A 58,467-nucleotide genomic window follows, 5' to 3' on the forward strand; every position below is an offset into this window, starting at 1 on the left:
GCTCCATACTACAGCTAGGCAAAATTTTTCGACCAACACTTTTTTCATCTAAAAACACAGGCTTAGCCTCACAAACATTTTGCAAATTTGTGTCGATTTTGCCCGGTTGTTTCAGTTTAAAGAAGAAGAAGAATCGCAATGACACAGTTTGAATTTTTTGCTTCCAAAGGACGTTGGATAGAAATCTCCTTTAACTTTATTTTTAGAAGTAAAAATAATTTTTAAAAAGCTCAAAATCAAAACGAAGCGTTTCATTTCGGGCAGGTCAAAATATTTAGCTCAAACCCAAATTATTTTTTGTTTAGATTCGCCAAGAATTTTTTTTAAAATTGTTTTTGATTCGACCCCAAACCCTGCCCCTCTCCCCCCAATTTTCCAGAATTGCCAGAGAACTGAAAAATCCATTATTCACCCAGTTCTCCCCCCCCATGCCCCTGGCCTGAGCTGCCATTGCCTCTCATCCCTCCCACCATGTCCCTGGCTGCTCCTTGGCCCTGTGACCACAATACTCCCAGTCATAACAATGAGGTTAGCCCTGTGACATGGATCCTGGACACTACCTCCCAGCCCTGCTGCTTTTGATTGCACACACCCCCTTGTCACACAGCCCTCGCCAGCCCGGTACCAAAACCAGCCCTACAGCGGTGGGAGTCTGTAGTAAGAATCAACAACGCTGGGAAATAGAGGCAGTAATAAATGTAGCCTGTGGGTCCAGTAGACTCTGCACAGCTGGGGGTCATGCTGCATGGTGGTGGCAGCTTTTCGCATTATTGGCTAGTGGCTGAGGCGCAGCCTCAGGAGGCCTGGGGTCTAGTTCCAGCTCTGCTGCTGGACTTACTGGCCGTCCTCTGCAGCATCACTTTTCCAGTCGGTGCCTGTTTCCCCATCCGTAAAATGGGGCTAGTGATATTGACCTTTGAGCCCCTCAGATGGAAAAGTGCCCTGTTATTATTTAACAAGTCAATACCTTGGCCGTAAATAGGTTACAGAGATTCCGGCAGGTCCACACTTCCGCCAGCATAGCTACGTTGCTCAAGGGTGTTAAGAGGTGTGATCCCTGACTGATCTGACTGTGGGGCAAAAAGCCCCCGGCATAGACACAGCTAGACTAGCAAGAGTGGGCTTTCACCAGCATAGATTGTTTTAATTGGGTGGGGGGGGGGGAGGAGGAGGAAGAGGGGCAGGAATTAGCTATACCATTTTGCCAATATAAATTGCATCCACACTGGGACCACTTTGCCAGTATGGTTTATTGGCAAAGCTCTGCTGGCCACACCATCCTTTGGAAGGCCACACCAACCAAGTGTGAAAATACCAACCATGTACTAAACTCAGCTGGGGATACTCCAGACACGGACAGTTCTTGGCTGACAGGATACCACGGACGATGGCTGCCTAGCAGAACCCTTGGCTTTCTTGTTCAGTTCTGGTTCCATCTTGACTATTGAGACCAGGTTCAGTTCTTCTGCCACAGGCCATCTGCTGCTTGCTACGAACAGGTCATCATGGCAGATATGGTCAAGTGCTCATCTTCTCAGACCCCTGCACCACGGACATCTGGTCTCTGGCTTTTGTGAAACACTCAGCAGGACCCATCTGTCTGGGACGTTTTTATAAATCCTCTTTGGCTCAAGTCAGTTTCCCCTCAAACAAGTGTAAGCAGGGGGTGAATGGACTCTCCCCTGCCCATCTGGTACTTGCATGAGCACACCCACCCTGCTTAGCTGCTCAGCATGATGGGATTGCTTTGCTCAAACGATCCCTTTGGCTGGTGTTGGGTTACAAATCACGTTAGTGTTAAATGCAGGGGGAATGAAATGTTGTTCCCCTTATTTTATGAGCAAAGGGCAGCAGAAGTGAGCTTAGCCTGTTCCGATTGAAGGGTCTCTATCATTTGAACTGAACTTGCTAAGCAAGGGGGGTGGGGGAGGTCAGATGCCAGAGGCCAAGAAGGTTGATAGGGGATGGAGACAGGAATTCTTGTGTGGAGGTTGGGGCGCTGCGTAATAGCCCCAGGGATAGTTTTATCTCCCGCTCCCACTGTTCAAAGACAGAGCTAGTTAAGATTCCATTAGGTGTCTTCTGTTTTGTGAGGTGCTCACTAGAGCTGAACTCATCTACTGTGGGATAGCGCTCCTGCCCAGCTTCTTTGGTGGTTCAGTGGTAGAGTTCTCGCCTGCCACGCGGGAGGCCTGGGTTCCACGTTGGCTGGGTTCTGTGCACCCTGTTCTTTGTACTACTGGCCCACGGTATTGTGTGAGCATGGAGGTGAGCAGCCCGGCATGGCTACAGGGGCACATTATGCCTACTCAACACAAGGCTGTGATGGAGGCACTGCAGAGCCACGCTGCCACAAGGGAGGAGTACAATGCTTCCTATACCTCCTGGGGAGGAGAGCCATCATTGCCCACCCCTTGGGAAGGTGCACTGTATGCTCCGGCCTATGGCTGAGTGGGCCATGGCCCTGCCCCTTCGGAATGGACTTGTGCCCATGACAACATGAGCAAGGAGCAATCCCTCTGTCACTGAGTGTGTCTCTGGATCAGTAAAGTTACTCTTCCATTGCACATCAGGCAGTGGGGGAGGGGTCACTTGGGAGCACCTCAACGCATTCTGCCTATCATTTATTTAGCACATTTGGTTTCCATGGGCAACTTCAGTATCTGCGAACACAGCTCAGACACACAGCTCCACGTGGACATCATTGTACAATCTGTCTTGAGGGCAGGATAGCCATGTCGTGTAGGCTGGGTCTGGCCTCCAGTCCCAGCATTTGCTACCACCGAGCTAGGGCTAAGATTAACACGCCCACCATCTGAGTGAAGTAAGAGCAGCACCGATGGTACCAGCACCAGAAATCAAGGCAGACAGGCCGGGATGCTATGGTACAAGCACACACCACAAGGGCCAGGCCTCCTTCACTGTGCAGAGAGGCACCCTGCTTAACTGCCAGTCTGACTTGCGGGTGAGCGGCGCTCCTGGGCCTATGGGCCTGTTCTCAAGATGGCAGCCATTTAAATCTGATTGGAACCGGAGAGTGGGCGAAAGGCAAGAAGGGAATCTGGATGCTGAGGTTCAGTAGTATGTTACTCAGCAAGGCTTTCTGAAACTGGAACACCAGCTTTCCAATACATTCCTTACTTTGTATGCATGAGGTTCATCGTTCATGAGGGATCATAACTTCAAATGGCCCCTGGCTCCCAGGAGCAGACAAAACTATAGGCCATTTGACAGACAGACCAGGATGCGTTCAGCACCCAGACAACAGGAGCCAATCCACTTCTGACTGGAAGTCATCATCCAAGCCTCTGATGGCTGCAAGATCTACACACACGTGCATTAGCACCAGGAATAATTCTCCCTGTTTCTCAGTGCTATAGGATCCACTTATTAGAGGCCTAATTCTGGGCTTCAAATTCCCAGTCTCTGAGTGCTAGAGGTGTCAATACCAGTAGACTAACCAGAGTTCACACTGCTGCCGTAGGATCCAGTGCCAAGGAGTAAGGAATGAATTCTGCAGTGTGATGGACATTGTCCAAATCTCTCACCCTCTCAGAGATGGCTCCTCAGACTCTTTCTCACATGGAGGCCTGGAGGAGCCATATATAGTAATTCTTTCTCTCTATATATACACATAATTTGTCCGAATACCTTGTCGGTTGATATGAAATACCTATGGCGCACACAACATGCATGGCTATGATTTCACATCACACACAAGATGCACACTGAGACCTTTCCAAACACGTCTTTTAATACAGATTTCGAGTACTATAGACTACATCACAGTCCTGCAATAGTCTAGCCAAAGCCTACAGCATCTAGGTTCATGCCATGCAGCTTTTGTACCTTGTAAATGTTACATACATTTTATACAATCAGTGCCATATGTTGGGATGAAAAGATGAGAACATACTTGTGGGACAGCTTTCCACTCCTTGGGGGAGGGGGGGTTGTGCCCCCTTTCTTGGAGAAAGCTGTACTTGTGCAGCTTTCTGCCCATCCCCAACTCTGCACGCTGCTGCTGAGACCCAGGCAGCAATGGACTTTGCTTTAATTTTTTGCAATCCTCAGGAGAATGAGGATTTCAGAGAGGATTTGCTCACAGATCTCTCAATAGCGTCTTAGAATTTCAATTAGGTGACGGGGGGAGCTGGCAGGTGCTGGGGAGCACTGAGGTCAGAGAAAACGCATTAGCTTGTAGGTAAGGCAAGCAAGCGGGAAGGAGGTGCTGCCTGCTTGTTTGTTACGTGCTCTAAGGAATAAGGGAGGAGTTCCCACAACCCGTCCCATAGAAGTGTCCTCTCCTGTGGCCCAAAGGTTAGGAGGGACTAGTTTCAATCAAAAGCAGATCCCAACTGCAACTAAACTCCACAGAAACCTATTACACTGGCACCAGAAACTGGAAAGTAAAAGTGGATGAGCAAAAAGTGGATGAGCAAAAAGGGCCTAAGACCAGGACAAGAGTGGTGCATGAGTTGTATTTCCAAGACATATCGGGCTGAGATCAATCCTTGGGGTGTCATCACTCCTGGCTCTAAACTAGACAGGCAACCTGTGTTAGGTGGAGGTGGGGAGTAGTACTACATACAGTATAAAAGACAATAACAATGATCGAAAAAGAAACTCTGGCTAAGGAGGTCAGTCTATAAACCCGAACGTGTACGAGGAACAAATTCCAGATGGTAAGACTACAAACGCAACCGTGATTGTTGGTAAATGCTGAAAGGTGCAAGATCAGGAAGGGCAACCAAAGCACATCCAGAATAGTGATAGCAAGTGACTCCAACAACCATAAGAGAAACCGGGGCAACATGGTTTGGAGAAACAATTTTTTGGTAGCATCAGAAATGTGTTGCTTGGAATAACTCATTCTGGAGCATGCCAGGGGAAAAGCTATTTTTAATTACTTCTAAGTTAGACACTGGAGTTGGTTTTGACACGTAAGGCCAGATGCTGCAAAATGCTGAGCACTTCCAAGGGGTGCTGAGCACAGGCAACTTCCACTGGGAGATGAGGGGCTCTCTGCAACTCTCAGGAGTGCCCCGCAGTGCCTTTGCAGAACTGGACCCTTGGCTTGATTGAGCCACTGATTAGCAGTGTGTGTGTGTGGAAAGAAAGGAGACAAGGCAGGAGGGGTGGGCGGAGGGGAAGTGGAATGATCACAACTGCAGCTAAACTCCACAGCTGCCTATTACACTGGCACCAGAAGATTAAAAGCAAAAATGGATGAGCAGAAAGTGCCAATCTTAGGACAAAAGCTGCACATAAGTGGTATTTCTGGGACATGGCGGGAAGTGGAAGTAAGAGAATAGGAGGAAAGGAGAGTGAGAGAGAGAAATCAAGAGGAGAGAAAGAGAGGGTCAGAGTTCAGGTTTTGCAGTGATGAGGCCACAAAAGGGGGAGGAAAGAAAAGAGAGGAGAGAGAGAAAAGCTTATGAGCAAAAGGAAGAGGCAGATAAGGCAAGAGGAACAGAGAAGAGAAGGAACAGGGAGAAAAGAAGGAAAGTGAACAAGTGATTAAATCTCATTGAATATATTTTATGAATTGCCTATATGCAGAAACTCACCGGCTGGTCCAGTGCTGGTGCATTTGAAATGATGTTATGGACATTCCACATGCAATACTGCAAATCAGAGAAGTGTTACATGTTTGTGTTACCAGAACCAGACAATAGAAGTGGCAATTTTCACATTTCTTCAGCTATCAGGGGTTTTTGTCCTTGGGATCCCTCCCCTGACCTCGGCTCCAGAAGAACATATGTAATTACAACCTTTCAAAAGCCACTCTTGTGATAACTGCTGAAATTCACTCCAGTTGAAGAGGGCCAACAAGCAAGCACAAGTAAGCATTTTCAGAAATAGTTCATGCTGTTGGATGCCTCCATTTGTGACTTGAAGCATCCTAAAATAGCCAGATTTCCAGAGAGTGAGTGCTCAGCACTTCCTCAAAAATCAGGCCCCTTTGAAGTCTTAAGTTGGCCACCCAAGAATTGAGGTACCCAAAATCACTAGTTACCCTTGAAAATCATGGCCTATATTTTGAGGGCTTAAGTGGGTCTTAAGTGACGCACAGATCCAAGTGCTGGCCCTCTGTGCAGATGTCAGTTTCACACAAGCAAAAGCAAGTTTTAGATTCATTGGACTTAAAACAAAAAAAACCCAACCAACCTTGCAAATTGTGTCATAAGAGCAGGACAAGGTGGAAACACTGGAGGAAGTGGGTGTGGGGTGATCCCTGACCCAAGTGTTGGGATTACTGCCTAACAATATTGCAGGACATAGGAGCTACTCTTCCATCAGACCTTGGCATGAAAGACAGAGGGCGATTCCACTAGTAGAATGTAAATTGTATGGGCTAATCCATGGAGAAAGTGCTGGGTGCAGGAGGGAGCAGATCCACTGGGAGGGCAGAAGGCAGGGGCTGCTCTGTGGGCTTTGGGTCTGCAGATTGCACTATAGGGAGAGCGCAGGGAAGAGGATCTGCTCCATAAACAAAGTGTAACATGGGGGCTGCTCCAACGGCAGAATACAGAGCACAGGTGTGTGTGTGTGTGTGAGGAGGGGCAGGGAGTTTTGACCCCATTCCCTTCCCTCAAACACCATCTAAGGGAACCATCTAATGCCATGCCGGGATGTAGTGGGATGGAGTAAATCCAAGCCCAAAACCTCTAGCTAGATCAGGACATTCTGACCCCATTCCCTTCCCTGCCCACTTCAGGATCTTGCCTGAGCCCTTCCCACAAGATACCTGTTCCCTTTTCAGACTCTGTGAACTGATTTACTCTCCACTGAAAGTGGGTTTGAAAGTCAGCAGAGCTGCCATCCCTGGTGAAACTCGTTACATGGTCACTGGTGCATAGCTAAGAAAGAGACAACTCCAATTCGTACGGTTATAGACGTCACTCTTCAGACACACCGGAAGGTGTCCCCACAGGAGGGTCATTTTGGGGCTGTCACTGGTGGAGCAGTGCTCTTACACCTGACTGGGCTCCTATCTGCTGGTCATATAATGTTGGGGTCTTAGGTGCATTAGAGCACTAGGGCAAGTGAAAATAACAGCTTCCAGGCCGTATCTGGCTGAAGTCACAAACCACCTGCTCTGAAATGACTTTGTAACCTAGAAATATGGCTTCAGTGCCAGTTCTTACTTTCCTCTGGAGCTCTCACCTCTCCTCCAACATCATCTACAACACCACAGTGCCCTCCGTGCCGTGCTGGGGGACTACAGGATAAGATATGTCTGGGTCAGTGCCTAGGAGAGGATGAAGGGTGGTACCTCCAGCAACATACACCCCGTTGGTACCATGATGACGTTTTAGAGAATAGATAGTAGATATGGCACATACAGCACCGTCGGACACCACAAAACACCATGCCAGGGTATGTAGGGATGGAGCATGTCCACATTATCAGGAGGTCTCCTCCACTAGTACAAGAGAACCTTATATCTAAGGCTCTGTATAAGTGACTTCTAATAACAATAATAATAATGCCATGTTAGTGGCTGAAGAACAGCAGCATAGCACCCCTAATGCCTTTCTTGACAACTGGGGGGTATCCAGTAGCCACCAATAATCTCTATTCCTGTTTGGTGCATCCATTATATAGCACCATAGGACTATTTTATTCATGAAAGTTGTTTTATGCTAAATCAATTGATAATCATCTGAAATTTGAATCCATAGCCAAAATGCAGCTGGTTTTATGCTATGACAGCCTTGCTGTTCATTAGAGGGTGCTTGGTAGACTTCTGTATAGAAGAGGGGCTGAAAAATGCATCGAACAAGAGTCACTGAGAAGTTATTGTTGTTCAGAAAATACTATCTCTGGTCAGCAGAAGACTAGGGCCTGGAACATTCTTTTCGGCCACTGTGGATTGGGATCATGAATTACGAAGACAGTCACTGCACATTGTCCTTATGGAGGTTAAAACAGAGTCTCGATCAACTGGGGTGGGAGGAAGTGCCATGAAAGGGCTCCTCTGTTAGGACCTTCCCATGAAACCAACGGTGGAGTTGGGGACACACAAGCAGTGCCAGAGGAGGTCAAAGGGCAATGGCATGAGCAGCTACAGAGCAGGATGAAGAGGTTCTGCCCTCTGCCTAGACAGCAGCATCAGAGACTCTCCCATTCAGTGAGGTCTTCGGTTTTAGTCCATTGTTCTGAACATTCGCCTCTTGCGTGGGCTGAGTCATCTGCTGAAAACGCTGTCCAGGAACAAACAAAGATTACAGGAAGGACACAAGTACACAGGGAAAAACTAGGAGACACTTCCACCACCACCACCACCATCACCTCCCCACTTGGTGTGTGGCTGATGCTCAAGATCACCACCCCCCTTTGCAATTTGAAGAGATGTCCCTAGTTACAGCCAAAGGGCTACCATGGGGATAGTGAACACTGAAGGTGGCTAGGACAATTGCTCCAGATTGGCAATTGCCTCCATTTGGCAGTGGAATTGATTCCCCTTCGCTCTTCTCTTATACACAGTGCTTTGTTCTGAATTACAGAGATGACCGTTGAAAAGTAAGATAATAGTTACCACACAGTAGCACCAGAGGGGTAGCCGTGTTAGTCTGGACACAGCAAAAACAACGAGAGTCCTGTAGCACCTTAAAGACTAACAAATTTCTGCGGGCATAAGCTTTCGTGGGCTACAACCCACTTCATCAGATGCATGAAGTGGAAACCACAGATAGGAGGTGTATATATGTTTAGAGAGGCTCTCCTGCCATTCATGTGCTTCTTTCTTACATTCATGCTCAGTAGGATCAAAATGGCTTATAATCTTTCCTGTCTCTCCAAAGCACTTTATTCTGCATTGACATCTAATTTCCCTCCAGCGTCAGCTCGGCTCTGTTACAAACTAATCCTCTCTCTCTCTTTCACACACACTCTCCCCATCTCCCTACTGCCACCTGCTGTTCCCTGCGAGACAAGTGTGATGGCTCAGAGAGGCCGGGGGCCTGGGTGTGCGTGTTGGCTGCCTCTGATAAAAATGACATTCCACTGAGCGGGCAGAACGGTCAATGCACGCGAGGAAGCAGAGTCAGAGAGAGCGAGTGAAGGGAGGGAATGGCAGATAGAGGCCCATGGCACGGTTGTTTTTTTTTTCTAATTCCCATTGTCTGACATTGCCAGTATGCACCGGATGCTGAGAGAGCGCGCTTTGAGCAACAGAATAGAACAGCATTCCATGGGCCTGCAAGAAAGGGATTCAAAGGAAATGTGGACAGTTGCTTGGACACCAGGTGGGATCTCATGTTACAAAGGGAATCAGAGGCTCAACTACAGGGATGTGATATCCTTCATCGCTTGGAATAGTACATGTGACCCTGTTGGAGTCAGCGGAACTCCCTGGGCAGCTGGATGCTACTCGGAGTGAGTCAGGGCACCACAGCATGATCCGGCTCCCAGTGAAGTCAAGAGAATGCTGTCAGCAGCGTCCATGGGAATAAGATCGGAACCAGACACAAGGAGGAACTGATGCCCAGGTTCGGAGGCAAGAAGGCATTTCCTCCCATAGCACATACATTACCAGGGAAGGGTGTGGGGGAAGGGAGCACTGTGGAGCACTGAGCAAGGATCATCAGTTAGGATTAGAGATGCGTCGGAGCTGCAATATTTGGATCCAGATCTGGATTTCAAACCTCGGATCCTCGGTTTTAATTCAGGTGGTTTTCTTTAGTCAGGATCAAGTGGATACATCCCATTCTCCATGCAATCAGTTGCAAAGGAGAGGGGCCATTTGTTTAACTTACTCATTACCTCCCCTATTTATCTTCTGGGTTTCCTTATTTATTGGCCATACATAAACTCCCATTTAAGTCTCTTAGCACTGCTGGCTTGACCCCACAAACTGACTCCTAGCTCAGCTGCAGGAACCCTCACACACTGATCTAGACCCAGTGAAAGGAACCCCAAACTGACCTAAAATGAATAACAAGAACCTCCAACCAGACGTGAGATTCAAAACTGACACAACGTCAGCAGCAGAGACCTCCCAAGTTAATATATGTCTAAATGCAGGAAACTGCAATGAAGTCAGATCGCATGGCAGGCACTCCAGATATGAGCTGGGCTCAGAGAGAGGAAACCTAAAATTGATCGTGGGCAACAACTGGAGTCAAGATAGGTCAGTCTATGTATTATCCAAAATGTGGGCTTCCTATGTTCTCAACATACTGCATGGAGTGCAGAGTTTGGCTGTGCCCTCAGACACACACAGCGGTGGGGAGGTGAAGTCATAGGTAAGCAGCACCACATTGATTTGTTCTGCCTGTGCAATGCAGGAGATGGTGTCAACATGGAGATTTGGGGCACAACTTTCTGAAGACCGAACGTAAACATTGCAAATGAGATCGTAACAGTAATTACTAGATAGCTCTGCATGATACGCAGAGAACCACAGTTCACTGCTCCCTAAGGGCCTGATCCAGTGCCCTACCTGTCTAACACAATGGAGACACCTGAGTGAGTACAGAATGTGGTGCCAATAGGAGGAACAAAAGGCTGGGTTTATGCATGAGCCCCCACAATCCTTAAGGTCACCAGAACTCCAGAGAGCTCTAAAATTGGGCTGCAGTGGGGATTGCTCGCTTTAATTCTCAACATGATGTGCAGCCTATTGAGATCAATAGAGAGAAGGGTAACACTGTGGAACTGCCTTTGACTGAATTTCTGCTTCTGACCCAAAGGAAAATAATATTATGGTGAGATCAATATTGGTGCAGCGTTGGGACCGCTCTCTCTCTCTCACTTTCTCTCATTTTTAAAGTGAATTGAATGCTGGTGAAAGCTATGAGACTGACAGCCCTTTTTATCCATGAGACAGCCAGCTCCAGTGCAAAACTCCCTGACCAATAGGCCTTGGCTCTGAGCTAGTTCAGACGTCATGCTTATTCAGTGCCTGGCCTCTCTGCTGAGATTGCCAGTTAGTGACATTCACAATTAGAGCTCTGCGGGAACCGGAATTTCCACAATTTCAAAAATACGCTTTCGTTCCAAACTGGAACAAAACAGAATTTAGAAATTTCCCATGAAACAAGATGGATGAAAAGTTTTTGTTCTAGGACAGTCAAAAACATTTCCTTTCAGTTTTGACTTTTTTTACAAATATATTTTTTATAATATAAAATAAAAATGCAAAGTTGTTTTGAAATGAGAAAGTATAATGTTCCGTTCTGAAATTGTCAAACCAGAATGTTCTGACCTTATCAAACCGCATTATTTCAATTCCTTTTTTTCAAAACAAAATTTTGTCAGAACCAGCATGTTCCCTTGGAAAGTTTTATTTCTGACAGAACAGCCTTTTCCAATGGAGAAACATTCTGTTGGAAGATTTTCAGCCATCTCCCCATGTAACAGGGACGTGATGACGTGGACAGCAGTCTGCTAGGAATGGGAATAAGATTCCACCGACTTGTTTCACATACGACACCAAACAGGAAGGAGACGGTAACAATTTTTGGAGACTGCTGACCTGTGAGGGATTGTAGCCAATGTCCGAGAGGGAGGTGGCACTTATTTCTTTACTCCAATCCCCTATCCATTTGCCCCCTGTAAAGAAGGTCTTTCCATTGGTTTATATGGAATGTGCTGTGCTGGAGGTAGCAGAAAGCTTAAGGAGCAGAATTGAAGAGTGCAGAAGGTGTTGGGGGATGAGGAGGGAGTATCTGGAAAGCCTTGATTTACAAAGGCCACAGGAGTCACTGTCATGACACAGGGACTGTGTGAAGTGGGCTGCCGGTGGGAAATGCCCCCTGGACAGATAATTGAGCAGAGACAGAAGTTGCTGAGTTGCTCTTACCTGCCTGATGGTCCCCTCTGAGATGAAGAAGTAGTACAGCATATATCCTGGAATCAGCACCATGGAAGATAGAGCCATAAGCCAGCCAATACCCTGCCCCCATGGGGGATAGACATATTTGCCCAAACTCAGAGGGGTCATTTCAACAACACTGAAGATGAAAACACCCTGCGGAAACAGAACCAGTGGTCACAGCATAGCATGGCAGAAGTGGGAACATTCATTAACTTTGTCCTTCATTCGAGAGTACCCTAAATTCTTGCTGTGAGTTATAGTCAATAATCTGCATCAGTCCCAACAGCTCCTCCTCCAAAAGCCAGGGCTCCCGCACCGGTCCCAACAGCGCCTCCTCCAAAAGCCAGGGCTCCCGCACCAGTCCCAACAGCCAAAACTGCCACACCATTCCCAACAGCTCCCACCTTCCCTCAGCCAGGGCTCCTGCACCACTTCCAGCTGCTCCCTAGATGAGTCTCTAATCTATTCATTCCACCAGACATTGTTTCTACCCCATTCCTACAGCAATTCTGGTCGAGAGGGGCTGAGAATGCAATAGTAATGATTTCCTCATGGTCAGTGCCCCTCAACTCCCCTGCCCTGATCACTGCACTTAACCTCTCCCTTCTGCTGCACCCTGCACTCCTGTACCATTTCCTAAACAGTTTCCTCTGAGCTGATTCTCAGGAGCTAGGAACTTCCCTCACTAGCATTCCTGCGGCAATCCCAAGAGCGCCTCCTGCGGGGAGAGGAAGGACTGGAGAAGGGGAGCACAGCTGAGAGCTCATTGGTGCCAATTCTATTGTATCCAACAACTCCTCCTGCTGGGGGAGGCTGGAGCTAGAGTGGCCGAGAGCTTTCTCCACAGCCAGCAATGATTTGTAAAGTAATAAATCAGCAGTTTAGCTTCTGGCATATCAAACACAGGAGTAAAATATTACTAATGGCATGTTCTCAGCCAAGCTACCCCCTCTTTTCTGAGAGTCTGTTGCAGGGATTCAGGTAGGAGAATAAAAGAGGTTCTCCATATTTCTTTTCCTTCCAGTCACCTTGACTCGTCTTAGGACCAACTTGCATTTAACGCCAGATCTGGATTTGGATATAAATTACCTAGATTAAAAATCTAGTGCTTCCCGCACCCACAGAATTATCCCAGCGAGCTGGCCCTTCTAGATCAGCCTCTCTAAACAGTTGCTTTGTTCTCACCATGCAGACGAGGGGAGTGAAAAAGACCCAGCAGAGCTTCCACCAGCTGCAAGGTTTGTAGCCAATCATCTCTTCAATGTTCTTGTAAAATCTGTTCACACCTACAGTGAGAAATGTGTGTTAACAGGATCAATGATATCTCAGCATCATTCTCATCAGCTCTGTCCAGTGACCCAGGATAGGCCAAGAACAGGAGGAGGAGGACAATGTGAGGTCAGAGAGGAAAGCAGGGATTTAAGGTCAGTGTGGAGAAGTGTAACACCCACTCCACAGGGAAAAAACAGGCCATTGGCAGATACTGGTCTGGATCTTAATGGGGTCTTGGATAATTTTATGACTGCAAAGAACATCTACAGCTTCCCAAGCTAAGACAATGATAGTAATCAAGTAGCAAAGTAATCGAGTAGCAAAGTAATCAAGTAGCAAAGGTCTAGATCATAAGATAGAGATCTTATCATAAGATAGAGGTCATAGATTAACCTCATAGGGTCAAGAAGGAATCCCCCAATACCCCAGCATTGCACCATTGGATGGGCAAGTTATTGAAGATGCTGGTCTCCCTCTGAAGCATCAGGAATTGGCCACTGCCAGGAGACCAGGGCAGAAGGGAGACTCAGCAGTCAGATTTGGCCTAACTAATTCTAAGTTCGTATCATACCCCTGAGAAATCCAAATCTAGAGACCTGTGCCTATGTCAGTTTGCATGGGAATCTCTGTGACTGGGTGCTCATCTGAGCGGCAGTCTGAGGAAGCACAATGAATCTCTCCCCAGGGATTTTCAAAAGCTTTCAGCCAGTGTCGGCCCAACGCTATAGTCAACTGTCGATCTCCCACCGACTTAAATGACTAGTACTTAGGGCTTTTGAAAATGGCACCCTCTGTGCCTGTAGACAAGAAGCAATGAGACAAGGTGGATTGCACTTACCATAACACCAGGAAATTGAGATGGTCTCAAAGAAGACGAGGAAGAGAAGACACATGCCGCTGGCTGAATAATAATCAAACAGCTTGAAGACATAAATGCCACCCTGAGGAGACAAAGCCACGGGATGAGTACAGCCTGGGTATGGAGCTGAGGATTAATATCCTCAATACTTTTATCTAATCATTCTGCCTTCGTATGTTAATTTCCTTAGCCTATGGAAGCCACCAGAGATGCATCATTTTGTTATAATCTAATTCCTGCCATTTTAACAGATGAGCCCAGGGATGTGGCCAAGGAGTGAGTGTTCAGGCCTGGCTGAGGGTGGGGAGAGAAGCAGGATTCTCACCTGTCGTGTAAGGTGAAGCCACTTTGTAAAATGAATCCATTCTGTCTCTCCTGCTGAACTTCAGATGCCTCTGCAGATGTTCCCCGTTCTGTGACTCAGCCGGCATGAAGTCACAACGTGGGAAGTCCACACACTGGCCTCCGTGTCACTGAGCTGGGCTCTGAAGTCCACACCCTAGGCCTCACTGCCATACCTCCAGCATTCATATTTCTGCATTAGCTCACTCACTGGGGCATGTAAACATGGAGTCTGGGCCTTAGGGTCACTGGCCTGGAGTTCCACCAGCTTGGGTGACCAGCTAGCAAGTGTGAAAAATCAGGACACTTTTTGGGGAGAGTGGGGGGGGGGGGAGAAGAGGGGATATAGTTGCCTAGATAAGACAAAGCTCTTAATATCAGGACAGTCTCGATAATATCAGGATGTCTGGTCACCTTACCACCAGCTCAACTGATCTGCTTTTTTTTAGGTTTATCTCAGTCCTCTGCTTAGAACATGTGTCATACTCCAGGGAATAAGCCTTCCCTGCAAGCGACGGGCAGTGAGAGCTGACAGGATGGGCAGAGCCCAGAGCAGCAGCAGCCCTAGTGTCTTTCGTAGACAATGGCCTTTCCCCTATGCTTCACCTGCTGCTGTTATATAAGGAGGTGGATAGAAAAGCGCCAGGGACAGGACAGGAGCTGGGAGCGAGTAGTTAGAGGCACCTGGGTGATGTTGGAGAATCCGATAATGTAGGAGATAAGACAGACCACAGCAATGAAGAGCTTCTTCCTGGTTCTCAGGAGATAGGGATACTCGTCCAGCAGAGCTGTGATGAACCCCTCCACAGTGCAGAACTGCAGGAGGAAACACACACACAAATACATCCCCATCCACTGCATTCCCTTGGAACACTTCCTCCTCGTCCCCCCACTCCCCAGTGTAGTGCCGCTTCCCTCCCCTCTGGAGCACACAACACCTCTCAGCCTGGATTTGTGTCACTTCGTCTATCTCTGTGGCCGACTGCTGCTTCCCTGCTGCCTGGAAGCGGTGGATGACCTCACCTACACCTCATTTCCCATGAGAGCTCTAGCATGTAGTAATGATGTGGAAAAGCCACCACACACGTTTGTGTGTCAAAATCTGTTCCTTCCTCTTGGATGCAGGTGTTCCCACAGGTAGCTGGATAATGATGGGTGTTGGAAGTGAGGGGGAGGGTGGCTGAGAGAGAAGACTGGATATGCCAAGTCACAGGGGAGAAAGTGGAGGAAAATCGAGAAGGGCATAGGAATGGGAAAACCACCGAGTGCGGGAAGATATGGGTGTGGAAAGCTGAGGGTAAATGGAAAGAGTATCAGGGAAAGGGAACTGGAAGTCACTTCAGATTAAGAGGGGTGTATGGGAAGTCCCTTTGGTATGGGAGGATGGGGAAGTGGGCACAGGAAGTCACTGGAGTAGATGTGCATGCGGGAAGTCACAGGGGACCGGGCAGAGGCATTGTGTGAGGAGCGGAGGAGGGGGGGAAGGAAGACTGAAGCAGTAAATACAGGCGGGACGTACACCTCGTCACATCCTAACCAGAACACATGGAACACACCGGAAGAAATGGCCACATTGTGTGAGGCTGCTAGTGCGAGCCCCATAACATGGCCACTTGTTTTATGGCATTTATTAACACATCGGATCTAAGCTCTCAAGCAGAAGCATGGTCTAGTGGCTTGAGCACTGGGCTAGGAATTGAGAAGCCCCAAGGTCTAATCTTGACACTGACTTACGGTGTGACCTTGGGCAAGTCATGAAGGCTAAAATTTTCAAACCTGGGTGCCTAAAGTTAGACACCCAAACAGAACATTTAGGCAGCTAAATAAAGTTGCCTGATTTATAGCAGTGCGAGCACCTGCAGCTCCCACTGACCAATGGGAGCCGTGAGTATTCAGTCACCGTCAATAGCAGGCCATTGCAGTGTTTCCTACGCTTAGGTTGTGCGTGTGCTGAGACCACTGCCTATTGTGCTGCCCAGTAGTGTCTCCTTGTTTTCTTGTACTCCCCCCATCTGCTTGTATCCAGCTGTTATTTCTTCTTGTGTAATCAGATTATAAACTCTTTGGGGCAGGGACATCTTGTTTTGAGTTAGTGCAGCACCTAGCACAATGGGATCCTCAAGTCCATGACTGGGGCTCCCAGGTGCAAAGATAATACAAATAATAATATTGTCATTGTTCTGCGTTCTTTTTTTCTTTCTTTCTTTCTCTTTACAGTTGGTTTTATATGTTTTCTGAAATGTTTCATTTTTCTCAGTATATTGTGTATCTTCATTATTCCTGTCACTTTTCTAGTAGAGGCGTCTGCCCTTCACCCCAACCTGACTGTGGTGATCCTGTTTTTTCCCTACGGTTTTTATTTTCATTCCTTTTCCTCTACCACCTTTTTTCCCCCCTTTCCAGGGTCTGGTCACTCCATCGGTTGTGGGGCAGGAGAATTAGTATAATATTGATTCGCTGACAGGCTGACACCTCACACTGATTAGCAAGAAAGTTTTTCCACAGACCAGGGTTCTGCTATCCCCACGACAGGGTACAAAGAACCTTTATTGGCTTCAGTGAGAGCTACTTGCATCATGCAGCAGAAGGACAGAGCCCAAAGGGAATTTAATTGCAGAAAAACAGCTGTTCAGCAGACAGGCTTGTGACTGGGTGTTTCTGCTCTGCAGGACTCTGATCCCATCAGCGAGAAATGCTCAGGAATAACCTGTAAGAGATGGCATCACATGGGACACACACTGGCTTGGAGTCACAAAGCTCCACTAACTCCCCCGCTGGAGCAAATGCCTGACCTGGAAACTGGTTGTTTAAAAGAATCATTAGCATATTATGCAAAAGGGTCTAGACACAAGAGAACTAAACCCGAGAGACAGAGTGAAAACAAGTGTGCATGTGTGTAGCAACGTGTGCCACTGCAGCTGTGAATAAGAATTTGCAACGTCCCTTGCAGCACAAAGAGACATGATTTAGTTGTAGTAAATATACAAAGGATTCTTTACTGAGGCTACTGGATACAGACAGACCCTGTTATTCCCCCTGACTCTCCAGCCTAGTATACACTTACCCGGAAATTCGGCAGCAGCGGACGGGAGTTACGCAAGCTACGCGGAGTAGCTTGCATAAAGCCAGTCGACTTGAACCTAACTTCCCTTTAGCGTGCCGTCTCCACTGCGCTGTGCTGACGGGAAATGCGGTCCCGTCAACAGAGCACTACGCCTTTTGAGGAAGTGGTTTAATTGAATCGACTTCCGCATTGATTGAGCAGGTCTTCACTTCCGCTCGATCGAACTGAAGGTGGCGAATTTGCTGCCGTCAGTGTGTGCATCCAGCTGCGTGTGCTGCCTAGTGCCACCAAAAGCAGTTCTCTTGAAGCCCAGGCTGAATCCCTTCTCTGTCCTCCCTACACAGACCCCGAGTTAGGGCCTGATTCAGCAAAGTTCTTAAATACATTCAGAACTTTTAGCACATGCTTAAGGGCTTTGTTGAACAGGGATGGACTGAAGCATATGTTGAAAATTAAGCATAACTCTTCAACCTTAGCTTCCTTCCCAAACTTGGATGTTCCTCTAGAACCAGCTCTGTCCTCTCTCCTGGGAACCACTCCCACCTCCCTTCTACTCCAGGTGCAATAATGAACTGCACCTGCCACAATGAGCCAGCAGAACATCAGTAGCTTTTTGAAGGGTTCTAACACCTGTTAAGGGTATGGTTTGACACAGGAGCCTTACCACCTTGCTATACCTGTCCTGGACTGGGCTGCTGTCTCTCCTGTAGAATATGTTGGCTGTGCACAACCAATATTTTATGAAAACAGGGGACCCTAATTTTCAAAACCAACAGCCTGAAGTACGTGTGCACTTGCACACTTGCAGTTGTGCGCTCAGTTTTCGTAACACATGCAGATCAGGAGCCTGTGTATACTAATGACTAGCCAGGCACCTACCTACCTATTTGCATGCACAGTTATTACTGCATGTGCAAATGTAGGCATATTTTTTGCATGCAGAAACCAGCAGCATGGGTTACACACTATAGGTGTAAATCATATATAGAATAAGTACATCTCCAGTATGCAGACAGAAACCCTCAACATTTATTTATCTGTATTTTTCTAACTACTTGTTTTGCTTTTGATGCCGCATGCACCCCTCCGGGCACTGACATCCCCCAAAGAGCTCTCTGCCCTCTGAGACTGACAATCATACGGGACAGCAAGACATTCATGTGATATTTGACGAGCAAATGCATCAGTAATTCTACACAGTGCTTAGGAGACTTATTGCCATGTATCGGACTACTTACGAGAACAGAATGAATGATCCATAAAGAAGAATTATTTCAGTGAATTTAGCTACTTTGGGAACATTTACTCATTATTTGAGACGTTTTGCCAAATAATATCTGCAATACGTCCTGTGTGAGCATTCAATATGTGAAACTCCAGCAGGGTTGATTAGATTTGATTAGGACACAAGGTGTGACAGTTTGGGGAATATGTCTGTGTCTATTTATTAATTCCACATGGTTTTATGAACGCTATTTGTAATTGCAACCAGTTTGTAATCGTAGATCACATCATCCATTTTGCAGCATTTCGTAGTGGAGAGGCTATGTAGGGGTGAGGGCAGGGAAGGAGGAAGATGTGGCAGAGCAATCAACAGCCATGAACACAGATAGAATTTTCTCTGATCACACAACAGGGTTTCTGTCAGCGGGGCCTTTGGCTTTGAATGGACTCTTTTCACAGAAATTTGTCTGGGGAGAAGAGGGAGCTAGAATCTATCCCCCCATCTAATCTAGTCTTTTTTAAAGGTAGCTGCTTTCTAAGCCAAGGAAGCCAATTCATCGCCAGAAAAAGGAGACAAGGGGGAAAGAGTGGAGGAAGGAGGGACTTTACCTCCCTTAAGGCCTTGACCCAAACCCAGGACTCTCAGAGAAAACTCTCTTGTGCTTTTTAAGAGTAAGGGGTGTGGGGGTTGTGTTTAAGAAGTCCCTTTGCTAAGCTTGTGTTTCCTTGTTTTACTGCCATGTTTCCCTGAAGAGGTTAACTAGAAACCAGAGCTCCCACCACCAGATGGTGTCTGCATAGAACTTGTCTAAGGCCTGGTTTACACTTCAAATTTAGATCAACATAGCTACTGTGCTCAGGGGTGTGAAAAATCCACACCTCTGAGCACCATAGCTATGCCAACCTCACCCCGATGCAGGCGCAACTAGGTTGATAGAATTCTTTCATCAGCCTAGCTACCGCTGTGCAGGGAGGTGGCTTACCTACAGCAACAGAAAAACCCCTTCTGTTGCTGTAGGAAACAACTACAACATGGCTACTATCTCACTACCTGGACCCAGGGCTAGGAAGCATGAAGGATTCAGTGATCCGATCCCATCACAATGGGCTGGTGTCCCTCCAGACAGTGGGACTAGACCAGGCCATGACACAAGGTTTCCTACAAATAGTGGGCTTTCTTCTTCACTGCTCCATATGCACAGAATGCGTGTCCTGAATTAACTGGGAAAGACACTACCATCATCCCCTTCCAAACCCACTGCTTCTGTAAGCCTCTCAAGGAGTCACCCAGTGTCTGGTGATTCAGGTAGGTCACGCAGGAATCGCTGGTTTTATTTAATTGGATAAAGTCAGCTGACTTGCCTGTGTCTGTAGTATACCAGTACAATACGGCCAGGAGTCTTACTGGAGCCTGTAGGTGCTACTGCAGTACAAATAAATCCCAGTGCTATGTGTGTCCTTTGACTGCATGAGTGGTATCTCTTGGAATCAGGTTTCCTAGCTGAATGCTCACCATTACTATTTCCAAATTCACCTTCTATAAATATTCTCTAGTATTTACTTAAAATTTCCCTTGTACATGAACATTCCAGTCAGCAAACTCGTACACCAGACACCAAACAAATAAGGGGCATTGGAGAAGCAGCAGGAGCCAATAGATGGGAAACTGGCCCAAGACTCAAGAGACCTGGAATTTATTCCCAGCTCTGCCATTCACCTGCTGGGTGACACTTCATCTCCCTGTACTTCCATTTCCCCTCACATCTACTTTCTGTCTTGTCTATTTGGATTGTAAAATCTACAGAGCAAGGACTGTTTTGTTGGGTTTTTGCATTTGCACATGCTAAGCACAACAAAGGCCTGATCACGGTTGGGTTCTCTCAGGACTACCCTAAGGCAAATGATGATGAACAGAACAGGAGGAGATTCAGGTCTTTAAACATGTGCACATTCATAGATTTGAGGTATTCACCCAGGTCTGCTGTTTACCCAGAAATGGCTTTTTTCAGGCACCTGAGCTTGCCTAATGCTGCATTCCCATCCCAGTTCAGCGTGTTCTCTTTGTGCTGAGGAGAACGCGAGCTCTCTGTCTTGTTACCGACCCCAACCAGAAGAGAGTTTTTACGGAATTAATAGGTAGGCTACCTGGCTATTTTGGTACGCAAGTTATCAAAAATTATGTAAGTGATCATGTGCAAAATACATAAGTACCATCCGGTCCCTTCTTTTTTGGTGTGTGGGGGTTGGGATCTTCTAGTACACCCTAATATTTTCCCCTCTGCTTCCCACTCCAGTGGCCTCACAGGATTTTCATGGAGAGCCATGATTCATATTCCTATGACAGGAAAGAGGTCTGGATGTAGCTCCTCCGGAACCTGGCCGCCAGCACCAGCCAGACACTGTGCTTGCTCCTCCATGAAATTATCAGCCGCTTTTATCCAGGGTGCTTGAGAAGCCAAGAAAACTTTCCCAGCCGTTAGGGTTGTTTCTTTTTTACTAGAGATGGGGCTGAAGCGAAACACTGAACACTCCCAAATTCTGGAAGAGTTCATAACCAAATCCTTGCTCTGTACTTCTGCCCTATCACTGTTCTTTTTTGAAATGTGGCATCTTAGCATTGCACCAGCACATTGTGATGCAATTGATTCTTCACACATCACATAGACCTGCTCTTCCCCAGGCTCAGGACTACAGTGCTTCTGAAACATGGAATTTACATCCCAAATTGGGGACGACAAACTGAAAAAGCGAAACTTTTCACAGAATAGGAGACTATGGTGCATGATGGGATATGTAGTCTCCCCAAGGAATCGAGCCCATATAGAGGAGAATGAAAGCATAAGATACCTAAACTACAACTCCCATGAGGCACCATGGCAGCTCAGGTGGATGCAAATTAACATCTGCATTTTTCACTGGAATGAAAAAGAACTTTCAAAGGAGACGGACAGGAAAATGGTGGTCACACTTTTTAAGACTGCCTTGTTTTGCTGGTACACAGAATATTGATCATTACTATTACCATTATTGATTTATACCACGGTACTGATTAGAGGTGCCAGGCAGTGATCAGGCCCCATTGTGCTCGGCGCTGTACACACACAGAATAAAAAGATGGTTCCTGTCCCCTACAGCTTACAGGGCCAGAGCTCATCAGCAAATGGGCAATCACCCCACAAATGACTTATTATATGGCTGTGACTGAAAGTCTATAGGAGATCAGCCACAAAAGATTTGCTATAGGAATGGGACTTATTAAGGCGAGACGGGAGGTCACCCCACATACAGCTGGTTATATGGACAAGGTTCATCGGGGGTACAGGAGATCACCCCACAAAAAATCTGCCCAGAATAGAAGGACTCATTGTTTAGTGTGAGAAATCACCCTATACAGGACTGACCATAGACAGATAGACAATTATCATCCGGGGCTGCTCTTATCTAACCATAACTTTACTTCTTACCCCACTTTCCCCCGTGTGTTGTCTCACCTGGCTGTCGAGGCCTAACATCATTAACATGGAAAAGAAGAGAATTGACCAGAGAGGGGACATGGGCAGCTGCGTGACGACCTGTGGGTAGGCGAGGAAAGCCAGTCCTGGACCTAACAGAATGAAAATATAGTTTAGGTTTGTAAAATTGAAGAGTATATGTTTGTAAAGCACTGTAACGACACGACATGTCAGAGCTCAGTGCAACTATTAAACCAAGAGATGGTGACAGCCAAAACTTGCCAATATTTTAATATGGGCTCCATGAAAATCTGCCCCATAGAATCAGAGTTGGAAGGGACCTCAGGAAGTCATCTAATCCAATCACCTGCTCAAAGCAGGACTAACCTCAGCTAAATTAGCAAAATAGGCCCCCTTGGCCTATGCTGCATAGAGGAGGGATGGGACACTTGAGAAGCCATTTATTCCCCCCAACCAATTTAAACAAAAATGCCATCTTGTTACCATAATCAATGAGAGATCAAATGTTTTGCTAGAAATGTTTATACTTCGTTATTGACACATATCCTGAGAATTAGAGTTGGTTGAACATTTTCAAACAGGACTTTTTTTCTGTCCAAAAATGCCATTTTGTCAAAATTGAAACTCTCTGGGGGAATGTGTCGATTTCAATGACATTTAGTTCTGGGGGGGAAATTGAAAAAACCCTTTTTGATAAGGTTGAAAATGGAATTCAGAACAAAAATGTCAGAATTTCCCACAAAAAAAAAGAAAATTTTGAGTTTTAACCAGATCTAGTGAGAATACTGATAATATCAGAGCATAGAGACTATGTGGGAAAACTCTAACAAAAGGCTAAGACCACAATCAGCCTCCTTAAATGCAGTGATCCTGAGCAATAGACAAATCTAGGTGTACAACAACAGCAACACACCTCAAAATTTCCTGTGTTAGGAATCTGAATGGAAAGATCACCTGAGTATATGAGGAATAAGCTTCCCAAATCATTCTGGGACCTGTGCCATTCCTAGCATCTGTTCATCTTGGCAGAGAGTTTGCCAAATGGCTTATTCCTAATCTCCTGAGCCATCCAGTCCCACAAAACTCTGCAGCATCTCAGGGAATTGAATTACACACTTCAGCCCCAGTCAGGAAAGCTTGGTGAGCACAGCATGCTGATTGAATGCTAACAACTAATATTACATTCTGAAAATTTGAAATCTGTTTTCTTTTTTGGGTGATTTTCATTCACTTCTTGGGCCAGAAAGTCGTGAAAACTGGCTTTGCTGCATAGAAGTCAATGAAGGCTCTGGTCTCATAAGTTTAACAGAATTAGTTATGCATGATATAGAAAAATTCTCCTCCAAAATTGGCTTTATTTTCCTCTCTTTTGCACCACTGTAACTCCATTTAGATTCAATGGAGTGACAAAGGGTCTGAATTTGCAGTGTTAGGGTAGGAGGAGAAACAGAGACTAGAGAGGTGAAGTGACTTGCCCAAGGTCACTTAGTAGGTCAGTAGCAGAGCTGGGAATAAAACCCAGCTTTCCTGAATCCCATGGCAGTGCCCTACCCACTGGATCACAGTGCTTGTCTGAACACTACACATGCAACGTTTTCTTACCTGAAGATGCCAGCTCAGAGATTGACTTCTTGGTGATGTGACTCATGAAGCCAACAATGGAGAAAATAACAAATCCTGCAAATATGCTGGTGGTGGAATTTATGCAGCAGACAATGATTGAGTCTCTGGAAAAGGCAAACACAGACGTGAAACAACCTTATGCATTTCTGGTCCAGTCGGCTAATCAGAACAGGACAAGGGTTAGGGGATGAGGTGATGATGAAAATGAGGCCTGAGGAGGCACGGACAGGTGAGAGTGGGAGGTGAAGATCAGAGGTGGAGTGGGTAACTTAGTGATGTCCTGTGGCCAGAAGACATTCAGATATGAAGACCAGAGGTGAGGCCTGGGTTGCATGTTGGTGAATTACAGACTGTACAGCATCAGATACTATGGGCCAGATTGCAAACCCCTTACACGGGTGAGTAATTACTCACAATAGTAGTCTCAGTGACTGCAACAGGAATACCCCAGTGACTAAACGCTTACCAATGTCACTCAGGACTTCACACTTGCCTCTGTGTGTCTTTCTGCTTGTAGAGGCACTTGAAGAATACTGACCTGTATACATTGTTATGGAAAGTGTTATAGCTTCCCAGAGCTATCAGAGATCCCAGCCCCAGTCCGTAGGAGAAAAAGATCTGTGTGGCTGCATCCATCCAGACCTGCAAAGGAAGAACAGGCTGGGACTCAGTATGCCATAGCACTGTCAGGTACGTCCTGTGTAATCCAGTCTCTCCATCTAGGTTTCTCTATCTTCTTTGAACAGTAGCTTATTGTGTCTATAGCATTTAGCTGTGGAAGTGCTGCAGGTGGGACAGTCAAAATGTTGATTTTTATGAGGCTTTAAGTAAAAGATTCCACTGACATGCTCCAGAGATGAATGTCAATGTCCTGATAAACTGGCCTATGATTCCCTGTGCAGTAATGACTCCTACGGCAGTTAGCTGGGACAGAAGGGCCTGCTGCAATGTGACTCCCATGGTGTTTGCACAGCTCCTGCCGCAGCTAAAGGGAATAAAATCAGTGCTGGAGATGGGCCCAAATTAGTATGTTCCCCTCCTGCTCTCAAGCACTCCCATGTTTTGGGGGAAGTTGCACCCAAATCTAAACTCTGCAACTCAGGCTCTGCTCCTGTCTGGCACGAATGAAGAGAGAACTTCAAACGATTTCCAATTTGGGTTCACTTCACATAAGCACCTAAAAAGTTGGCTGCTTCTCCAAACTAACCAGAGCTTCTTGAGCCAGCAAAGCAGGACTGGAAATCTCATGAGAATAGGCTTTCACACTTGATTTTTGCTACTTCCTCCTTCCAGTGGGGCCAGAAATGCCAGGAGAACAACTTTTCTCCCCATATTTCAGCACTTCGGAGTCAGCCAGAACTCAGAAGCACAGACACAGGTGGAGATGAAAAGTAATGGAAGAAAAAGAAAATTATTAAGGGCCAGATTGTACCTTTAAGACACTAGCCTGTGTTGTGGGGGTGGGGGGGAGGGGTGTTAATCCCAGGTGGAGCTCAGGGAGACAGTTGCCTCATGGAAGCATAATGCCTCCTGCAGCAATCTTGTACTCGGGGGAAATGCACATGCTGCACTTCCATATGGCAGGGTGAAATATGCACTTCCCTCCAAGGCAAGCCAGCAATACAAATGAAGGGAAGTGGTGGGGGAGGGGAGGGTACAGCCTTTGTTTCTCCTTGCTCTTTTTGGGGTTGCTAGTCCCAGAGGGTTCTAGCAGAGAACAGTCCTTGTGCTTGGGAGACGAACAATAATAATACCTAGCTCTGATAAAGTGTTTTTCATCAGCCACAAGAAGGGGAAATCTCCTTGTGCCCTCCCCAACTTACAAACACACCAAGAGCCAGCTGCAGCCTGGCTCTAAATGAACAGCCCAGTATCTTTAAAATATTTGGGTTCAGGTTTTGATTCCAGAAATGGGCAAAGACTGGGGGGCTGAGATTGTATCTTAATTATTCTGAACCACTTTCTCCACCTCACAATGCAAAGAGAAGAGAAGGGGTTTGCGGAATTTACAGCTCATGTTTTATTACAAGTCTTGCCATGTCTGGTGTGTTTTCTTAAAGCCCCAGCTCCTGAAGTCAGCTGATTACATGAGAATCTCTGTTTTATTTTTTTTTTAAGTGAAGTTTCTAGCCTGCATAGTTGCAGAGACAAGCTTGAAAATATGGCCTGGCTCAAAACCCAGGGGGCCAATAAAAAAAAGAACACAGAAGGCATATATATTGCATGATGTTTAAACCAATCTTATAATTTTTACTTGTGGTTTTAGAAGACTAGGGGGTTAGCAATATACTGTTACAGTGCAGTGGTTCCTACAGAGAAGGACCATTGGAAACTCCTGACAATCAGGGCTATTCAGTTGCCACCATTTATGCAAGGCCAGCAACCTCACAGATCTCTAAAGAATTGTTACTCTCTAACAGAGAGAAACTTTGCCTTCTCAAGCATCTCTGCTTCACTGGGCTTACCCATTGTGCTCCCCCTGAGTAAGGCAACAGTACATGGCTATCACGTGCAATATAAACACTTCCACCTAAAATAACAGCTGGGTCTAATGCTGAACTCATACCTATATCTAGCATTGCAGGTATGGATAATATAGACTTCCATTGCCTCCCCTCCCTAGTATTGCACTATTCAACCCAAATAGCTAGTCCTAGAAAAATCAGTGTAATGGACCATCCGCACCACTTTTACGTCAGAAGGGGCAGATCTGTAGTTGGTGTAAAGCAGCATTGCTCCATTGATAATATTACAGGACTTCAATGGAGCACCACTGATCTACACTAGCTGAGGATCTGGCCCGGTTTTGTCTATGACTGTAAAGACTGTGGTTACTCGTATTCTATGACTCGAAGATGGGGAGGTTTTTTGATGATGAGAGAATCTTGGAATGTTCAAAGTGCCAAGGAACGTTAACACGGTGATGTAAAAAGCTTTAAACATTGGGGTACCAACCTCAGACTTAGAGAGTTTGCTGAAGTCTGGTGTGATGTAAAAGAGTATTCCGTCCTTGGCTCCCGGTAGAGTGACTCCACGGAAGAAAAGAATAATTAACATGAAGTAAGGGTAGGTGGCTGAGAAATATACAACCTGAGAGAGACAGAAAGGGAGATGTTAGTTTATATAATGAGACACTAACAGTCACAGCTATAGCAGTGATTTGATTCTCCTGACTTCAGTGGGTTTATTCCTGATTTGCATTGGTGTAAGTGAGAAGAGAATTGTGCTCTAGGTGTGTTAGTTCTTCCTACTAAGATGGATAATTAGGGAAGGAGATGGTCTCCATGAAGTTTAAATTGAGGGATAATGGCTCTTTTGTAAGAAACTGGTATGTTTCTTGAATATTCTGTGTTATGTTTCTCTCCAAGTAATATTTCTGAATATCGGCGGTTTCTTCTACTAACAATATGTGAGGATTTACTGATCACAGAAATATTAGGCCAAATCAGTGCCTGGACTAACTTCACAGAAAGCAGTGGAATTGCACAAGTGATTCATTTGGTCCAAAGAAGTCAGAGATGTAACCAATTTAAGTAATCTCTCCCTTATTTTCTAGTGATCTGCCTAGTCATTCTTTATTTAAATAATTAAAGTAATGTAAATTAGCTCGAAGGTGCCTTCCCCCACTTTTCTTGGAGACCAGTTCACAACCTAAGAAAGCTTACTGTGAAGCATCTTTTTCTGATATTCAGTCTAAATTACTTTTTCTTAATGTCATCCCATTCTTCCAAGTTATACCCTATATAATATATCCCAGCAGCACCATTTTACCAAACTAAGCGATTTCTCAGATGTTTCTTTTTTATGATGCTTGCCTGTAATGTTGTACACTAGGAAATAGCTACACGTTTCTGTTTCAATGGTTACCGTCAAAAGCTGAAGTGTGAGGTGAAAAGAGACCAGGGATTCTGGATGCTCAATTTCTGATCCCTTAAAAGGACCTGAGTTTCAGAGAGAGAGTGTTCAGGTAGGGCCCAGGCCACTTTACAGGCATGCCATTTCAGATTGGGAGGGGGCAACTTTAACTGTGATTCCAGGGGCTATTTAGGCATATGAAAACTCTAGGGTTTGGGGTTTTTTTTTCCAGATAATAATTTAGAAATTAACTGACAGGAGCGCTGTGTCCAGTTCCTACGTAAAGCAAGAAAAAAAATATACAAACACCAATTAAAGCCATATTGTAAATTTAGATGTAAATGTAGAACAATCAGGAGATAATACAGCAAGATATTCCCAATCCCAATCCTTGAGGTATCAGTTTTGGAGCCTTAACATGGATACCAGAAACACAAGTTTGTTCCTTTGTACGCTATCTTTAGTAGTGATAAATAAAAATAAATAAAATCGGCATACCCCTGCAAGTGTTGTTTTCTAAATGTAACTAAGAGGAGAATTTGACCTTGTAATGCAGCTGACAGGTCTGAAGCAACACTGTGCACCTACTTAGTGCAAAAGTAGATGTAGATGTTAATTGCAAACAGGAATGTCCAATTATGACAACTTGTTTGAGTGTGCTTTTTAAAAAAAAAATATGTAGGGACATTTAAATAGCTTTAAAGTTAATGTATCGCCCTCTGTAAATGGCACCCCTGTTTACAGTGTTTCAAGTTAGGCTTTCAGTCATTTTTGAAAAGCTTCGCTTAAGTCCTTCAAAAAGTCTGAAAGTTCGACATTCAGCCCTGAGATTCCATGGGTAAGAAATATTCTCTGTGCTTAGAATACTGCAAGAACAGTGGCAATTTTCACCTCGGTGAAAGGTAAATGTCAAGAATTTCATGGCACCCACTGCACTTCTTCCTTGAAACACGGTAAACCCTAATTACGGGCACTCAAACAAAATTGAATCTGGAGGACATTGCAGCATGAAAGAAGAGTACAGTAATAAAAGGCAAGACTGTATCGCCTGATTATTACAACATACCTTTCCAGTCCACTCGACTCCTTTCCAGATGGAGAAATAGACCAGAACCCACGCTAAAGCGAGAGTGCCTGCTAGAGGCCAGCGGATGTTACCTGGCTCTCCCAGGCCACCAGAGATCTGGTGCATGTTCCTCCTGCAGACAAAAGACATGGAGTTAGAAATAAGTCTGATCTACAGAGACCGAATGATTTGAGTTCCAGACACAGGCAGAAGGAACAAAGGGTTGGGGCAAGCCCAGACATGGGCAAAGGACACGAAGGTCTGAATGAATATGAGATATAGTTTGAGGGACTGAAGGAAGCAGGCTGGATGATGGGAGGTTTTGACCCTCCTCGCTCTGTCTGCATGTCTAACTGCACATGAACTGGACATTTAGCAGGAATGCCCCCTCTGGAGACAGTGACACCCATTCAGCATGGACTGATGAACAAACTTCACGCCTCCAACAGAGACTTCCAAAGCAACTCTCCAATGGATGAACAAGAAGGCCCCCATGAACTGATGAGATGGTCCCTGAAGTGGTGAAACCTGACTTAGGCTGGAGACGTACTCCCAGAACTCGGTCACAGCGCTGGTCAGGTTGGTGGTATCATTGAGGGAGTAGTTGGAAAAGCATCTCTCTGTGTTCCAGGCATTGCCACAGCTTTGCCAAGGCAGATCCTAATGGGAAGAGGGGGGAAGGGTAAAGTTAGGGAAGCATGGCTCAGCTCTGTTCTCGAAATGCTCTCTTGTGGGAATCACTTATCCCTGCTTCATGACCCTGTTATGATTTAGGACATACTTAGCTATTAAGCTGCTCCTGTCTCCATTTGAATGAAATAGTCACATTCTAACAATAAGCTATTCTGTGGGGTGTGGTGAGGGAATTTGAAGACTTCCTTTAGGGTCGTTGGCGTGGCGGCTGTGGAAACACAAGGCTGGGTGGGTGAGTGAATTCTGGGAACATGAGTCTGGATGCGGGTGGGGGAGTGGGGGAATGTAAGGATGTTCTGGGGGGCTGTGTAAACATCCGGCTGAGTGGGTGAAGAAACTAGGCACATGAGGCTAGCTGGGCAGGGTGACTGTTGGAACATGAGGCTGTCTGAGGTGTGGGGGAGAGAACATGGAAACACAGCGATAGGTAGGTGAAGTCATGAGGACTTGGCAAAAGGGGTTTGTAGAAGTGCAAGGAGGCACCAAGTAGGGGGTGGGACTGTGGGAACGTGAAGCCACATTGGTGTGGGGAATGTGGGTGACTGTACGGAATGTGAAAATGCATTTTTGGGTGGCAGAATGGATCTATAGAATATGAGGACTGCAGGGAATATCAGAACATGCTAAAGAGACTGTGCGGAACATATAGACACATGGGGGGCTGGGAGAGCTCAAGGATGTGATAGGGGAACTGTGGGGAATATGAGGGGTGGAGATCCCAAAGTCGTACTGTGGAGGTTGGGGATTTCAAGGATGGGACACTGGACTGTTGGGAAAGGATGTAATGGGTAGGGAAAGGAGGACTGGGCCAAGGAGGTGTAACATGAGGGTGTGCTGGGGTCCTGTGGCGGATCATGAGGAGAATACTAAGATGCACCTGAGAGAACTGTGAGGAATGTGAAGAGGTATTGTGATGTAGTGTGGGGCAGGCGAGTATGTCTTGGGGGAGCTTTGGGGAATAGGCGGATTCACCCGAGTGCGACTGTGGGGAATGCAAGGATGCACGAGTGTCTGTGTATTGGGAACATGAGGGTGCACCAGTGGGGAGTGTAGAAGGAATGCCAGGGTGTGCCTGGGGAACGGTGAGGTATATGAGGTCATGCTGGGGAAGGCCAGGATATGCTAGGTGGACTGCAGAGAATGTGAAGGTGTGATGGAGAGGGCTCTGTAGGCATCACAAAGATGTGATGGAAGGAGGACTACTGGACATATGAGCCTATGCCAAAATAAGATAAGGACCAGGTAAAATATTTATGCATAATCACTACAACGTAATAGTCTAGGCCACTAAACGTAAAATGGGCCTGATCCCGACAGCACCGTAGTCAACAGGATTAGTCTTTCCATGGGCCTCCTGGGCTTTAGATCAGGCCCTGTATAAGGAAAAGCAGAATTCTGAGCCCATATAAAGTATTCAGATTAAGTGTCACAGGGACCGAGTCTTTGTTCCAAATGGCTGAGACAGGCTTAAAGGATCCCAAAGAAATTTTGCACATAGCTCCTAGTGCAATATATGGGCAGGTATAAGGTCTGGAATGTGCGTGATGAGTCTGAACACTGACACAAAATGTCCTGTAAAATTATCTGACCTGTAAATTTATCTGACTTTTAGAAAATTATCGGTTTTGCTGTATTGAAAAGTGCTTTATTCACCTTTTGCTCTATATAACTCCTGGCTAAGGAACAGCATGTTCAGTGTAATTTAAAAAGAAGTATGTTTTTTGGAGATTGGCTAACTGACATGTATTAAAATGAAAAATGTGCTGTGGAAGAACCCAAACTCCGGGGTCCTTACTTACACGTCCGTTGCCCAGAGGATAGTCCAAATAAGCCAGACAGCAGTTTAGCAAGGTCAAGAGTTTATTCTTTACATAAAGAAGGTGGTCCCTATATGCTAGGGGTGACCTTAAACATACATTTCTAAAAGCTTTTATAGCCTTGCACAAACAAGTCTATTTACGTCACAGTTTCCATGGCAATACATACTAAAAACGACTTATCTAGGAATAGTTTGGCCTAGTACTTTTCAACTGTCCCTATCTAAGTTGCAAGGTCATCCTCCGCATTCCGTACCTGCCGGCACCCAGACCCCATAACTATCTTGTTACTGCTAAACAGTTTGAGGCTAAACATCTACTAGAAAGACACACTCCATGTCAGGTTTTTGCAGCCATTCCTACAGAGCAGTTCTCATAAGGAACAGACTCCATCTTCTTTTCCCTCCACAGTGCATACACGCACACCTTTTATCTTCTTTGTGGATGGAAATGGTGCTGAGTTAGTGAGTTTTGGTGCCCTGATATGTGGACACCCATCTTGAGGCACTTGAAAGGGGGCTGAATGTCAGAGGTCAGGAGCTCAGCAGCCAGACTTGCTAGTCACTTTCCAGAATATTGGCTCAAGTACGACATGTCATTTTCCTTGAAATAATGCCAGGCTCTGACGAGGGCAATACCAAAACCTTAATAAAATGGTATTACCTGCTTAAATAGTAAGTAATTAAAACTGCTTGTCACTAATTAATAGCTATTAATTAAAGCATGCACTTTCATGTTGCTATTCATTCTTAGATCTCAGAAGTTCATTGGTTGAGGAATATCGTATTTATAGTAATTGTAGCTCTTGGTTAGCCTCACCCATAATTAACGATTTGGATTTATTGAACAAAAAATAAACATATGGTTTGAGTTTGAAATATCATTTCTACCTCAATTTATATGATTAAAAAGCCAAATTATTTTGCACTTGAAAAGTCAGGACTAAGGCCGCAATTCAGCAAAGCATTTCAGTGGGTGCTCATGTCCATCCCTATTCAGCAAAGCACTTAAACACCCACTTAGGTGCCATTACAAATAGGGTGAGCAAAGTGAAAATGGGACACCTTGCGGGATGGGGGACTCGACCCCCCCATCCACCGTGCAGGGCTGGCCCAAGCCCGGCCCCCTCTCCCGTGCAGGACAGACCTGAGCCACTTGCCCTGTTGCCCGGGACTGGGACTGACAGCCCGCGCCCCGCCACCCAGCATTGCCGCTCCCCCCCCCAACTGTTCCTCTGCACCCCACACAAGGGGGTGCGCACCCCTCACACGGGGGTGCGCACCCCTTTTTTTTTTTTTTTTTTTTTTTGCAAAACTGGGCATGTATCCCATGTGCACTTGCCAGCTCATGATCAACTGGCCAGAGCAAACGGGACAAACGCCCAGTTTTGACAAAAAAAGTCGGGACATCGGGGACAGGGCTTAAAAAGGGGACTGTCCCGGCCAAAATGGGACGTGTGGTCACCCTGATTACGAATAATGAATGTTGAGCATGTACTTACTGACCTGGTGCACTGGGGGACATCTACATGGCATGGAGTCTCAGAGCCTGGCTCAACTGACTTTAGCAGGGCTAAAAATTGCGGTGTAGACATTTGGACTCAGGCTGGAAGCTGGGTTCAGAGACCACACAAGGCAGAAGGGTCGCGGAGCCCGGGCTCCTGCCCAAGCCCAAACATCTACACTGCAATTTTATAGGTCCACAGCCATAGCCAAAGTCAGCTGACCAAGGGCAGCCACCTGGCTGTGCCGCGGGTCTTTTATTGCAGGTAGATGCACCCTTAATGGGCCATATTCCTTCCTGCTTTTAATCTATTCACTTCAGTGAAGCTATCCCAGGGAGGAATATTGCCATGTAGGACTATGATTAAGGAAGTTCTGATGTGGCGGGGGATTGGGTGATATTTACTTATTTATGTTCCACTTTCTCTTACTCTAGAGATGGGCCTGAGTTGCAAAATCCAGAGGGGGATCTGGATTCAGATTTAACACCCCCTCGACCCAAATTTTGGGGATGCTGCAGGCTGAGATTTTGATTCAGACCCATCTCCACTTAATTTAAATAAACTGATAATGTAGCTATGATAACTGTGAACTCCTTGAATCAAATCACTGATACTCTGCATTGAGGCATTTAACTATCAGCTTTATTGGTCATGTCTGCCCTGCCTGGAGGTATAGGCGGCACTGACTAAACTCCCAAAGTCCTGTCCTAGGATATTGTGGGCTCAGGGTGAAAGCTGGAGTGCATTCTTTGGGTGGAAACTCTTCTTTTGTTGTTGCAAAGACCTGGTCAGGAAAAATGTAGGGGATCTACCTAGCCCACAACAACTGACACTTGTACAAATCCCTAGTGAGGGGTTAAGAGAGAACAACAACAATCACTGTGGGTGTTTGGAAGGCATTGGAGACTACGGACCTCTGGTTTGGGAGTGCTAAACAATAAGAACATCTTGACTAATGGCTTCACGGATGCCTGAAAATATAATCAAATAAAAACTTAAACTGGACTGAACTATGGTATGTACAGCATTTCAGCAGGTGTGTCTAAACTAAACGGAATCCCACAGGAACAATGGAACTAGTTATCTTTCTGTCTATGGATTGCTAAGGGCTCTCTTCTCAGCCATTAGATTGATAAGAATGGTTCTTCTTCGAGTGATTGCTCATGTCCATTCCATTATAGGTGAGTGCATGTCACCGTGCACGGTTCCTGGAACTTTTTTCCCCTTAGCAGATCCCGTAGGGCCAGCTCTGGTGCCCCCTGGAGCCCTGCGCACATGCTGCGGTATATAAGGCACAGCCGGCCCTACTCCCCCTCAGTCCCTTCTTTCCAGCCGTGACAGTTGCTGGAACTAGCCTTGCTCTTTGCAAGTACCATTCCCCATTGTTTGGGCTCTTTGTTATTCGAAGTACTTTGGTTAGTTTTAAGTAGTTGTTAAGTGTTGTTAAGTGTAGTTAGATAAGAAGTCCCCGCGGGACTTAGAGTAGCCAGGCCATGCTCTGGTCACCTGGATTTAAGCCGTGTGCCCCCTGTGGGAAGGCTTTCCTGCTCAGCGACCCCCAAGATCGGTGCCTTAAGTGCTTGGGGGAAGAGCACAGGAAAGACAAGTGTAAGATCTGCAGGGCTTTTAAACCGCGGACTCAGAAGGACCGAGAGATCCGGTTAAAAGCCCTGCTCATGGAGGCAGCGCTCTGCCCAGCGTCTGAGCTGTCCTGCTCAACCTCGGTACCGAGCGTCTCCTTGGTGCAGAGCGCACTGCCAGCACCAGACTCGACTTGGCACCAAGCAACATCCGCGGTGCCGAAAAAGAAGAGACAGTGCGCGGAGCGCGGATACTCCCCTGCACCGTCGGTATGGGCAGGATTGAGTGCGGAGATGCACTGGCCACGGCCCGTCGAGTCTTCTCTGGTGCCCGCATCTCCAAGCAGCAAGCCTCCCCCAAATCCTGGAAGTGGGAAAGTGCCCCTGCCAACGCCGTCAACACCAGAGGCTTTTCAGGCGGCAAGAGTCTTGTTGGCCTTGCCCATGCCACCTCCACCCCGCTCTACCCCCCCGCCGAGGGAGAAGGGGCCGGTGTCCTGGGGCAAGCTCGCGTTGGGTCCCCTCAAAGGGCAGTGGAGATCCCCGGCACAGGGAGGAAGATCTCCCGACAGATGGGCACCAGGGGTAGAGTGAGGACACTCCCCAGCAGTCACTCCAGGTCAGTGTCGTCGAGCCGTCCTGCTTCGACTCGGGATGTGGAGTCTCCCTCTCGGCGCCGATGTCGGTCCCTGGCACCGGAGGCAGCGCAGGCCAAGAGGCAGCACCGGTAGAGGTCCGCTAGGCAGCGCTCAGGCAGCTCCTGCTCTGCATCCCCAGCACCGATGAGTTCGCCTGCACCAAGGCGGCGCGGAACCTGGTCACCGTCGGAGGACTTGGCACCGAGGGGTTCACCCGCACCGAGGCGGCGCAGAACCCAGTCGGCACACGAACACCCTGCATTGAGCAGTCCCCGACGCGGAACCTGGTCGCCGGAGTCAGGCTCGGCACTGTGGAGTTCGGAGCAGTGCCGATCTCGATCACCAAAGGGTAAGCGACACTGCAAGTCATCGGTGCTGAGACGACACTCCGGTACCTCGAGATCCTCGGAGCATACCTCTACTCACAGGCACCGTTCGCGGCAATGGAGGTGGTCCTCGTTGTCCTCCAGGTTGGAGGCATTGAAAGGATGGTCCCCGGCACCGGACGGCACCCGGGACCAAGGCCGTGCACGACACCGCAGGTCTAGTGGCTCCGTGTCCCACAGGGGGGACAGTCGTTAGGACAGCCTACGCCCCCCACAAGGCACCACAGCCGGCGGCGCAGTCAGCCCCAGCTTGGCCCCAGGGTCAATGGCCACAGCAATAGCTGCAGCAATAGCCTTATTGGGCCCCATGGGGCATCCAGATGGGACAGGGGCCACAATCCATCCTGTCAGCTGGGATTCAGTCCTTGCCTCCGGCTCAGGAGAAGGCCCATAGACATCACTCCTCGGACGAGGAGTTGGACCCCATGGAGGGGCCCTCTATGGGTGCATCCCTTCGTCAGGTGAGGGAACACCCACAGGATGCACCTCGGCAGTCCTCTTCCTCCTCACTGGATGAGGCAGTCTCCAGGGACCATATGGCGCCACTGGAGAATTTCAGGGTGCACCAGAAACTGCTCAAGAGGGTGGCCTCTAACTTGGGGCTGGAGGTGAAGGACTTAGAGGAGGCCGATGACACCCTCTTCAATGTGCTGGCGGTGGCTGCCCCAGCAAGGGTGGCCTTACCAGTCCATGATAGGGTCCTCAGAATTGTAAAGGCCCTGTGGCAAACCCCTTCCTTGGTCGCCCCTACATCAAAGGTGGCCAAGAAAAAGTATTATGTCCCAGCTGAAGGGTTCGAGTATTTGTTCTCTCACCCAGCCCTGGGAACCCTGGTGGTAGACGCAGCCAACCAGCGGGACAGGCAAGGTCAGCCAGGTTCCACTCCCAAGAACAAAGACAGCAAAAAGCTGGATTTGTTTGGGAGAAAAATGTATTCAATGGCAGCCCTGCAGTTCAGGATTGCCAACCATCAGGCTCTCCTAGGGAGATACAATTTTAACTTGTGGGACTCCCTCAGGTGGTTTGCTGAGACCCTGCCCCAGGATCAGGCCACAGACCTTACCACCATCCTGGATGAAGGAATCATGGCGGCTAGGGCAGCGCTCCAGATATCCAGTGACACTGCTGACTTGGCGGGTAGGGCCATAGCTTCCGCCATTGCTATGAAAAGGTGCTCATGGCTCCAATCCTCGGGGCTGTTCCAGGACGTGCAGCAATCAATTCAGGACCTTCCCTTCGATGGGTCGGCCCTATTCTCCGATCAGACCAATGCAAAGGTGAATGGTCTGAAGGACTCCAGGGACACGCTTCGCTCCCTGGGCCTATACACGCCCCAGGCTTCCAAGCAGTAGTTCTGGCCCCAGGTGCAGCAGCAGCAAAGGCCTCCATCTAGGGCCAGTGTTTCTTAACCTAGGGTTTTAGAGGGGTAGCAAGTGCAGAGCTGGTATTGGGGGTGGCAAGAAAGGCAATTGCCTGGAGCCACAGGGGCGCCATGAAACTAAGTTACATGCCTCAGCCCCGTGGGGGTGGGACTCAGGCTTCAGGGGTACAGTAGTTTGGAAAGGTTAAGAACCACTGATCTAGGCCCTTTCAACCCTATAGAAATAGGGACAGGAATAGGGGGTTCAGAAGTAGAAATCAACCCCCCAGCTCATCCTCAGCCCCCCAACAGGGGCCTCCCAGGGGGCCGGACAAGAGTTAAATAGTTTGCACCTACCCCACCCAACAATCCTCTCTCTACGTCCCTCTTCAGGGATTCCTCTCACTTCAGGTGTCTATCCTCCCCAGCCACAGGTGTTTCTCTGTTTCACGGTGGCTGGCTCCCACTACAAGTTCACAGCCCTGCCCTTTGGCCTACCCGCTGGAGGCGGACTCCCCGAGCAATGATGAAAGGTGTTCCGTTTGAGGAACTGGTCCAGTTGGCCACCCTAATTTCTGATGCTTCCGATGTAGGATGGGGAGCCCGCACCAGCGCCAACCCAGCCAATCAGGGGCTCTGGTCGGGGGAGGAGAGGCTCTTGCACAGCAACAGGAAGGAGATGAGAGCCATTCGCCTAGCGTATAAGGTGTCCCTCCTATTCCCGACAGCCAGAGTGGTGCAGGTGCTGACAGACAACACCGCAGCCATGGTTTACATAGACAGGCAGGAGGGAGAGCACCCTTTGGCCCTCTGAAAGGACTCCTGGGAGTGAGGAACGATGAGGCAGATAGCCTCAGCAAGTCATTCCTACCCCGCCACAACTGGCCGTTGTACCCGGAGGTGGTGGCAATGATCTTCCAGAAGGGGGGCGTTCCCCAACGGGACCTATTCGCGTTGGCCTGGAATGCAAGATGTCCAAGGTTCTGTTCGCTCCGGGGTCGCGTGACTAGGTTGATTTCCGACACATTCCTCATGAACTGTTGCACCCAGACCTGGACCCCCTGCACTCCATGGCCTGGAGATCCTGTTGCTGGCGGAGGGAGAGAGAGCCTGCTCAGTGCAGGCCCAACAACTCCTGCTTGGCAGCAGGAAACCTTCTACACAGGTCGTGTATTGGGCTAAGTGGAAACGGTTTACCTCTTAGGCGGAGTCTGGGGCAGTCTGCCCAGCCTATCGCCTTAACAGGCGACCCTGGAGTACCTGCTCCAGCTAAAGCTCCAGGGTCTAGCGCTGGCCTCGCTGAAGGGTCACCTGATGGCCATTTTGGCCTTCCATCAGCAGCTAGAGGGGAGACCACTGTTCTCCCACCCAATGTCGGTCAGGTTCCTCAAGGGGGTGGAGAGGCTTTATCCACAGGTCTGTGAACCGGGTCCTCCCTGGGATCTGAACCAGGTCCTCTCGAGACGCACGGGGTCCCCCTTTGAACCCATGGCTTCATCCCCCTGCTCATGCCTTCAGGGAAGGCAGCCTTCCTGGTGGCCATTACCTCAGCTAGGAGGGTCTCCGAGATTAGAGCCTTGCCTTGGAGCCCCCTTATACAGTATTCTATAAGGATAAGGTGCAGTTGAGGCCACACCCAGCCTTCCTGCCCAAGGTGGTTTCCCAGTTTCATTGTAACCAAGATAATTTTCTCCTCGTGTTTTTCCCAAACCGCACAGTTCGGAGTAGGAGAGGAGATGGCATCTCCTCACGGATTACATCATGCATCAAGTTCTGCGACCAGCAGGCAAGGGTGTCCCTTCCAGGAACCATCACAGCGCACTCAACCAGAACTCAAGCGCCATCGCCCAGCAGGCGACAGAGGACGTGGGATTCGGCAGAGCTGTGCTCAGGGAAGCTCACTACCCACCTCCAAGGTATTGCTTGTTAGTCACCTATAGTGGAATGCACATGAGCAATCACTTGAAGAAGAAAACAAGGTTACTTACCAGTAACTGATGTTCTTTGAGATGTGTTGCTCATGTCCATTCCACATCCCACCCCCGTTCCTGCTGCCAGAGTTGGCAGAAAGAAGGGACTGACGGGGCGTAGGGCCAGCAGTGCTTCATATACCGCGGCATGCACACGGGACTCCAGGGGGCACCAGAGCCGACCCTATGGGATCTGCTAAAGGGAAAAAAGTTCCGGGAACCGTGCATGGTGGCGTGCACTCACCTATAATGGAATGGATATGAGCAACACATCTCGAAGAACATCAGTTACTGGTAAGTAACCTTGTTTTCACTTGTAAAGCAATGTACTTCAGACTGAGGGCTCAGTTCTGATCTCATATACATTGGCACAACACCCCGATTGAGGAAAGCATCCCATTGAAGTCAACTGGACTTAAGCACATGTTCTAAGTTGTATGCTTAAATGCTGTCCTATGTAGGGGAGAGGGGTAAGCACATGCGTAAGCACGTTTCCACTGGAATCAATGGAGTGAGAGCATTGTAAATGGGCTCTAATTAAGTTCCCAACCAAGCCCATGGTAATGAGACAATCCTAGAAGAAGCCATTTTTGGAACACAGCTATTACAGTGACTGGAGCTCTGTGAACATGATAAACCGAAAGGAGAATTTAAAAGGACACGGGGCAGAGGGACAGATTTCCAAGATTTGTAAAGAGAACGTAGCCCCTAAATGAAAAATACTAGCACACAGTAATGCAAAACAGTTGATGTCATAGGAAGTCTCAGCGAAGGATCTAACAGCAACATTAAGTGAGCCCCTTTGCACAATCTATAGGTTATGTGTTGTAGATTTTCTGGCATGAACGGTAAGTAATACGTTAAAACATAAGTAATATGTTCACAAGAGAAACAGGAACAGCAAAAAGTACACAGAGCCAATGAAGGTTTATAGAAATGTCTGACACTCACCGCGGTGAAAGAGTTGAAGAGATAGTACAGGGCCCAGGCAATGATGACAATGTAATAGATATTCAGCCAGAATGAGAGAACCACAGCAGCCAAGCCCACGCCTAGGAGAGAAGAAACGGAGCAAGCTCAACACAAGCCAGCCACAGTCTATGGAGCTGTACTGAGCTGATGGATACAAGCCTCCTGTGATGAAGTGGGGACAGCAAGCTGGGAAGAGTCTGCACAGAGGAGATGCGAAGGTGTGCACACCTACGAAAAGTGAATCGTCTCAGAGATATTGAGACGTGACAGTGCACCATGCCCTCAAGTTCACTGATCAGCTAGTGAAGGCTTGTTCGGATGTCATGCCTCTCCCCCATGTTTCGTAGATTGAATGCTGTTGTCTTTCAATATCCTACTGGCAGAATTGCATGTGTGGCGCTCTAGAAAAACCAAAGAGCAGGAACCAGCTCTGTCTCCACCTGCTCCTGTAGTTGAATGAGCCTCTCTTAATAAAAAACACTTCTTATTTTTCTAATTCACCGCTAGCCTCTAACATGCTGTTACTGCAAACACAACAACAACAGTTTTACACCCAACTGGTAGAGAGCCAACCTTCTAGCGTACTTAGAACAGGGTTCCGCTGGTGCAGAGCAGCGCAGTCCTCACCACCAACTTACTGCAGCCTGTATTAAGTTCAGTACTGATGTGCCAAGTCGCTCAGTTCAGTCTTTGGCCTCCATCAAGGCAGTGTTATCTACCTGAGTGTGTTGTCACCATGAAAGGTCATTCCAACAGAGATCAGGGATGTTATTGATGCCTAGACACCATAGTGAAGGGGACCCTACAAATACCAGAGATCAGATATAACAGTCTCCAGGGACTCACCACCCATTCTCCAAAGGCTTGTGTCCCAGTCACCGAGGAGTTGCTTCCCATTTCAATAAATGGTTTTAGCTCTAAAGCTAGATACATGGCATCAGCATCATGGATTTACAGTACAGTACCTTTGAACATGGGCGCTAATTTCCAGACCCCCAATCCGCCAACAGAGGTATACTGGCCAAGAGCTGTCTCCAGCAGGAACAGAGGAATCCCAGCAAACACTAGCGTCAGAAAATAGGGAATCAAGAAGGCCCCTGAAAGAACAAAGAGCTGTTAGCAGCGCGTTCCGTAAGGTCTCATCACCGCAAGACTGTTTGGGACACTGGCCACCTTTTCTCCCCAAGAAATGTAAAGTTCAGCTCGCAGTTACTGCACAAGTCCCAGGGCTCCCACTGCAGGCCCAATGATCTGTTCCAGCCCCAGTTCTCAAGCTAAGATGCCACCCCCAGCTTTGGTCCCTCTGTTTGATGGTGACAAGGGTGCTCAGTGCTGGCTGTTAAATTACTATATGGACTGTATCTTTCTCTGTCACGTCTTCTTCCTCACATCCTCATCACCCTCTGCCCCAGTAATCATGCGCCTAGCTGACTTATCAATCTAGATATTTATACCACACTCTTCAGTGTGATATCTGAACCCAAGTCAAGAAACCAGGAACAGGAGCTGGTAGTTCATGGGTGGTTTGTTTGCTCTTCCCCCTCCTTGCTCCCCCTACCAGTCCAGCAGCAGGCAGGAGGGCTTGGCATTTGGGAAAGTGAAGACCAAAAGGTGGTTCTTGCAGGTGGACCCACAGGCAGTGAGAGCTAAGGCCATTTGGGATTTCCTGCAGAAGGCTGTTATGAAGCCATAGGATGGCTGCTGAGAAAGCTCAGACTCCGGCTTTGGCAGGTCTAATGCACGCCGAAGAGAGGTCCCTTGCTGCTGAGGAAGGGTGCTGTCACAGAGGGTCCTGATTGTGGAGGGACAGGTGGTCGCTCAGCTACCTCAGACCCAGCCCCCTTTGCTCTGAAGATTTGCACCCTGACTTTGAACGGGCACATTGTTTAATGGGGAGGGAGGGACATGACTGAAGCACTGCAGTGATACACTCCCACGTTCCAGGGTCACTTAGCAGAGGCTTGCTGCATTCTGGACTAGCTGGGTTTTTTGTCCGCTGTCCCCTCCCCGGCAGAATGTGCATGTTCATTCTCAGGTATAAGGTTCTGCAATAATCAAGCCTGGACATCATGAAATCAGGGATCATCGTGGCTGGGTCCATATCTGACAGTGTCGGGCTCCATCAAACCACTAGGATGGCCCTGCAGAAACGCATCACATCAGTCAGGCCTGCTGACGCAGTGGATAAACAGCTGAGGCCCAGTGGGAGCTGAAGAGACAGCTGAGCCCCACGGGGGGAAGTTGGCTTCAAGCCCCTTTGTGTGGGTCTATGGCAGTGACTCAGGCACATAAGTTGGCAGCAGGTGGCAGGGGGGCAGGGTCAGTGTGCCCTGGGCAAGCAGCTTGATGGCTGTGAGCTGGAACTCCCAGCTGGCAATAAGCACCGGCTTTCACATTCAGCAACATCTTGGTATAAAAAACCCCCCTCCAACACTGTCATAGAAACGTGCCAATCAGCACTGCTTAGTATTCTAGTGTGCAGTGGGCTCCCGCAAGCCAGAAATCAGATTCAAACCCTCAAATCATTTTGGGAAAGGTCAGATACAATCTCCGAGGCTATTATTATTTATTCATCTTGTGGTAGATTCTAGACATGCACCAATCGTGATCGGGGCCCTATCAGGCGAGGTGCTCTACACACCGATAACGAAAAGTGGTCCGTGCCCTACAGAGCTTACATCCCTCGCTCTGTGATGGGCTGACCTAGGCCAGCAGATACAAACATCCCTCGGATCAGAGGGAAATTCAAATTCGGGCCCACTTCTTGATCTGAGCCCTGCAGCTCAGGCCTGTCTCTAGTTCCATAGCCACTCTGGTGGGGTAGCTGAGGAAGACCTCTATAATCAGGCGCTTATGGTATAGGCAGGCCATTTGCCCCGTTTTCAGCCAGACCTTCCGGTGTTTGTCTGATTTGTCCCCTGTCCAGTGCTGATATAAAACCAGTGTCACACACAGAGGACACCATTTTGCAGAGCACGCTTCTCCGCCCCCCGGTGTGTGAGGTCACACAGGCTGGGGCAGGGTTAGACAGGCAGGGGTGGAGACAACCAAGGGCATGTCCTGTATTTGGGGGGTGCCTCAGTGGCCACCTGATTATAACATTCTGGGAGGAAAAACCCTGGGCTGAAATGATGTGGAGAAATGTTGGTAAAATTCAGCGTGCTCATTTTTAGTTAAGAGCGCAAAAACAGGGATGGTTGTACAGCTCTGGCATTTGGGCGGGGGGGGAGACTCAGGAGATCTGGGTTCTGTTCCAATGGGATCTTGGCTAAGTCAGTCTCTTGGGGATGACAGTAATCTTTCCCTACTCCCTCGCTTTGTTTGCCTGGTCTATTTAGGTGTAGCTCTTTGGAACAGGCACCGGGCGTGTATCACACCTACCACAATGCAGCCCCCGTCTTGTTTGAAGCCTCCGCGTATGAATGTGATACAAACAAATACCACTAATAATTAATCATTAGAATGTCGAGTGATTAAGTTGCCAGAATACAGAAGCACCGTATGTTTTTGCTTGTAGCCTCAATCAAGATCGAATGCCAGTCATAAGCAGTTAAAGAAACATTCACCATCAGGTGTGCATGGTCAAAATGTCTCATTAGATCATTTTTTAAGGACCTACTGAACTCCATTCAGTGTTAAGCGTATGTCTATGCTACGAGCACTACAGCAGCACAGCTGTGGCTCGGCACTACAGTGCGGTAGTGTAGACACTTGCTCCCACTACAGAAGGGGTTCTTCTATTGCTGCAGTAAAGCCACCTCCTCCAGAAGCAGTAGCTAGGTCAATGGAACCTCTGTCAACCTAGCTGTGCCTACAGTGGGGGTGAGGTCGACAGAACTACCTTCCCCGGGGCTATTGAGTGAAGTAGCTGGGTCAACCTAAGCTTTAGGTGTCGACCAGGCCTAATGTAGATCCTGTAAAATCCCCTGGACGTCAGAGAGATTGCCTGAGGTTATAAATCAGCACAGAAGCTAGCATGTTATTCATGAAGGGGGAAATTCCACTCCGTGCAGAGGGCCAGCCAAAGCCAATGGACCACTGACAGGTAAGTCCCACTCTAAGCATTGCGTGGGGCATAGGCCCTGCGCTGGGTCACTGCACATGGTATGAATTTCACCCTCATGATAGCCCTGATGATAATTCAGATTCAATCAACTGGGGATGGATCCGATATGACAACAGTAAGTGAGACAACAATATTGTCAGTCAGTTCAATCTGCCTGTGCGTAATGGAAGCTGCCCACACAACTTTGCTTTCAACAATACACGTGCAGATATATAATTGGAGTTCCACCCACTGTCTGCTCAGCGACGTCTCAGTCTAGGCGGGGGAGACGTCGCCTACCTGGTTCTGAGTCAGCTGCTGTCTGATCTTCCCTCTCTACTTTAAATTGGCTCTGAGCAGTGCTTTATGTGTCACTTCGCCTGCTTATTTTCAGACGTCAGCAGCCTCCACTGCTGCTCACTGTTGCAGGCTGCAGGAACAGTTATGCCTGTTGGCAACCAGATGGATGGCGAAGAGAGGAGTGACTGATGTAGACTGCAATGAATGGTCCTGCAGGGACCGGCAGCATGGGACCTTAAAAGTACGACAGGCACAGTGCACTATTTTACATTTCCTTTCTTATGGCAAAGAGCAGATTTGTGAGATTCATCCAACATTTTCTGAACATCCTGCTGGATCGCTCTGTGTCCCTGCCCCTGCTGTGTTACAGATCACGGTAGTGCTGTATTTGTACTACGGACAATAGGACTTTGCGTTTTCATCGTAGGGGCTCAGCAGGTTTGCTAGGAATTATGTTAGCCTCATAACACCCCTGATCATTATCTCCAATATACGAAGAAATAGTTACACTGAGGAGCTGTGACTTGTCTGAGCTCATGCACCCATGGTGTGGTAGAATCAGCAATAAAAACCACCTCTCCTGTCTCTCTGTACTATGCCTGCACTATAAAACCATTATTCCTTATGTATTGACGTAAGAAAACAGGAACTGTCATATCAGCAGGTATAGACACCCGGGCCACCTCGCCTGGTCCCCTGTCTCCACCAGTAGTCAGCTCCTGATACTTCAGAGGAAGCTGTAAAACCCACATAGTGCATCTAACTGTGTATGGTTAGATATTACGAAGAACTTTCTAACTATAAGGATAGTTGAGCACTGGAATAAGCTTCCAGGGGAGGTTGTGGAATCCCCGTCTTTGGAGGTTTTTAAGAACAGGTTAGACAAACACTTGTCAGGGATGGTTCTGCCTCAGTGCAAGGGGTTGCACTAGATGACCTCTCGAAGTCCCTTCCAGCCTGACATTTCTATGATTCTATAATCTGCTGCGGTGGAATTTCATGGCCAGAGTATTGTCTAGTGGTTAGTCTAGGGGATGGCGTCAGGACACCTGTGATCAGTTGGACACGTCTCTTTTCCCAAAGAGCAAATAGATCAGACAAAGAAAGGTGATATCAGCCATGGGACAATAATCTAGTAAGGAAGGGATGGGAGAGATTGTTCACAAGGAGGACAAGCAGTTCAGAGAGGAAGGGAGTTTTTAGGAGGAATGTAAAGGAGAGAGAAAAGAAGCTTGCTGGCCTGGGGGGAAGGTTTTTCAAGCAGAGGGGGCAGCATGACTGGGAGAACAAGATGGACTGGGAGAAGTGACAAGATGGGGGAAGGAAGCAGGAGGAAATGTGAGCCTAGTCACAGCTGGGGCTGAGATTATTTGTACTGTTGGAGGTGAGGCTAAGGAGTTTGAACTGAACACGGCAAGGGATGGGACGCCAGTGAGACAATTCGAGGAGGTGAGTTGCACAGATGAAGCAGTGAGAGAGGAAGGTGACTTGAGCAGCAAAGCTTTGAAAAATGGTGGAGAAGTGAGAGATGGGGAGGGAGGAGAGGACTACAGAAATTGAGGCCATCTAGGTACTTCTATGACCACCATCACTGGAATATTTTAGTGTCTCACAATCACTGATGGATTTTATCCCTGTGAGCTAGGGGAGTACAAATATCCCCAGTTTACAGAGAGGGAACTGAGGCACAGAGTCGATTATGTGACTTGCCAAAGTCACAGAAGTTTGTGGCTGAGCAGGGAATTGAATCCAGGTCCCTTGATTCCTAGACCAGTGCTCTGCTTCCATTAGACCATCTCTCCCACAGACTTCAATCGATAACCAAGGGGAAGACAAGGGATTTAGCTAGAGGGCAGTGAGGAAAAGCTGGATTTTGGTAGAATTAAGGTGTAAAAAGTGAAAGAACACTGGATACATGGAGAGAAGAGTTCTATTTTTAGCAGTGCCACAGAATTCCTGAGTGACCTTTATCAAGTCACTTAACCTCACTGTACCTCAGTTTCTTCATCTGTAAAATGGGGATAGTAAATACTAACTTCTCTCACAGCTGTGTTCTGAGGCTTAACTCATTCAAGCCCATATGATTCATCCATGAGTGAAAGGCACTACTGTATGGATATGCAAAGCATTATTATGATTTCTTCCTGACTTCACCTGGCAATCGTCTTATGCTGACTCAGTCTATCTGATGTGATAAACCATGAGTACACTGAAGACAGGAGGGGTGGGGAAAGAATCAGCTAGACTGCAAACTAATTTCAAAGCACTAGCTGCACCCTGGGTGGAGGCTGGTATAAAGGAAAAGCATGCATTTAGCATTCTACACTCACCTCCTCCGTTCTTGCCACAGAGATAGGGGAACCGCCAGACATTGCCCAGCCCAATGGCGTAGCCTACGCAGGACAGCAGGAAGTCAAATTTGCCCTTCCAAGAACCTCTGTCTGGGAGCTCCTTCGTCTTCTTGGCGCTCCCATCTCCTCGAACGATTGGCTCCAATTCCTCAACGGTTGCTTGCTTCACCTCAGAGGGTGAATTCAGCTCCACAGACGTGTTGTCAATCTTTCCCATCGCTGCTCACATTTACCGCATGGGTTGGAAGGGCAGAAATGATGCTTTCAGCCCCAACTGCTCTTGGATTGAATGGGACTGGTGAGCTGGACAAAGCCCCTGCTGATACCTCTGAGGAGAAAGTAGAGGGAGAAGTTGTTCTTAGCCCAGAACAGTGGGATGGGGATATAGGTCTATGTGCCATGTCCTCCTCCTGAACTCTCCTGGACTGACTCGCTGAGTAGCCTTCGGCAAGTCATATAAACTTCTCTGCCCCCGTTCCCCACGCATAAAGTAGAGATGATGCTGCCCTACCGCACAGATATGCTGTGAGGAGTAGTGTGTGTGAAGGACTCTGACGATGCAAAGTGCAAAGTACAGGCTCAGCATTACCGTTATTAATAGGAAAAGGCATGATGACAGCATATCCTGTATCCCCCTCATCTCGCAGGCCTCTGTCCCTCCCCACTACCACCACTGTCAATGTTTACAGAACTAGAAAAGCCCTAGGATGAGAGTCCATGCAGAAATTCAAAATGAATCCAGTTAATGACTTACCCGGGGTGACACAGTCATAATGGGTCCTAGGGCAAAAACCTACCAAAGGACTCTGAGCTTACACGTCTACAAATGGAGCAGTAATGCTGGGTACGTGTGTGCCTGATGATGTCACACCTTCATCCCTCGGGTTACAATGTGACAGACAGCACAGCATATTCTGAGACTGATTCACATGGATATGTCGTTGGCGCCGCCAAAAAATGTTCCGGTTGTATCAGGGTAAGCCCAGGCAACGGAGTGTATTCCTGCACCCCAGAGATGAGTGTAGCACAAAACATAACTGCTCACACTGGAAGGTGTTATTGCACCTGGGAGAGGAGGGTGGGTGCATCACACTCACCTTGGAATGTATTATTGCACCTAAGGTGAGTTTACGAATAATTGCGCATCCTGGTGTAGATCATTGCACCTGAGGTGTGGGCATGCCGTAACATCACCATGCCACCTGACACATGTGCATGACCCCACCATGTGTATTATTATACTTGAGGTATCTGTCTAGCACAGCGTAACGTCTCGCTTTTCAATGCTTCATTTCACCCAAGTCATGTGCGACAGCGTAACAGTGCCTCATGAGTATGCAGGAAGTTGGAGCAAGTAAGATGAACATATCACAAACAATTCCCTGCTGTGACTTGTACTATATCAATACATGCATTTAGCTTAACCCATAGCTTAGACCCTGATCCAACAAAGCACTTAAACACATGCTTAACATTAAGTGCATGAGTAATCCCATTGACTTCATTACCCATGTGCTTTGCTGGATTGAGACCACAGAGCCGGATGCTTCTCCCATTAAAGTCAATGGCATTGAAATTCACCCTGTGCTGAGGGCCAGCATGGGGCCGAGGCACCACTTAAGTCCCTCTGAAGCCCTCAATAGAAGGCAGAAGAGCCTGATCCAAAACTCTTTGAAGAGTCCCATTGACCTGAGGCCCTAAGTAGGACATAAGCCATGCTTTGGCCTTTTGTTGGCACCCTGCACCAGGGTGAATTTCACCCTGCGCTAAGGGGAGCTTGTATTATGCACAGTGGTGCCATCCTTCCAATTCTCCAGAGAGATTTGTTGAAGCAACAAAATTTGCAAATAAAAAAAAACAAAAATAGAGCAAGTATGAGAATACAAAATAACGCAGTGAAGAGTTGGCAGTGTCCAATGGGTAAGGCTGGCCTGGGGCAAGTCATTTACCCTCTCAGTCTCGGTTTGGAGAGATAATAATGCCCATTTGCCTCACTGTGAGTATTCATTAGGGAACAACTGCAAAGTGCTTTGAACATAATGCAACTAACAATACATGCTAAGAGGTATTATTGGGTCCTAGCAACTACAGTGAATGGCATCCTATTAAATACAATAGATAGATTTTCTTCTGCCATAGAAGCTGACAACCAAGGTAGAAAAATTATAGTGATGATGAAAGGAAATGGGATGGACAAGAAAATAGCTATAATTCTTATACTATAAATGAGGATCCACAGAAGCTTCTGTTTCCCACCCACCCTACATAGAAAAGCGACTTTAACCAATCACATTCCTTCATGCCACAAGGCTGATTTTGAACAATGTAACGCCATTCTCCAACAAATTGTTAACTATCACTTCAGAACTAGTGCTTAGCTGATACCGGGAGACACAAGAACCTTCCAGGGAAAAGAGACACTTTTCAATAGCCCATGACACAAATCCCAGAATAGACCCTTTTTTGACATTTGAAATGAAAGCTTTAATGATCAGATCATCACTTTGTCCTGTTCAGTCTCACAACCTAATCCGAACCAAATCCTGGTATTTAAATTACTTTTGTTGTTGTTGTTGAGCAAAAAGATTGTAGAAAATGTGTCAGGAAATAAAAGGAAATAAATGACTGTTTATAAAATAACACAGACAAGGTATCACCAAAAACCTTATGGGTAGACTCAATGCTGGGCTGTCAGTATAATTAGCTTTGCCTGGAGACAACAAAGTAGAGCAACCAAGGATCAGCCAAAGCCATTTTAACGTTTTTTCTCAGAAGCTGTTGGTAGGCTGATGTCTAAAAAAAATAACACCTTTTGCTCTTTTCCTGCGTTTCTACAGTCATACATCTTAAGAAATGATGATGATTTATATGACAATATTTCACACTTTCTATATCTAGGATTGAGATGGAGAGAAATTGGAGGTTTCTGTCTTGCAATGAGGAAATTGATTTATCTCCACCTGGAGGTGGTTAATCTTTTGAACCCTGCCAAAAACTGAATGAAAGGAAACTCAACCCAGCCAAGAGGCCAAGGAGTGGAAGAATCAGTGAAGCATCACAGCCATCCCTGGACTACTACTATAACAGCTAACATCGTAGCTCCCCCTCTCATACCCCACTGTTTTCACAGATCACTAGCGTTCTGGGATGATTGTCCAACAGAAACTGAAGGTGGAAGAAAATGGGCATCACTGGTGGAAAAATGCAGTCTACTGAGAAAGGCAGCATGGGCTGAAATGCTAGTAGCCTGCTGGAGACACCCCAATCTCCATCTCCTCTACTTCAAAAGTGAACAAGCAGAGTCACCCGGCTTTCTCAGTGGCTAGCCAAAATCAGCACCTGGAAGAAACGCTGCTGGTTAGAACCGAACCTAGGCAGGGCTTGGTGATGCTACTAAAAAAAGACGAGCACTCTGAATGACTTCAGCACTCCATAAAATCTATTACTTTTAACTCATCGGCCCTCTGATGCTTGTGCTGATTTGCAGCCTTGGGGATTTTTCAGACTCCTCAAGACCCAAATAGTCTTGGTAGCAAAAACCACCCACTGCCATATGTGACTAGCCAGAAGATTGTACCCCTTCCTAGCAGACACAACCCTGGCCATGGTGACCCATACATTAGTTGCTTCCCACTTTGATTACTGCAGTTCCGACTTAGGAATGGAACCATACACTGTGCAAAAGGTTTGACTCAGTGGTTCTCAACCTGTGGCCCATGAGCCACTAACAGCCCAATCAGCACACAACTGCAGCCCATGTGACAGCCTCAGGGCCACACAGGTAGCATGGGATGCAGGTCGCATACCACATTGTGGGCTGCATACATGGCCCACAATGGTAAATCAGAAGAGAGTCATTGGTCTGACTGGTACAAAATGCAACAACTCTTCTGCCTCAGGAACACAGGTCTCCATAAACACCAGTTCCTGGGCTCCAGCCTCTACCACTGGTTTCCCATTGAGAGCAGAGTACTTTTCAGCATCTCCGTCATGTCACATGAATTGTTCTGTAAAGTGCCTAGCACACTTTGGGGCACTGTAAATCCCAGCGCTACAAGCAGCAGTTAAGGAGTTAAGCAGGACTCTGCAGAGCCTTGAAAGGCCAGGAAGCTTAGATACCATGCAGTGGTGGGTGTCTCCTTGCGGCCTGCTTTGCACACATTGTAAACTCAAGCTAAGATTTTTCAAAAGCACTTGTCACACGTTAGGGTCCTAAATCCATGGCATCTAAATAAGTGACCTGAGTCACTGACCTTTTGTGTTTTCACGTCCCTCAGTGTGAAATATTACCTGACTCCTCAAATTTCATGGAAAAATTAAATTTCAGGGGTAGAAATTGCCTGAAACAAAACAGCAAATGTACCTGCAGAAATGTATGTGAAAGATATTTTCTCTCTCACACACACCCCCTTCCCCCTTTGGCAGAGCGCTAATAACCATACAAACAAGTATCACAGGTAGAGTCACAGTTAATTTAATTACACAGCTCAGGCTGTTGTTCATTCAATTAGTCTTCTCCTTCCATCCACACCATTTTAATGACAGCCAAGCAGCCGTGGGCTGTTACTTCTTGTTTAGGACTCTGACCAGCTGATCAGGCCACAACAGATGCTGTGCTGATTTTCTGTTCTCTGCAGAAGAAGCATATGTTTAAGTCTCTTGCAGCTGTGAAACCGTTCATGTTACTGGCACACGAGTAGTTAGGCTGCAAAAAGGGCTGCTCAAAAATTTCCCATCCAAGCTTTCTTCCAAAGGAAAACTGGGTTTTCAACAAAACACATTTTTCCACAGAAACTTGCCTCAGAAATGTTTGATTTTTTTTTTTTGGGGGGAAACCAAAAACCGGATTTTTTTTTTTTTTTCATTTCCAGCAGTTTTCAGGCAAAAATTAGTGCATTTCAACAGTTGATTATTTTGATGAAAAGGCAAACATTTTCTCTGATTTTTTTTGACAAAAACGGGAGGGAGAGGAATTTTTTTCATCACAATTTACTGCCAGAATTGCCCCTCCCCCAGCCAGCTCAAATTGCAACACTGCCAGTGGGAAGAAGCGAGATGAAGGTCCTGAACCCCTTCCTTTGTCCTGCCCTGGTTAGCGTCAAAGGGAGGGTCTGCCTGAAGTGGACAGGAGGGGAGCAGTGGAAATATTCCTCATTCCTTTCAGTGAAGGAACCTGTAGGGTTTCCCTGCTTCAGCTCCAATTTGGCCAGGCCTCGTCCATGTTTTACAAACTCTGCCGCAGTAGGGGTCACCTTAGCCAACGCCCTCAGGTCTGCTGGCTTCCACTGCCTGAGGTTTGGGAGTTTTTCTCATGCAGGCCTCCCGCAAATGGGTGGTTCTGGGCACAGCAGACAAGAAGCTGATGGTTGACTGCTCCACACCCACTACTCCCCTTGGCTGTCTCTGGGAAAGTCTCTGCCCTGGGTGCTGGTAGCTCACCGGAAGAGGTATGGAGGGATCACACTGCTAGCTGACAAAGACAGACTGTCCTCGGGTGTTCCCTAGGTGCACTTGTTGGAGCAACACCTCCACCACCCATAGAAAGGATGCCAGTTGCTCCTCATTCCATGTTGGTTGGTGCATGGGAAGGAATTGAGGCCCTAGCCTGATTCCCAGCTTACCTCTCCCCTAGGGCCTTAAAGCTGGTTATCACTCACAGCTGGTGCAAGCCGGAAGCAGGTGTTGTGCTCCTCAATGGGATCCTGGGTGACCCTTTCACAGGGGTGCAAAGACAGAGAAGTTCCTTGCATTCTTCAGCCACCGTGTGCCCACACAGAAGCTGGGCAGAATCTGGTCCTCTGAGGGAAGGGATTCCTTCCTGACCCTACAGCCCCAAACGTGACATCTGACTGCCCTTTACCTCAGCATACAGGGCTTCAAAGGTTATTAACATTTAGCCCCCTTTGAGCTCTGACTCCAATGGCAGTTCTTTGACGCCTTTCGCACCGTGGACTGCTTCAGGCCACGAGTCTCTTGTAAGACACACTGCACTGAGTGACTGGCACTATATGGATAACTAAAGGTCTGGCTGGTTACCCCAGACAGATCAGATACTTTGAGAAGTGTTCAATGCTGTGAAAAAGGCTGAGATCGGCTCCCTCCCAAACCTGATTCTGCACTTTCCCTGAAGCGACTTCAGTGCTTGGTTACATGAAAAATTAATGTTAGCACAGTATTAAGGAGACAAGATGTAAATAAACTTGCTTTAATATGACAGGTGCAGCTGCTTTGTTTCTCTCCATCTCAACTTCCCCTCCCTCCCATTTTGCATCTGAGCAGTTTATTCTCTCTCTCTCTGGGTCAGGGTCCTGACATGGCTTATTGCCCCATCTCCTTCTGTTGCCTGCAGCCCCCAGATACTCTAATCTCTCTAGGTCACTTTTGCTATTTAGCCCCACCTTTGTGTTTCTTTGCTGACTCTCCAATGTTAGTGTCATCCTCACATTTAATACTGGTCAAATTTATTCCAAAGAAAACACCTAGCAACGAAAGAGAGGCAGGGTGCAGAGAAATGGCCATAGTTTAAGTTTAGTTAAGCAAACAAATCACCAAGAAATTCTAAGAGAAGCCTGGACTGGGATACACCCCAGCTAAGCTGGATGTGTCCTTGCTGTAGGACTGACTGATGCTTCATCATTCTAACGGAAGCAGAACCCGGGTACACGGACAACCCAATAAAAGACCAGCAGGACAGACACAGCTGACTCAGGCTTGTGGGATTTGGGCTGTGGGGCTAAAAATTGCAGTGTAGATGTTTGGGGTCGGGCCGCAGCCTGGGCTCTGGACAATCATGGGGAGCATCTCAGAGCCCAGGCTCCAACCCAAGTTAGAACTACACTGCTATTTTTAGCCCTGTAGCCTGCACCCCATGAGCCTAAGTCAGTGACATGGGCTCTGAGACTCAATACTGCAGGGTTTTTTATTGCAGTGTAACTGCGCCCTATCTGGAGTGCTGCTGGGTCTGCCAGGGGCCCAGAGAAGACAATCTGAGAACCACTGAGCTATCATGTTTGACTCCAGGATTTCTGAATTCCACAGGATGATGTAATCCTTAATCTTCTGTTCTAAATTCACTGCCCAGTAACTTCATGAAGTGAGTCCCTAATTCTCATATTATGTAAAAAGGAGGAACGGGGTCACTTCTCATTAGACCCTTCATATTTTTGTACATCTGTTAAATCCCCGCTAACTCTTTTCCTTTCAGGGGAAAGCAAGGTCAAATCCTGCTCCTCGCTATGCCAGAAGAAAGGTGGGTGTGTCTGACATTGGGAAAAAGAGACATTGGAAATGGATCCAGTGTGGGCCAGAACCTGCTCTACCTTATACCATCAGAAGGACCTCTGCCAAAGTCAATGAAGATACTCAGGGTTGACACTGCTATACCTGATATAAAGCAGAATCAAATACTAAAACAGACACTGGTGATCTTGTCCCGAATCCTCCCTCTGGAAGTTGCTGGTCTCAGATGCTTCGGAGGAAAATGAACCCCCACATCTGTAATCAGAACTTTAATTTATAATAGTCTACCCAGGGGAGGGAGACATTCATTTCTCGCCCCAGCTGATTGTTTTCTGGTATTTTTTAGACAAACGGCAGCCTCTGTTCCTATTCCTGGAAGTTTCTAACCTTTTCATAAATCTTTCTTAAATAGCATCCTCAAGGTGTGAGTTCCAAAGGTTAACAATGCGCATTGGTCCAAATCCTTCGCCTTGCTGAGATCTTTTAGTGCAAAAGGACCTTAAACCTGACCTAAAGGGGCAGATGATGATTGCTCTAGTGAGGGGAATCCTCAGTTGATGTAAATCTATCGTGGGCAGCTCTAGGCCCGTCTGGCCCCCTCCCTTCAGTGTTGGGGGCAAGGCCAGACCACACTACATTCCAACTAGGCATGCCAGGCACTAGGCAGCCATCAGAAGCTAGCATATGTTGGAGCTGCCCTTGCACTGTTCTAACTTATGCTGGGGTTGTTTCAGCCCATAGCTGGTTCCAGGATTGGAAGAGGCACAAAGGTGGCCTACAGGTATCTTTGCCTCCCTCCTTCTCCGCAGAGCCATTGCGTTAAAGAGTATAATTTCATTCGTTTTACCTTTGCTTTTTTAAATTTAATCCAATGCTCTCAGATTCTTATACAATGCAATTGGATTAAGTTTTTAAAAAGCAAATGTAAAACAAATGAAATTATACTCTTTTTTTAATGCCCAGATATCTTCTAAATGCAATATTTTATACAATCTGTCATACTCCTCACTTTGCTAGACTAAATTAGCCCTGTCATTTTTATTCTCTCCTTGTAGAGAGGCTGCCCTCTCCCCCAGATCACATCTCTCTCTCATACATTCTGTCCAGCAATAATAGTCATTGCTTTTCTCTGGGCTTTTTCTGTTCCTGCTTAGTCCTTTATAACAGATAACAGTTCATCCTGCTCCCAATGAACTTAATGCCAAGATTCCCAGTGACCTCACAGGAACATAATTAGGACAGAGGCATTTAAAAAGGAACACAGGGCAGTATTTCAGTAGAGCTTCTGCACTAGAATGCTGCATTGCCATGATATTTGCCTGTATTCTTTTCTACTCATGCACCCTGTTCAATCACTGCTGCTGGATTCCGAGCAGACACCTTCATTGATCCATGATGATGACTCCTAAGACTTTTCCTTTGGAGAATCTTTAGGTTCAGAATCCAACAGCATGCAGGAGATGTGTAGGCTACCATTCCTGAGGGCATTGCCTTGCCTTTCTCTAGGGGAACGCACTAGCGTTGGTAAATGTGCTCTCAAGTACATTATGACGCAAGTAGCAGGGTTCAGGGATGTCACTGGCAAAGCATGATCATTCTCCAGCAAGGTGCGCTCATCACATACTTGCAAAGTCCCAGTGGCAACAGTAGTAGCTGGTAGGCACAACTGCACTAGGGTTATAAAAGACCCTTCAGGTAATGTTACGGTTGGTAATAAACATCTCTCACTTTAAAACAACATTACTAGAATGCCGACTTTTTTTTTTTTTTAAATGGGCACATGAATACATTCAGCAGTAAGATTTTTAAAATATAAATGTTTGACCGTCGGTGATTAGAAGCTTGTCGTTCAAAAGACCTAGACATTACAAGGCCCGGAAATAGCTAAGATACCAACATCAACCTTCACTCTGCCCCCTAGACCTTACTTAGTCTTCCCGTGCTAGTGGGAGAATGCAAGAGGTGCCAGTTGAATGAAACACAGGCATTCCCTGGTGTATATCGGAATTACAGTAGTATAGTCTTGTCTAGTCATAATCTGCCCCCTTGAGTCCAGCCTATGTAAAGTAAGGTGGGGGTGTCTTAAGTCTATCCTACAATGGTTTATAGGGGAGTGTCTGCCTCTAGCTTTAGTGGCCTGTATGCTTAGGGCTGAAATGGGAAAAAATTGGTCTGTACCTTGTATCTGGAGAGTGGAAGTGCCTGTTAAATGCTGAGAGGGTGAATGGGGTGCAGAGGGTATCCAGACCATAGTGAAGTTGTGGCTGAGGTCAATGCATGGATCACATCCACATGGTAATGTTATCTATAGAGGGGAAGGGCCCAGTGAAGATCTGCAGGAGGCTCTACTCTTCAGAAGGTCTCCAGATAGCCTCAGGTTCCCCCACCCACCAAAACAAACACACCAACAAAACCCCCATCTCTCCAGAGATTATACAGGAGACATTTCAGGCAGAAAGATTTTTTCTGGCAGAAGTCAAAAAGGGTAGGGGGCAAATCAAAATTGGGATTGTAGTGGAAAATTACAACCTTAACTACAGAGTCACTGCTGTGGTTTTATAATGGAACAGTGAAGGATCAAAGACTTCATGGGGAAGATGACAACCAGAAAAAAGACAGGGTGGAAAAGGGACAGGTTTAAGTCTCAAGGAAATGAATTCTTCTTGCCTTACATGACACAAGAATAAAAGTAATGACTGATACGGATATCCCAAGGGGTTCCATAAAGCTTGACACGCAGGGATCACTTTGCCCACTGCAGGGGTGGGGCCACTGTTTAGCAGCACACAGCAACACTGCACCAGTGTTCCCTTGACTATCTCAGGAAAACCATTCATTAGCATATATCAGAAAGGGCAACATTTCCCACTATCTGAGATTTGCCTGTCAGTGTCTAGATATTAAATGGATTATTATTTCTATTCCTGTAGCACCGAGAGGCTTCCGCTGAGAAAGGGACTTTGTCGTGCTAGGCACCGGGCAAACAGTGAGAAACAGCACCTGCTCCAAAGAGTTTACAATTTAACCAGACACAATATGAAAAAGGTGGGGAAACGGAAGGATTATCATCCCCATTTCACAGCTGGGGAAGAGAAACACAGAGAGACGTGCTCCAGGTCACACAAACAGTCTGATAAAGATAAAGATCTCGGACCCCAAAACCTGTGTAGATGCATCTGCCTTGGAAGAGGTCTGCTCTGCCTTTTTCAGAAACCAAATACTGCAACATGGGCATGCTGCCGGACCTGATAGCGTAACTCCCGAATTTCACCCGAGGGTGAAGCGGGGATGTGTTCTGGCCCCAGCAATTTTCTGGCTCCCTGCTCCTCTAATGAACAGGCCCTGGCTCTGTGAGAAGATGAGAGGTGAGAGCTGCGCAGGTCGGCCCTCTGTAATATGAAATCAATCAGTGGCTCCTTGGAGTCATTAAGCCGCTCAAGAAAAAAAAATATTTGCAGCTCGATTACAAGGCTGATGTTTGCCCCTGGCTCTGTGACGCATCAACTCTCAAAGTGTGCCCGACCTTGGGGGGTGGTAGGGAGGGGCAGGTATTTAACACAGGTAAGACAGCTTCACCACACCCTGACGCAAATCCGAGCAAAGACCCCAGTGAAATGCAAAGCCTTTCATCTCCAGAGGGCAACCACAAGGTCTTTAGAGCAACTATTAGTCAAAGGCAGGGGCCAGAGAAAGGCAGCAGAGAAATCTAGGGGGGAAGGAGCTGTCCTCGGTCACAACCCACTCTGTATTGGTGGGGAGAAAAGGAGGAGCAAGAAACTAAAGGACTTTAGCTGCAAGCGAGACGTCTCCAGGGGGAAGTGGCTCTCTCTGAGACTGGCTGTGGGGTGGCACGAGGGTGGATTTGTACATTTGGCAGAGACAACCCCGCAAAGTACACATCTTGCAAACCCAGTGGCTGAGCTAGAGAGACCGTCAGAGCCATGGAAAGTTCTCTGCCCTCACAGAGAGGTCCTGAGAGTCAGGGGAAGACGACAGTGCAGCATCTCACTGGGAGTCCAAAGGAGGACAGCCACCTTTAAGTAACGCTTGTTTCTGCTCACTCTCACCTCTACCCCTTTTCCTCTCACTGGCTCTGTCTAACAATGACCACGTTCCTGAGGGGAACAGCAGTACCTCAGTTACGGAGCACAGGAGGGCAGGGAACGGGGACTCCGGGTGCCCCCCAGACATCGATACTCCAGCAGCTGACGCTTTGGCAAGAAGTGACTGCCCCTGCCCTGAGCCCCCCGTTGACAAGACAATCCCAAAGATGGGATCGGAGTGTGTCACGGGCTTTCTCCAAGGGCAGAACGTCACAAAGGCCCAAAGAGAAATGCTACAGCTGAGAAACAGTTGAGGAAAGGATGGTGCCCTGATCCCTGAGTAAGGACCTTAGATTTCTCACCAAATCTTTCCTCCTGCTTTCTGCCCAGCTCCCTCCTCCCCCAGCTTCCTGCTGTATTATCCCACTTCTGCCCAAGTGTCCAGGTATACTTTTCACTACAGCAGGGATTTTCTCTCACTGCCTTCAGCTCCCATTTGGAGAGGACAATTGGGGGGCAAAGTCTTCTTTCTACCGCTGGGAACCAGGTCTTCTGTTTGGGGGGATATCAGTTTGGGGGAGTATTTTCCTTCCACTGAGACCAGCCAGCTGGCTCCTTCCTTTCCCAAGAGGCCACTCACAGACAGAATGGCAAACGACTGAGGAGACGTCGATTGAACACTGTTGGAGACCAGAGTCCCTCCATCACTTCCTTCCCGGTCCTGAGGATGCAGAGCACTCTCAGCTCCCATCAAGTTCAACAAGAGTTAAGGGTGCTCAGCACCTGACAGCCCTGGGCCCTCACGTGACCCCAGGCCAGATTGTTTACTGCTCTTTAGCTCATCGGGGAAGGCAGCTATTCCCTCTTCTCTGCTAAAATGCCCTCTTTGCTGCTGGATGCCAGATGTTTGCATCCCTGCTGTAGGCATCACACACCAGGGATCTCGCACTCACATGCCAGAAGA

At 47.4% G+C, this 58,467-nt stretch overlaps 1 protein-coding gene and 1 long non-coding RNA gene across 2 annotated transcripts; both read right to left on the minus strand.

Annotated features, from left to right (window-relative positions):
- Positions 1-8,105: 8,105 nt before the first annotated feature.
- On the minus strand, positions 8,106-46,438 carry LOC137145401 (sodium- and chloride-dependent GABA transporter 1-like). The gene is made up of 14 exons (XM_067536117.1): positions 46,201-46,438; positions 40,491-40,622; positions 39,505-39,605; positions 29,156-29,265; positions 28,606-28,738; positions 26,640-26,774; positions 24,223-24,326; positions 23,664-23,788; positions 22,080-22,192; positions 14,985-15,116; positions 13,938-14,040; positions 13,013-13,113; positions 11,813-11,980; positions 8,106-8,210 (listed from the first exon to the last, which is right to left on the minus strand). Exons 1-14 carry the CDS (start codon positions 46,436-46,438, stop codon positions 8,106-8,108), a joined length of 1,800 nt encoding a protein of 599 aa, XP_067392218.1.
- Positions 46,439-50,679: 4,241 nt separating this feature from the next.
- On the minus strand, positions 50,680-51,812 carry LOC137145452 (uncharacterized). The gene is made up of 2 exons (XR_010917660.1): positions 51,661-51,812; positions 50,680-50,852 (listed from the first exon to the last, which is right to left on the minus strand). It is a non-coding gene; the product is annotated as an uncharacterized lncRNA (long non-coding RNA).
- Between the last annotated feature and the right edge of the window lie 6,655 nt (positions 51,813-58,467).

The sequence above is a fragment of the Emydura macquarii genome, unplaced genomic scaffold (genome assembly GCF_026122565.2).
Source record: "Emydura macquarii macquarii isolate MOO-44397 ecotype Brisbane River unplaced genomic scaffold, CSIRO-AGI_Emac_v2 contig_3530, whole genome shotgun sequence".
NCBI lineage: Eukaryota > Metazoa > Chordata > Testudines > Chelidae > Emydura > Emydura macquarii.

What these genes read in the sequence shown, in the direction of transcription:
- LOC137145401 (XM_067536117.1), bottom strand. Translation starts at nt 46,438, where the DNA reads ATGGGAAAGATTGACAACACGTCTGTGGAGCTGAATTCACCCTCTGAG. An exon ending in CTCTGAGCTGGCATCTTCAG is followed by an intron (nt 22,193 to 23,663) that starts GTAAGAAAACGT and finishes TCATTCTGTTAG; the next exon opens with GTCCAGGACTGGCTTTCCTC. An exon ending in CTCAATTTCCTGGTGTTATG is followed by an intron (nt 13,114 to 13,937) that starts GTAAGTGCAATC and finishes TTCTCACTGTAG; the next exon opens with GTGTGAACAGATTTTACAAG.